A 72,089-nucleotide genomic window follows, 5' to 3' on the forward strand; every position below is an offset into this window, starting at 1 on the left:
AATCAGAGTGATTGACTGACATATTTTAGGTAGTAGACAAACAAATGGTCTTTGTAAAAACTGATAATATCAGGAAAGCTATATACAAGTTACCAGAAGTAAAAAATAAATGTATGAGTTTTCAGAACTCTGTTCTGTGCAAAGGCAAGGCAGAAAGACAACAGGTGTAGATAAAATATTTGCTCTGTGTACAGTTTGTACAGGACAAATAGATTCTTCATGCTGATGCTGCCAGTAACGTAGAAAATAGATACAAGTCAGATAACACTGAACAACGTTCACTTGTTTCAGGTTAATACCCTTCCTCACTGCCTACAGTATCAATGTAAAGACAACAATTATGGGTTAAGTTGCAACTTTTGACTATCGATGTTCGTCTAGTATGTTGAAAAACAGTGTAGGGAGTAAAATAAAATTTCTGGAGAGGGGATCAGACCACTTTGGGTGACACAGCCTTTCTTACTGAAAATTGAATATTATGACCCATCCATGAAGCACAGAATGCTAACAGTAAATGAAGCTAAAATGAATGTGATGAAATGAAATGAAATGTCATGTGACGAGGGCCTCCCGTCGGGTAGACCGTTTGCCTGGTGCAAGTCTTTCGATTTGACGCCACTTCGGCGACTTGCGCGTCGATGGGGATGTAATGATGATGAGTAGGACAACACAACACCCAGTCCCTGAGTGGAGAAAATCTCCGACCCAGCCGGGAATCGAACCCGGGCCCTTAGGATTGACAGTCTGTCGCGCTGACCACTCAGCTACCGGGGGCAGACAATGAAAGTGATGTAGAATAGTAGAACCTATATGTAGTATGAAACAGTTGATGAAAAGGCATTTATATCATGGGAAATATCTGATTATGACACCTCTTGAGTTAGTAAAGGCATATTATAGTGTCCAAGAGAAAAGATATGAGAAACCTTGGGGAGAAAGGGAGGTGGAAACAAACAACTGAAATTCTTCAAGCAATGTATAACAAAGCATCAATTGTGTTCATCCCCAAGATGGTTCAAAAATGGTTCAAATGGCTCTGAGCACTATGGGACTTAATATCTGTGGTCATCAGTCCCCTAGAACTTAGAACTACTTAAACCTAACTAACCTAAGGACATCACACACATCCATGCCCGAGGCAGGATTCCAACCTGCGACCGTAGCAGTCGCGCGGTTCCGGACTGTGAACCTAGAACCGCTAGACCACCACGGCCGGCATCCCCAAGATGGAAGAACTGATTGGTTATGAATGTTAGATGGCTGAGAAATTATGGCTGAAACTGAGGAAGAGATAAAATAAGCTTATAGAAGAAGGGAAATTAAGTTGTTGCTCTTTTCTGGCATTATTATATTGTGTGGAACTAACAGTAAGGATGTACAAGAACAGCTGGACATATTAAATGAAAAAATTGAGAAATATGAAGTTTGAGGGTAAGATGGGAATCTAGAGCATGATGAATCAACTCAGTCAACACCAACATATGAAAAAGAAGTGTGCAATGCAACAAAACAAGCATAGAATAAAAATCGTGGAAAGAAAGGAGTGACTGGAGGAGTACCATAAATGCCCCAAATTGGCCTGATGCTGGATAAAGGGAAAACAGAGATGATGACAATGATAATTGAGATGTATTTTTCTGCAGCATTTGCCCCCTGTAACAGGGTCCACTATCTGAGCAACCCCACCCAAGATTTAGGAATTATTTGTATTTTAAGTGTAAGTTCGAATGACACCCATCCTATTGCTGCAAACATCACGTACACCATGGGAAGGAGTTATGATTGATTGATTGACTGATTTTTATCTGGTCCTGCAAAATTAGATTGTATTGTAATGTAGGAAAAGTCAATGAATACAATATTATATGGTCAAAAATAGAAGAAAAATAAACAGTACTGCAAAAAATATAAATGCAAGATAAACAATATTATTAATTACATATAGTCCATCATATATAATTCTTGAAGCCTAAAAATTATTTTAAATTGTATACAGTGTTGTTTATGAGGAACTGTTCCAGGTTTCTCTTGAATACATGAGGACTGTCAATGTCCTCTTTTTATGTTCTGTGGGAACTCATTGTAAATTCTTATTTGAGACTGTAGTACTCCTTTGTTACAATTGTGAATATCACAGTTACCGGTAGTTCGGAAAAGATCTTTGTTGTTGTTTACAAATGCCATCAGTGAGTAGATACACTGACTTGTGAGTGTCAGTATCCCAACTGCCTGATTTGAAATGCCGTCTATCAGCCTCACAGCTCATCTTTGTATTTTGAAAACTTTTTCCGCTTTTGCAGAATTTCCCCAGAATATTATACCATATGAGATCAGAGAGTGCAAATATACAAAATGTGACAAAATTGTTTCCCTGTAAACACAGGGCAAAATAACTATTAGTGCAACAAATGCTGAGCTTAGTTTCCTGAGCAGGTAATCAATATGTTCAGTCCGTATTAATTTGTTATCCATTTCTGTTCCTAGAAATCTTATATGTGAAGTTTCATTTATTTTCTGTCCATGGATATCAATGTCGAAGGCCTGAAGCTTGTTATTTGCTGTCTGAAACTGTATTAAATTATTAATAACTTGAATATGCCATATTAATGTTCCACAGTGATATGTACGAGAGCAGTTCAATAAGTAATGCAACACTTTTTTTTCTGAAACAGGGGTTGTTTTATTCAGCATTGAAATACACCAGGTTATTCCCCAATCTTTTAGCTACACAACACTATTTTTCAACGTAATCTCCATTCAATGCTACGGCCTTACGCCACCTTGAAATGAGGGGCTGTATGCCTGCACGGTACCATTCCACTGGTTGATGTCGGAGCCAACGTCGTACTGCATCAATAACTTCTTCATCATCCGCGTAGTGCCTCCCACGGATTGCGTCCTTCATTGGGCCAAACATGTGGAAATCCGACGGTGCGAGATCGGGGCTGTAGGGTGCATGAGGAAGAACAGTCCACTGGAGTTTTGTGAGCTCCTCTCGGGTACGAAGACTTGTGTGAGGTCTTGCGTTGTCATGAAGAAGGAGAAGTTCATTCAGATTTTTGTGCCTAGCAACACGCTGAAGTCGTTTCTTCAATTTCTGAAGAGTAGCACAATACACTTCAGAGTTGATCGTTTGACCATGGGGAAGGACATCGAACAGAATAACCCCTTCAGCGTCCCAGAAGACTGTAACCATGACTTTACCGGCTGAGGGTATGGCTTCAAACTTTTTCTTGGTAGGGGAGTGGGTGTAGCGCCACTCCATTGATTGCCGTTTTGTTTCAGGTTCGAAGTGATGAACCCATGTTTCATCGCCTGTAACAATCTTTGACAAGAAATTGTCACCCTCAGCCACATGACGAGCAAGCAATTCCGCACAGATGGTTCTCCTTTGCTCTTTATGGTGTTCGGTTAGACAACGAGGGACCCAGCAGGAACAAACCTTTGAATATCCCAACTGGTGAACAATTGTGACAGCACTACCAACAGAGATGTCAAGTTGAGCACTGAGTTGTTTGATGGTGATCCGTCGATCATCTCGAACGAGTGTGTTCGCACGCTCCGCCATTGCAGGAGTCACAGCTGTGCACGGCCGGCCCGCACGCGGGAGATCAGACAGTCTTGCTTGACCTTGCGGCGATGATGACACATGCTTTGCCCAACGACTCACCGTGCTTTTGTCCACTGCCAGATCACCGTAGACATTCTGCAAGCGCCTATGAATATCTGAGATGCCCTGCTTTTCCGCCAAAAGAAACTATCACTGCCCGTTGTTTGCAACGCACATCCGTTACAGACGCCATTTTAACAGCTTCGCACAGCGCTGCCACCTGTCGGAAGTCAATGAAACTATACGAGACGAAGCGGGAATGTTTGAAAATATTCCACAAGAAATTTCCGTTTTTTTCAACCAAAATTGGCCGAGGAAAAAAATGTGTTGCATTACTTATTGAACTGCCCTCGTATTAGTTCATTATGAACTGGCTTTCTGCTTTTTAGGCCACTGTCAGGTAACGTAATACTGAACAAATAGTCCGCAAAATTTCAGCAATAATGCATAGCTGTACAAAAGAATGCTGTACAAAGATATGTGACATTTTATGACTATATCGATAAACAAATAAATCTTACATTAAAACTATGTCAGTGTATAAAAAAGAAATGTTCTACAAATGAGTAATGGCACAGGCTACTATGTGATATGGACAAATTTGTGAATGTGATGAACCGACCAAAAAACGGAGAGGGGAAGAAAGACTTTTATGGAATATGGGTGTGGAGCATTTATAACATGCGTATTAGCTAATGTTGAGTGGAATAATAACTGGCTGCTACTTTAATAAGGTTGAGTAGTGGAACTGTGTTTGATTACAGAATCCTGACCTGGTCCTTAATAACCAGTGTTTATTAATGGCCAGAATTTCAAGTACTGTTAGTTTTCTCCACTTAGTTTATTTATGGAGGACATCACATTTCACATCATATGAATGACATACATTCAGAGCATGTTCAGCAAAGGTGGTATCTTTTTTTCTCAGTCTCCAACTCAGTCAGTCTAGTGGTTATAGCCCTGCCTGATTAATCTACATATAATTTTCCACACAGATTGTGGGAATCTATAAATCCCACTCTGTTCTAAAGGAGGAATCTGAGATTTACTATTGAACAGAAGGTGGGAAACAGTATTCCTAGTGCAAAATGCTGGAGTACATTTCCTGAACTTTAGATACCTGGCAAGACCTGTGAAGTTCTACCCACGTATAGCATCGGGGCCCATTTGCTATCAGTATGGTTTTGTGCTGTCTAAAGTGGATACAGGAGAGCTGTTATCCTCTGTCTTTTTCTTTTGCTGAGTATATTGTCAGTCAGTGTAGGACCATAACTATTACTGTGCGCTACTCCTTTAATTATTTTCAACTCATTTTCAAAATCTGCTTTGGTTTGGGCTATAGAGAGCAGGCACGGCATCTATGGAGTGGAATGCTGCATGTTTATGCGTTATTGGATGCTGGGAACTGTCTGGTATTACTGTGTCTGCTGAGTTTACTTTCCTGTACATCTCCAATAATTGTTGTTGGTTACTGGTGTCTGTGGTGAGGTCTAAAAAGTTGGTGGAGACTCTTCGTCAACCAGATTTTGAAACTGAATTGGAAATAATTAAAGAAATAGCATTCAGTGATGATTATAGTCATACAATGATTGAGAATCAGAGTGCAATTTGTAGAATTGCACACAATCTGTGTGGAAAATTATATGTAGGTCAACAGGAATTCTGAGGCTGCCCATTTCAGACTGTTGTCATGTGTCCCTTCTTCTGATATTTTGTCCCTCTTTGTTTCCAATTTTGTGATTACTTTTTGTTTTGTTATTTGACCTGTTACTTTGCTGTGCATAATGCATGTTTTCTTGCCCTTCCTGATGACACAGTTCAATATTTTGCAATATCTCTTTAATATATTTTCACTGCTTTCTGTGTTCTACTCCTCTGTCCTTGGTAAAGTTCCTTTTTCTGGCACATGATATTCTAATCCCAGATGTTATCAATTCTTTCACCTACTTACATTTGATTTAGTTTTTATTTGTCTTCAGGGGAAGCTGGCCTCAAAGTGTTGGGGGAAAAGGTATAAAATGAGTTAAATTTCTCATCCCTATTCTCTTCATGGTATACTTCTTCCCATAGTTGCTGTTGTAGACTATTTCTAAACATATTGGTGGAGTCATCATTTATTATTCCGACATGCCCAATTTGGATTTGTATATTAACTGTTTCCTATTGCTGTGTTTAAGGATTGCCATTTGACCATCATAATCAAATAGGCTATTTACTACAGCCTGTATTTTTACATCACAATACTGTGTGGAGTCCAGGAAAACAATGTCAATCATATTCTTGCTGCAGTCATCTACCCTTCTTGGGAATGAGATCTTTGGGTGTAAGTTTAAGCAAGACAGCAATGCTTGTATTTGACTCTGGTTACTATTTGTTAAGAGAAAGTCAATGTTAAAATAACCACGTGGAATATTTTTACTGTTGCTCTTGTAAAGTTTTATAAAGATAGTTTCTGACTGAGCAACAAAGTGATATTATCTGCTGGTGCTCTGTAGATAGTTATAACTATGATGGACTCCTTTTCTAATTCTAGTTCGACTGCACAGCATTCAAAATCTTGTTCAATGCAATACTGACGTACATCTACAACCTGAGACCTAAAAGTGTTGTAAATAAAAATTTCCAAACATCTTACACTACTTAGATGGAATTTTGTAATCTTCTAAGTGTATTTGCTCAATTTCACAGCTTTTAGGTGATGATCTGATAAGCACAGTACGTCAACTTTGTTTCATCTGAACTTGTTGTATCTTGAATTGAAAGCAGCAGATCTTCCTTTTTGTTTAGCATATTTCTTATACTCTATGGAATGTTGTTGTGGTCTTCAGTCCAGAGACTGGTTTGATGGAACTCTCCATACTACTCTATCCTATACAAACTTCTTCATTTCCAAGTAACACTGCAACCTACATCCTTCTTCTAGTCAAGTTGTGCCACAAACTCCTCTTTTCCCCAATTATGTTCAGTACCTTCTCATTAGTTATGTGGTCTACCCATCTAATCTTCAGCTTTCTTCTGTAGCACCACATTTCAAAAGCTGCTGCTCTCTTCTTGTCTAAACTATTTATCACCAGGTTTCACTTCCATACATGGTTACACTCCATACAAATTCTTTCTGACACTCAAATCTATACTCGATGTTAACAAATTTCTCTTCTTCAGAAATGTTTTCCTTGCCATTGCCAGTGTACATTTTATATCCTCTCTACTTTGACCATCATCAGTTATTTTGCTCCCCAAATAGCAAAACTCACATTTTATATCCTCTCTACTTTGACCATCATCAGTTATTTTGCTCCCCAGATACCAAAACTCACATTTTATATCCTCTCTACTTTGATCATCATCAGTTATTTTGCTCCCCAAATAGCAAAACTCATCTACTACTTTAAATGTCTCATTTCCTAATCTAATTCCCTCAGGATCACCTGGTTTAATACAACTACATTCCATTGTCTTCATTTTGATTTTGTTTATTTTCACCTTACATCCTCTATTAAAGACACTGCCCATTCCATTCAACTGTTCTTCCAGGTCCATCGCTGTCTCTGATAGAATTACAAAGTCATCGGCAAACCTCAAAGTTTTTATGCCTTCTCCATGGATTTTAATCCCTACTCCAAATTTTTCTTTTGTTTCCTTTATTCCTTGCTCAATATACATATTTAATAACATTAGGGATAGGTTACAACTCTGTCTCACTCCCTTCCCAACCACTGCTTCCCTTTCATGCCCCTCGACTCATATAACTGCCATCTGGTTTCTCTACAAATCATAAATAGCCTTCCGCTCCTTGTATTTTACCCCTGCAACCTTCAGAATTTGAAAAAGAGTATTCCCGTCAACAATGTCAAAAGCTTTCTCTAAGGCTCCAAATACTATAAACATAGGTTTTCCTTTCCTTAATCTATGTTCTAAGATAAGTAGGTTTAGTATTGCCTCACATGTTCCAACATTTCTACAGAATCCAAACTGATCTTCCCCAAGGTCAGCTTCTACCAGTTTTTCCATTCATCTGTAAAGAAATCGTGTTAGTATTTTGCAGCTGTGACTTATTAAACTGATATTTCGATAATTTTCACACATGTCATTAAACGGATATTTCGGTAATTTTCACACCTGTCAACATCTACTTTCTTTACGGTTGAAATTATTATATTCTTCTTGAAGTCTGAGGCTATTTCACCTGTCTCATACATGTTGCTCACCAGATGGTAGAGTTTTATCAGGTTTGTCTCTTCCAAGGCTATCAGTAGTTCTAATGGAATGTTGTCTACTCCCTGGATCTTGTTTTGACAGGTTTTTCAGTGATCTGCCTCATTCTTCACGCTGTATCATATCTCCCATTTCATCTTCATCTACTTCCTCTTCCATTTCCGTAATATTGCCCTGAAGTACATCACCCTTGTATACACACTCTATATACACTCTCCACCTTTCTGCTTTCCCTTCTTTGCTTACGAATGGTTTTCCATCTGAGCTCTTGATTTTCATACAGGCAGTTCTCTTTTCTCCAAAGGTCTCTTTAATTTTCCTGTAGGCAGTATCTAACTTACCCCTAGTAATATTTGCCTCTACATCCTTACATTTGCCCTCTAGCCATCCCTGCCTAGCCATTTTGCACTTCCTGTCAATCTCATTTTTGAGACATTCGTACTTCTTTTTGCCTGCTTCATTGCTGCATTTTTCTATTTTCTCGTATCATCAATTAAATTCAATACCTCTTCCATTACCCAAGGATTTCTACTAGCCTTCGTCTTTTTACCTACTTGATCTTCTGCTGCCTTCAGTGTTTCATCTTTCAAAGCTTCCCATTCTTCTTCTATTGTATTTCTTTCTCCCATTCTTGTCAAACGTTCCCTAATGCTCTTTCCGAAACTCTCTACAACCTCTGGTACTTCCAATTTATCCAGGCCCCATCTCCTTTAATTCCCACCTTTTTGTAGTTTCTTCAGTTTTAATCTACAGTTCGTAACCAATAGATTGTGGTCAGAGTCCAAATCTGCCCCTGGAAATGTCTTACAATTTAAAACCTTGTTCCTAAATCTCTGTCTTACCATTATAGAATCTATCTGAAACCTTGCATGGTCTCCAGGCCTCTTCCATGTATACAACCGTCCTCCATGGTTTTTAAACCAAGTATTAGCTATGATTTAGGTATGCTCGATGCAAAATTTTACCAGGCAGCTTCCTTTTTCATTCCTTACCCCCATTCCATATTCACCTACTACTTTTCCTTCTCTTTCTTTTCCTATTGTTGAATTCCAGTCCCCCATCACTATTAAATTTTCATCTGCATTCACTATCTGAATAATTTCATTTATCTCATCATACATTTCTTCAATCTTTGTCATCTGCAGAGCTATTTTTCATATAAACTTGTATTACTGTGGTAGGTGTGGACTTCGTATGTATCTTGACTACAATAATTCCACTGTGTTCGTAGTAGCTTACCCATGCTCCTATTTTTTTATTCATTTTTAAACCTACTCCTGCATAACCCCTATTTGATTTTGTATTTATAACCCTGTATTCACATGAACAGAAGTCTTGCCCTCCTGCCACCGAACTTCACTGATTCCCACTATATATAAGTTTAACCTATCCATTTACCTTTTTAGATTTTCTAACCTACCTATCCGATTAAGGGATCTGACATTCCATGCTGCAATCTGTAGAACACCAGTTTTGTTTCTCCCGATAATTGTACTTACGGTATGGCTATTGGTATCGCTGAGGCACACAAGGCTCCCGACCAACAGCAAGGTCCATGGTTCATGGGGGAGGTCTAATGGAATATTTTTAAGCAATAATGATAATCAGAGTCTTTACTGCTACCTTTGTAAAAGTGGTTCATCTTGCAGATACCATTGTGTCTTTCCTTTTCTTTTATCCTAGAAAATATCCACAGTGAATGTTAGAAAGTATCTGATTTGGGTGGATGCTGTCTTCCTTGTCTGTAATACTATTGGTGATAATATCTGTAAACTTTTTCCCTGCTCTATTTAAATGCAAGCCATTGCAAGTGTTAAGATGCTGGCTTATCGGTATTACGTGTTTCATTTCAGTGTGTGACTGGTCTTGTTTCCACAAAGTTCCACTGAGCTCCTCATTGACACATTTCATGGAATTTTTCATATCTGACCTATCAAAACACTGGAAGAGTCAAACTATCTTCACATTGGTGTGTGTTTTTCTCCAAGTAATATTAGATATATCTCTTTCAACTCTTTATTTGTGGTTAGGACCTGAACTATTCCCAGCACCACCTATTATTATTATTATTATTATTATTATTATTATTATTATTACATGGTCTTGTATATCAAGATCCTTCCCTAAGGAGCCTATGTCATTTGTAACATAACTGAGTCCAGCAGCATTTGGCTTGATTAAGCCAGTAACTTGATAGATTTTACCTGGGGTTCTTGTAATAATTGTGAAATGCCTCTACCATGACTCCTGCCAAGTACAAGGGCCTTTTTGGTTGTATTGACATTCCTTTCACTTTTTTGAAAAATTTATCAGGCTGCATCAGATCATTATGAATGTTAGTTTCAGGACTGATGACCTCAGATGTTAATTCCCATAGTGTTTGGAGCCATTTGTTAGTTTCCTTTTGTAAATTAAATTTTATTTCTAAACCCTAAATTGGGAATCAATCTGTGGTTTGTCTAACTGAGCATGGGAAATGGCATAAAACATACTCAAGATGGCTGGTACAACAGCTTTGTAATGTTAAATAATATGGTGCATGGACTTGATATCGATCTGGCTGTTTCCGTTTCTTGCAAGGTAATGTGTTAAGGTATAAGAATTTCTTGATAGAAGAATTTTGACTTCTAAATAGTGAAACAGAAGATTACTAAGTACTGGAGAAGAAAACTGAGGATCTGTTGGAAGTTAGTCAGTCAGTCAATTAATCAATCAGAGCTTGATTAAATTTCAAAATAGTGCAAGAATTGACAACTTGCTTTGAATTTTCAGAAATGTAGAATTGCACTTCACAAATTGAAAAAAAAAAAATTACTATCCTATGACTGTAGTGTCAATGGGTCACAGTTGGGATTGGTCAGCTCATAATACGTGAGTATAAACTTCAGAGTGACTACAAATGGAACAATCATATAGGTTGTCATGGGTAAAGTAGGTGGTAGCCCACCATGGAGGGCAAACAACTTGAAAGAGTACAGTGTGCAAAATTCCTGGGTATGCACATTGATGAAAAGATTAATTGGAAGGACCATGTGGTGAACTTAGCACTAAAACTAAATTCAGCATGTTTTGTGCTTAGAATAATTTCAAGAGTTTGTAGTAATGACTGTACCAGATTAGTATATTCTGGCTATTTTCAGTCCATTGCATCCTATGGGATAGTATTCTGGGGAAAAACAAATTGTCGTCTAAATGAGATTTTCAAGTTACAAAAACGTGCTATTCGGATAATGACCTACAGCCCACCTCAAACACATCGTAGGCCCCTTTTTAAAGCATTGAAAATTTTATCAATTGTCTGTTGGTGATCAAAAGAAATCAGGACAAAATGAAAACCAATACGGACTTCCATAATTACGATACACGGCAATGTAAAGATCTCCACATACAAGCTGTAACAAGTATCCGAAGCCAGAAACATGTATGTAATCAAGGCATCAAACTTTTTAATGCACTACCAAAACATATCAAAGAGCTGGAAAATGAGGGTAAATTTAAAACTGTTCTAAAGAACCACATGCTTGACAAATGCTATTACAGCATAAGCGAATATATCTGCGCAACTGTATAAAATATATGTTTGTTTACAGTGGGCAGTGGGGTATTGAAGTTGCTGGAGTAGTAAGTATTTATCAACACTCAAAAAAGTTATACAACATTACATACATAAATTATCTTGGAGATTATGACTCTAAGGCAGTCAGAGAAATTAAGGAACTGATGTCCTATGGGAACAGTGTGAACATTAGGAAACATAGTGTGTGTTTGCCATGTTTAGAAAAGTATGGGATCAAGACTTTGATTGCTCAAGGCTAGTAGACACTGCTGTACATCCTATTCAGAAGTTCTATGGTCTAGCAATCAGGCACAATACAGCAATCAGACAGAATTAATGAGCAGAGCAGTCTTTTGACACAGCTTCAAGCAATGAGAATCTCCAACATGAGATATCCCCAAAAGGAGTAGATAGTTGGTGCAAGTACAGTAGAGGCAATGTAACTAAGTAACAATATAATCACCCTTAATCAATTGCCCCATGCCATAATGGATGAAATAAACATGATATTCTGAACCTTGCAGATATTCATCTACTAAATAAATACATTCACAGCTGGACTCAAAAGACAAATGAATGTTTTAACCATGTAATATAAAACAGACCACAAAAAGTTGTGTTTGTGGGTCTAAACATTCTTCACCTTGGGGTTTATGACGCTGTTTCATCATTTAATCAGGGCAGTATAACAAAGTGCAAAGTTTTGCAGAAATTGGGGCTCTGCATAGGATTATGAACTTCAGCACCTGTGCTTTATTTAGACGAGGAATACCTCAGGTCTTCAGATAATGCAGTAAAAATGTATTCGTACACTGAAGTAAATACTTTGAAGCTCATTTCCCATAACTTTCAGTTTTTTTGTATATAAGTACATTTTCTCAGACTATATGTATATTAGAGAGATGAAATTTTCAGGAGGTTTTCCGTAAGGTGCTATAGCATATCTAAACTGAAAGAGTTGTGAAATTATTTTGGATTAAGGGATTTGTATCTTTACTTTTGGCTTAACTTGACATTGTAAACATAGAGCATAGGGAAAACATTGAAAAGCTAGATGCTTATCAGACAGGAAATTTAGCTCCATTTCTCTCAAATATACGTCTGGTTGCTTAACCATTGTGCCACCTCACATGCCTGTTATCATTAGTGTCTATCAAAAGCAGATTTGTACATTACATTCATTACTAGATGAGACATTGAGTCCAGGGGGCTTTTCAGTTTTTTTGTGAGTTTGTGCATGGTGCACGTGGGGCTCTAAGCTATTGCTGCCCATTCTTCCTTCCCTGGCTGCATTTCCTTCACCATGCCCTTCACTCTCTATCCTTCTCCGCTGCCCCTCCTTCCCCTCTGATTTATGTGGACATGATCCTCCAGGTTCTGTGTACTGTTCGCAATTTTGTTCCTCCTGCCTGTTCTCTTTCATCCTTTTTGGCGTTCAGGTCCCCACTTGGGGTTTGACATCCATTTATAAATTTTCTGTTTTTAGTGTGAGCCATCTGGGGAAGAACTTTCTCAATAGCATGTACCACCTGTGGTTTGGATTCCTCTCCCCCTCTTCCCACTCCACCATAGCACCCCTCCACCCCACTAGGTCATCAGCACATGTAGCCAGTCCATGTGGTGGAGCTGGAGCTGTTATTTACTCATCTAGCTGAGCCCCTTGACAACATAGGGATCACACTACTGATGCCTGAGCTTTCCCTCCCCATGTATGCCAAGGTGTGGTTGCTTGTCTTCCTGGAGCATTGGAATTCCGGACAATGTCAGCCCTTGCTGTGGCTGGGTGGTGCCCATGGGCCATGGAGAGAGCCCCTGATTGGAGTGGGTGTTATCAGGGCAGATGCTTGTGCATGTAGCATATCAAGCTGCAAAAATCTGGTCATTCTCAAATGTACTAGGATGGACGGGGACACATCCACCACCACAAAGCCATTGTTTTTTGTGGAGAGTCTCAAGGAAAAGTTTGGTGAAGTGGAGACTCTCAGTAAGGTGTGGTGAGGCTCCCTGTTGATCAAAGCTGCTTCTGCTCCCCAATCTGCAGCTCTTCATGCTTGTGATCATATTGGCAATGTCCCATTGTCTATTATGCCTCACCAGTCTCTGAATATGGTCCAAGGAGTGATTTTTCATAGCGTCCTCAGCCTGCAAACTCCTAAGGAACTCCAAGCTAATCTGGAGCGATGCGGCATTCATTTTCTTCGACATGTGGAGAAGAGTCATAAAGACAACCACATGGATACTAATGCCTTCATTCTAGCTTTAGAGGTAGATGCCCTCGCAGAGAAGGTCAAGGTTATGTGCTACAGATGTGACATCAAGCCATATGTTCCACCACCCATGAGGTGATTTCGATGCTAGTGTTTTGGGAATACGTCTCCCCACTGTAAGGTGGATACTGTGTGATGACTGAATACCTGCCCCATTAGGGAAGCCTCTGTGTTCCACCATCTGTGCATATTAATTATCGTGACCACTATTCTCCTTACTTACTAGATTGCCCAGCTTACAACAGAGAAAAGATGATCAAAGAGTACAAGTCCATGGATTGCCTATCTTATGCTGATGCTCGCCAAAAATATGATCAACTCCATCCAGCGTCACTTTCTACCACTTTTGCCCCTGTTACATTTTTCCCCCCTCCTACCTCTTCATTCCCCAGCCCCATTCCCTCCCCTGCAGTTCCCATGCCCTCCCCACCAGAAGCCACTCCCCCTCCCTGTCCAAAGAAGTGCCACCCTTCTTCAGCACCTACCGGTGATGGGGCTACCTCCAGGACAACTTCCCATAGGATTTCTCAGGCCGGAAGGCTACTGATGCATCATCAGTGTGCCCCAAGGTCGCACGTTCTCTTTTGCCTTTCGGTTCCAGATCTTGCAGAAGCCTGTTCTCCCTGTGTATCCACCCTCCTCCACGTCCAAAGAAAAGCAGAAGAAACTAAAGTCCCAGGACGAGGCCCTCCCCAAGTGTCTCCAGAAGTGCCATTTCCCCCATCGCAACCTGAGTCTGACATCTTATTTATGGCTGTCACCCCATCCTTATCGGTGACAACCACTGACCAAGTGACATGATCTCCTCTTGGCCTCTATATGTCTAATCTGGATTCTCGCCCCACAATGCTCCAGTGGAACTGCAATAGACATTATTGTCACCTATGGGAAATACAACAATTTGCTTCATATTATTCTGCATTCTGTCTTGTTCTTTAAGAAATGCACTTCTGTGATCACCACTCACCAACATTTTGTGGTTATGAGGCATTTTGTCAGAATCATACCAGCCCCGGGATAGCATCTGTAGGGGTCTGCTCTTTGTACCAACCTGGAAGCAATAGTGGTTAGAGTGCAAACGGCCCCAGCAGTCACTGTTTGCAATGTCTAGTGTAACTATCTATTTCAACTGTTTGTATTCCAAAGGAATATACGGACATTAGGATTTCGTACTGCACCAGTGGGAGCTTACTTTTGGCGCACACCTTGTATATTATATAAAAACAGACAGAAAATAAAGTTACAAAGACATTAAAGAAAACAATTTAGAAGCTGCTGTGAAAGAAGAGACTCCCCAGGAGTCTGCCCAATGCCAACTCTGGGCATCGAGCGCTGTGCCGTCATACACTCAAAGATTTGTAGGATGCACAACACGCAGGAGATGACTGCTAGCTCCCGCACTTTGAAGCCCAGCTCAAAGAGGTCTCTTGCAGATTGTGGGGACTCTGGTCACATTGAACTGAAGGGGAACAATGTAAGAATCACTTCCATGACGGCAGGACACAGGTCAAGGACGGCATACTGGATGGACAGCATGTTGTACTTCATCACCTTCCCACTGTGGCACCAGGTGGTTGCCGACTATCTGGTTGTTGACTATGTGGGCTTGACTGTCTTTGACCGTGATTATGTATGGTTTATGTAGTCCACTTCCTCACCTCCCACTCTGGCACCAGGTGGTCTCTGACTATCTGGGAGTTGACGATGAGGGCTTGGCTGCCTTTGACTGCGATGGTGTCTGGCTTATGTAGTCCTTCTGGTGTACGAAGGTGGAGCTCCACTGAGACGTCAAAGCCCCTTTGCATGAGTTCACATGTGAGATACTTCATGACTGCATCATTTTGTTTCACACAGGACCTGTGTGTTTGTCTGCAAGCCTGGATGACATGGTTTGTGGTCTCGATGGCTCTGCAGCTTGCACAGCATCGGGTGTCAGCCATCCACCAACGAATATGCCACACTTTGGAGGGCAAGGCGTTTATGTGGGCATGAATGGCGTTGATATAGTCACACCCAGACAGGAGTTGACTGGTGTCGGGGACCAACTGGTGCTATACCCGGAGCAGCCTCAGAGGGACGATCCATAGGCGACATGCAGGCGACATGACCTCATCTCCCCAACCTGCTTCTACATCTTCAGGATGTGGCCTTCCTATATCAAGTGCCACTCGAGTGCTGTGACCTCATGCTGTACCTCGCCCAGGCCTGTGCCGTCCACAGCTGGCCCCATCTTCTGCAGCTTCAGGAGTCAGGATCACAGGAGGGTAGGACCCATCCAGCAGGCAGATGGGATGCCAAGAAGCCCCGGGCCACAGGAAATGTCCTTGGACATGTTGAGAGATGCAACAAAGACAGAATGGCAGGAGCAGAGTGCATTGATGAGAGCTTCGTCCAAGATGAAAGTGTTTTCCAGTATTCCATCCTGAGAGATGAATGCCCACTGACATTCCTCCACACCACACAGATGCATCAGGCGCAAGGCCAGAACCTTGTGAAGAGTACTAGCCAGCACCGAACATACAGTGATGGGATGAAAGTCAGTGAGTGATGCTGGTGCAGCCATTTTGGTCTGGACACGGAGGAGGCAGCTAGGGAGCGCTCTTGCAAGGAGCACGAGATTCACCAATTTTACCACCACATCATGCAGCAGGCAGTGCAGCTTGGCGGGACCTGGTACCAAACTCCTGGGCAGCAGGGAGGTTGTGAACTCTTTAGCTGTAATCTCTCTCCACAGGCAATTGAAGTCCACATGCAGCAGCAGGAGGCAGTCACTGATGTCACCAGCAGTGGATGTTGGCTGCTACATGAAGAGGTTAGCCCAGAAGCTGTGCAGGCCGGGAATATCAGCTGGTGGCTTTAGGAAGGTGCCGTCCAAGAGTACCACACACAGTACATGCACCCTGGAAGGCCTCCAAGATGTGAGCGAACTCCCACCGGCACCACTTCTGCTGCTGCTGGGGCATCTGCTGCTGCTTTGGTGGTGGGCACTGCATCTTCTTACTATCTCCTCTTCCTTAGAGCTAAAAGTGGCAAAGTCATCCGGGAGCATGCCCAAGATGATAACCCTGTGTCAGGGCTGAGAAACGCTGTGTAGATGTGGGAAACCTCATGAGGTGCTCCCAGATGGCCACATAGTGACTGGCATCTTGCGGCAGCATGTCTGGTGGTGTCATACTGTCCTCTCGCCCCCTCTCCCATCCAGTGGCGGCAACCTCTTTGGGCTCAGGCTGGATGCCAGTCGCTCCTCGCCCTCTCCCTCAGGAAGAACAGAAACTCCTGCATATGCTGTCTGGGGGCAGGCTTACATCTCTGTCCTTTGATGGCATCAAGTGTCCTGTCGGGAAAGGCACGAATAAGCTTCTGGTTGATGAAGACGATCTGGGAGTCCCTCTCCTGGAACAGTTTGGCCTCCACCCACATGAGAGAGAGGGCCTCCTCCTCAGTCCATCTCGCCAGTTTGCAGTCTGTGTTGATCCCTGCATTTGGGGCCATCTAGTGTTGTCGGCAGCAGTGGACACCAAGGCCTGATTCATAGTGAAAGTGCAGTTGCACTCCAGGCAGGCGTGTGCTATGGCTTCTACAAGACCCTCAGCTGGGTCACTTGGCTAGGCACATGCTCGAATAGTTGTGTTGCCAACTCCAGTGGGCTGGCCAATGTCCTCCTATCTTGACTGGTGTCCCCAACTAGAGAGGGTATAATTCAAGGGAGAGCTGGTAAACCCCCAAACCCCCTGGTGCAATCTTCCACTCGGTGAAATCAGTGGGCCCACGGGAAGCGAAGAAGAGCACAGATGAGGAGAGGCTAAGAGGGCTACACCCATGTCTGACTCTTCCTTCCACTTGTATCGGAAGGAGTCCACTGTCTTATGCCATCTATGCATTGTTTTTTCTTGTGTAATGAGCTACCCCCAGAATGTTGTTCTGAGTCCAGACTGACAGTATCACAGGCATTGGTGGAATGTTCTCTTCTTTTGGTTCTTCATAGTAAGTATAGTCCTCCAGATTCCTTATCTATAATATTAGCTGATGAACTGGTTCTCAGTTTCCTCCATGGAACTGGTTTTTATTTTCATATTTTGCTTTACTCCTGGAGCAGGGGAAGGGTGGTTGTTGTTGGGCCTCTCTTCATGTTTTCTTCGTCTGGGACCCATGACCACTCGCCAACACAAAAACTGCTCTTTTATCCCCTTTTTCCAGTTTTTAGATTTTCTCTACCCTTTTATTCCTTCTACTGTGTGTGTTTTAAATTCCTCATTTTATAGTTTGACTCCTCTGACTGGATGCATCCACTTTTAGCAGACCCCCTCTCTTCTGCAAGTAACTTTGGAATCATGGAACTGATTACCCCCACTGTTTAGTCCCATACCTTCCTCAGTCAATTGATCAATAAAAAATTGCAGACTTCAGATGCCCACCCAATATGCAAAACAGAATAGATGACAATTTATTATCATGTAGAATGAGGCAAAAAATTATTTTCTGCATTCTTCCACTCATTCTGTAATGTTGTTTCCAAAGTTACACAAGCCTAATGGTGTAAGGAGTTGTACTGTGTCACAAGGAATGTGGAAGACTAGTTGTCTGCAATTTTCTAAGAGCATTTTAATAATTAGAGGAACTTCGTCTTTCATCCACCAATTCTTGTTTAAGTTACCTGATAATCTTCATAGCACATCCATAAAGCTAGCCAGATGCAACCCATAAAACATTTGTTATACAGTTACATGTCCTCCTTCAGGCTGATATGAGGATCCCAAACAGGTGAGCAGCAAGGCATACTCAAGAACAGTTTGCATGGAATCTTGTATGAGCCAATGAAACTGTTTGGAATATTCCATTTGTATAACCTGCAGCAAGATGTAAATGTTAGACCTGTTTGACACATTTCATAACATTCTCTACAAATTTCAAAAGAAAATAGTCTTGGCTGCAACAAAGACTGTTTTTCTTTCAAAACACTGACCATAGCAGATGTGTTGTGGATTGGGAAGAATTATAAAATTCTCTGCATACATTACATTAGATTGTTCTAATATATGTATTGTTACATTAGATTGTTCTAATATATGTATTGTTACATTAGATTGTTCTAATATATGTATTGTTAATTCTCTGGTCAAACATTACAGAATTTTCTTCTCTTTTGTTGAAGTCATTATTAAACACACATGGCATATAGCTGAATGGATGTTCGACTAATGGTTAGTAGTAATATACTGAATAATGTATTTAGGCTATTTTAGTGCAGACTGAAGTACAATTCAAGAAAGAAAAGCATTCTTTGGATAAACAATTGCACCTCAAGGGTGAGCTATGCCATTGGAGTTAACTAGTTAGATAACTGCAGTTTCTGCATATCATTTGTATAATTTTTTATAGAGTTTTGTAGAATGAATCATTTACAAGTTGAGTATGCTTAATTTGTGTGTCCGTGTGGATGTACCCTGACCACCTACAAATTATTAACCAGATGTGAAGTTTAAACTTAACAAAAATGAATTTATAAGTCTATGACATAATTTTAGTTACTAGTAAAGCATACTGAAAATTAACTATAAAAGTAAACCTCTTTGTCGTCTATACAAAACACATCCAACTAGTTTTTATTTAAAGGTTTGACTATAGAATGGAATGAGTTGCATCTCAGTTTCTCACCATTTGCAGCACACCCAAATGTGAAGCTGTACATAATGCAAGATGGACTGCAGAGCATAAACGAGGCTGCGTATTGAGCCATCCCACTCACTCATCGCCATCCCCTTCTTCTCAGACCAGACACACAACGCTGCAAAGATAGACTTTTCTCGTATAGGCCTCCGGCTCTGCCTCAAGGACATCACCAAAGAATCTGTGTTGCGGTCTGTCCAAACTGTACTGGACAGTCCTAAGTAAGTGCTTCTGTGTTTGCTAATACAATATTTATTTAATATAAAATAAAAGCCATTCAAGATTACTCGTTATCTTAGAATATTCATTAATGCTTCATCTGCAGAGACTCATGATGATAATGATTGTTGTAAAACAAAACTTGGCTCATGGGTAGGGAAAAGAAACCGAGCTTAAAATAAAATTTAGTAGTGGGTGTCTGCTTTTGAGTACTGTTTTGTGACCGTGTTCTTACACTATATGTAAGCACTTACCCTCTAAAGGTTTCTTCTGAAGCTTCCGACACACAGTGATACTTTAAAGTTGTTGCTTATTTTAGCTATTATGCACATAGCTATCAACTATCTTACACTTTTTCCATTACCTTTAATTTAAATTTAAATAAAAATACTTGGGAATGTGTCAACTGCAGACAATTTCATACTGCCTGGCAGCTGCATCTTGACTGTGCTATAAATTCAGTCAAAGTAGAAAAAAATTCAACAACTGACAAAAAAAATCATTACAGTTCTCAAATGATATTTACAAATATGAGTCATTGAGGGCACTTCAGCTGTTAAAGTCAATTATTGTAACCTGAATTTCACCAAATAAGTTTTGAGACTAATTTAGTTTCAGGTCAGCAATTTGTGGTCTTCTCTTTTTGACCAACTCTCTTAATCCCTTATTCGCAATTGAAATTACAATATTGAGGACATCTGTGTCTTCATTTACCATCTCTTCAATTTCCCTGCCCCATTACCACTGGCTCCCTCTCTTAATGTCCTGCCTACTCCAAACCCATCGTCTCTTTCTTATACATGTTATCAGCAGTATTCTTACAAACAATTACTTCTTCAATGAGAATATGTACAATAAAATCTGAGCACATTCATTGGTTTTGTCATATGCCAATCAGTGGAAAGTTCAGGATGGGATGTTATGAAAAGAATAAATTGCTACTAACCATATAGGGGAAATGTTGACTCACAGACAGGCACAACAAAAAGACTGCCAAACATATGGCCTTCTTCTAAAGTAGACAACCACGCATGCGCGCGCACACACACACACACACACACACACACACACACACACACACACACACACACACACACACACACACACACACACACACACACACACACACACACACACAGTTTGGTTGAGTTGAGAGGTTAGGCAGGAAGAGATGGTGGGCTGCAGTGGAACAGGAAAGAAGCAGAGGAGGGAAAAAAGACTGTGGGTCTGCTAATGGAATAGGAGGCTGCATGGTGCTGGAATTGAAGCAGAAAAAATAGGTGGGTGAAGGAGATGGTCTAATGAAGGTTGAGGCCAGGGGGTTATGGAAGTAGGTATATTGCATGGAGGGTTCCCACCTACACAGCTCAGAAAAAGAGGTGTTGGTAGGAAGGATCCAGATGGTGCAAGTTGTGAAGCAGTCACTGAGGTGAAGAATATAGTGTTGGGCTACATGCTCAGCAGCTGGGTGGTACAGCTGTCTCTTGGCCAGTTTTTTGTGAATAAAATTACAATGAAATTGAGACCGTTAGCTGCTTGCAGGCGTTGATAAATATCAATGGGGACAGTTCAAAATGTGTGCCCTGACCGGGACTCAAACCCAGGATCTCCCACTCACATGGCAGATGCTCTGTCCGACTGAGCCACCAAGGACACAGAGGATAGTGCGACTGCAGGGACTTATCTCTGGCAAGCTCACTGTGAGACCCACAAATCCAACATACTATCCACACACTACAGATGTAGTGCCCTTGTCCACTATTTTTGTTACTTGCGGCAGTCAGTCTACCTATTCCTGCAAGAGTTTGAAATTACAATGTAACTGCACATTCTTCAAGAGCTGCAATATCGCCAATGGTATCTATTTTTTCAGACATGTCTGAAAGAAAAGATACCATCTTCGTATAGATAAGGCGTACTGGCCAATGATATTCTTCAGTTTGTATGCACTCACATTGCTCAAACTCTTACAGTAATCGGTAGATTGACTGCCATGAGTAACGAGTATAGAAGGCAAGGGCACTACATCTGTAGTTTGTGGACAATAAGTTGGGAGTGTGGGTCTCACGGGGAGCGTGCAGTCACACTATCCTCTGTGTCCTCATTGGCACAGTCATATAGAGCATCTGCCATGTAAGCAAGAGATCCCAGGCATGTCCGAAAGAACAGATGCCATCTTCATATGCATATATTCATATATGGTCTTACATGCTGACAGACAGCTTCTTAGGTGTCTCGCCCATGTAGGATGCAGCACAGTGGCTGCAGCTTAGCTTGTAGATCACATGGCTGCTTCCACACGTAGCCCTGCCTTTGATGGGATAGGTGATGCTAAATGACCAGACTGGAGTAGTGGTGTTGGGGGAATATCTGGGACAGGTCTTCTTGTGTCTTCCCACCAAATACTCCAGTCCAATTACTACCATCACCTATCCCAGCAAAGGTAGGGACTACATGTAAAAGCTGTCATATGATGTATGATCTAAGCTGCAACCTCTGTGTTGTGCTCTATGTGGGCATGACAACCAACTAGGTGCCTGTCCACATGAATGGCCACTGACAAACTGCGGCCAAGAGACAGCTTGACTAACCAGCTACTGAGCATGTTACGGTACCCAACACAACATTAGGCACTTTAGTGCCTGCTTCACACCATGCTTCATCTGAATCCTTCCCACCAACACCAACTTTTCTGTACTGTGCAGGTTGTAACTCTCCCTGCAATTTATCCTATGTTCCTGTAGGCCCACTTGCCTAACCTTTGTTAGTCCCTGTCCTTCACCAACCTATCCCCTTTACTCCCACTCCAGCAGTATTCCACCAACAAACCCAAAGTCTCTTTTCCACTCCTCTACTTCTCTCCTTTTCCACTCCCTTCCTGCCCACTCCCCCTTCCCATCTAACCTCCTGACTGCATCTAGTTGCTGTACCCACCATGTCCCTGTATGTTCCCACAAGCAGCACTTGACCATCCCCCAACTCCCAACTCTCTACCATTCTATTCCTCCCCCTCCCTGCACCAGCCTCTTCCTCTGCCCCCACCACTCAGATTGCTTCTCCCATGTGCTGTTGCTTGCAGTCTGGCCTCGGCAGCCAGGGACAGTGATGAAGCATGTGTGGGTTGTATTTGCGTGATTGTGTGTGTGTACGTTGTCTAATTCAGAACAAGGCCTTTTGGCCAAAAGCTCACATATTTGTATTTTCCAAGCCACTTACTGTGTGCAAACAGGGGAATTTTTTAGTAATACTATTATTTGCCCCCTTCCGTGTTCCATTTGTTAATGGCTGTTGGCAAACATCTGTATGAGTTACAGTTTCTCTGATTTGTTTCATCATGAAACCTATGGGAGGGTAATTGATATGTTGTCCAAATTTTCCTCAAACGTGCGTTCTTCACATTTCCATGATTAATTGCTCCATAATGCATGACATCTACCTTATAATGTCTGGCACTGAAGTGGAATGAGCATTTCCATTACACTCTTACATGTATTAAATAATCCCATGATGACAAGTGGATCTTCTGTTTATTTTCTAGTAACAACTTTTTCAGGTTCCCAGACTGATGAGCAATGCTTGAGAATCTGACCAACAAGTGTTTTGTAATCCTATTTCTTTCATGAATCATTATGTTTTCTTAAGATTGTTCCAATAAATCTCACTGTGGCATTTGTTTTTCCTACAATTTGTTTTATGTAACCATTCCACTTGAGATTGCTCCAATAGCTGTTACTGTTGCTAGTCATTTATTGCCAATAATGCAACCTATTATAAAAGATTTGTTCACCTATTTGTATGCAGCATGTTGAATTTATTTACATTCATTGTTTATTATCTGCATGTCTTCTGGTGTTGCAATCTTCCTTTAGAAAACAGCATCATCTGAGAATATCATCACAGAGCTCCCAGTGTTATCTACTACACAATTATGTATATGTAACAGCCCTGTAACAATGCCTTGGCATATTCCCAAAGCCAGTTTCACACATGTTGATTTCATGCCATTTAAGGTAACTGTGGAGAGTTGAATGTAGTAGGTAGCGCTGAATGAAGTTATTATTCTAGTCCAGTAGTTGGTAAACTCATGTTTTGTTTAGTAAGAGACTGTGTGAAAATGTATCAAATGCCTTCTGAAAGTCAAGAAATCCTTTGTTTTAGATTCATTGACTGTATCTTCATTTTGTTGACCCTGGGACAACACAAACTATTCACAATCCCACGCAGCTTTAACACCTGCTCTGTTAGCCATGCCACATTCCTGAATGCTGACCACAATTTCTTATTTGGAATTGGCTCCCCAAAAATCTCCCCATCCATACAAAACCTAGAACTCTACTTCAACAGATGCCATCCCTTCTATACTAAGATGCCTCTCTCACATACTGTGGAAAATTTTGACAGCACAACTCTTGTAACAAGAGATCCCTTGCCAAGAATTCTGAAGGTTACCCTGTGGCCATCATAGGCAAGCACTAACTCATAAAATGTAGATGACAAACTAATCTCCTGTACCACATCCACACACGCTCTCCAATTTCAACTCCTTCACTACAATCCCCCCCCCCCTTCTGGCCCTCCACAGCTGCCCATCTACCTTCAAAGGAATATATCCTCTTATAACACAATACCATTTGAAATCTGTAAGGTTATCCCTCTTGCTCTGTTACTTAGACATCTCCTGCAGATAAAAGCAACTAGTAGTCATGTAAGGCCGAATGGGCAAATGTTTCACCCTAAATTACTGTAGCTTGTACACCATGTGTTAGTGGTTGGTATAGTCCAGGAGAATCAGTGATGGTAACCAACACAGTAATATGTGGACAGATTATCAACCATTATTTATTTGCATTCATAGAATTAAAACTTACAAATAGTGACCTCACAGGGGTTCAATGAGAAATAGTTAATACATGAGGAACACTGTATGCTGTTGTTTCCTTCTGTCTGAAAACTAGTTTTATGCAGCTCTCCAGACTATGCTGTCCTATGCAAGTTTCTTCATCTCTGCATAACTATTGTAACCTACATTCATTTGAACCTGCTTACTGTCTTAAAGCCTTGGTCTCTCTCGACAGTCTGTACTATCCATGCTCTCCTCCATTACTAAATAACCAGTTCATTGATGAATCAGGATGTATGCAATCCACCCCACCTTTTAGTAACTTTAGAAAGGGGAAATAATATTTTGGGAGATAATTTGAATGTGTATGACCTGAATATGTGTAATGATAATGATGTTGATGATAAAGTTGATAATGATGGTAATGGTATTGATGATTATGTTGAGGAAAGGTATTTCATTAGTTTAAACAGGGAGTTGGGTATACACATGGTTGAAAATGGATTAAATAGTGAGAATATTATAGAAATTCCCAGGGATGTTACCAGGATGAATAAAGCTCACAAGCTGGGTGTATGTGAAAGTGTGAATTTTGATGTTGGTAAAGAATCTGGCTACACAAACAACGATGACACATGTATAACTTCTAGCCTAAGTGAAACTTTTACAGATACTAATGATACACACACATTTCTTATGAATATATGGCTGAACAGTGAAACTATTTCTTTTGACAAGAACTTTAGAAAGATGCTTACTAATGTATGTGAAACTGTATGTCCTGAGTGGTGGAAAAAGATGAGATATTTTATTTTTGAAAAGCTGAAGGATAAGTACTTCAGCAGTATACAATGTGATTTGGATGAAAATTCTTGGCTAATTGAGATAATAGAGAGTACTCACGACAATTTTGTGTCTTGTGCAAATTTTATAACTGTGACAAAGAATACATATAATGGTATACTATATGATTCTGATAAGTATGGGTTTGGGGAAATTGAAAGTGATTTATTACATGAGGATACAGGTTCTGAGAAAAGTGATCAATTTTGCAGTCCTTATATAAAAGTTCAAATTGGGTCATGGATTGGTAAATGTTTAATTGATACAGGAAGTGAGATCTCGGGAATATCTGAAAGGTTAAGCAAGAAATTGAAAGTGGGGAAAGATTATGTTGAAATGCCAGTTGTTGGGGTAAAGATAAAAGGTGCTACTGGGAAGAGCAGTAAATTGGTAAAAAGCCAGGCTTTAGTGACATTTTTAATTGAAGGCAAGTTGTTCACACATGGATGTTTTGTAATTCAGGAATTTAATGAGGATTTTCTTTTGGGTATGCATTGGATAGTAAAAGTAAATACAGCATTTGATTGGGTTGGAAGACAACTTTTGATAGAAACTAGTGAAAGGGAATACATTCAGACAAATTTTGTGAACACACTTGGTGATCAGAGTAATGGAAATTTTGACAGTATCAATTTACTAAAAGAAAATAGATTGGAGAATATTGAAACTCATAGATTTGATACTGGTGAAGTTGAATTTGGGAATTTAGTAAATTTGAAAATTTCAGAAACACAAAATTTATCTGGGGAGCAAAAACAACAGTTAGAAAATCTGCTGTGGGAATACAGTGATGTTTTCAGTGACATACCTGGTAGGGTAAAGGGTTATCAGTGTGAGCTTCAGGTAAAACCTCATGAACCATTTTTCATAAAACCATACAGTATTGCAATATCAAAAAGACCTACAGTTGAGAAAGAGCTGAAAAAGATGGAAGAATGTAATATAATACAAAGGAGTATCAGTCCATATAATAATCCTCTAGTAGTAGTTTCGAAAAAAGATGGTGGAGTAAGATTGGTTTTGGACTCTAGACGCTTAAACAAAATTTTGTTCAGACAGACAGACCATCCCGAAAATATTAATGAGTTACTCTATAAATTTACAGATATAAAATATATGTCAAGTTTGGATCTAACTTCGGGTTTTCATCAGGTACCACTTTCGGTTAATTCTAGGAAGTATACTGCTTTCTTGTACAATGGTAAGAGTTACCAATATTGTGGAGCCCAGTTTATAGGGAAACAGATGTAAACAAGAAGTACAATTCATTTTTAAATGAATTCATGTCTGTATTCGAGTCCATCTTTCCCAAAAAAAGTAGTTAGAAATAGTCATATAGGCAATGCCAAGAAGTCTTGGATCACTACAGGGATAATAACATCTTGTAGAACAAAGAGGATGTTATACAGTTCTCTCAGGACTTGTAATGATCCAAAGAAACGACAACACTACAAACTTTACTGTAGCATTCTCAAGAAGGTTATAAATAAATCTAAAAGTATGTGCATAAAATCAGAAATTGAAAGCTCAGAAAATAAAATTAAAACTATATGGAATGTAATAAAGAGGGAAACTGGCAGGACAACAGGGAACATGTCTCAGGTAGAGATTAATACAGGGGACAGTATCACAAAGAAACCTGAGTTGGTTGCAGAAATATTTAATAACCACTTTTTGAGAGCAGCAGAGAAGACAGGCTGTAATGGTTCTATGGAAGAATCATTGTCCCTCCTACAGAAAGCTATTAGTAACAGAATCCCACAGATATCCTTACCTCCAGTTACTGTAAGCGAAGTCATAAGAGTAATTAGATCCTTAAAAAATAAAAATTCTGCTGGTGTGGACAATATTTCTGGTAAAATACTGAAACACTGTTATACCCAAATGCATCCCTACAAGATGGGATTGTCCCCGACAGACTTAAGTTGGCTGTAGTGATTCCTCTCTTTAAAAAAGGGGATAATAGCATTGTTACAAACTATTGCCCAATATCCCTATTAACTACCTTCTCGAAAATTCTAGAAAAACTCATGCACAGGAGGATTGTAGACCATCTCAACTTCCACAGTATCTTAAGCAAAAATCAGTTTGGTTTTCGTGCCGGTCTTTGTACTGAACAGGCAATATTCTCTTTCAGCAACCAAGTTTTGGAAGCCATTAACAAAAAAATGTCTCCAGTGGGTATTTTTGTGATCTTACGAAAGCCTTCGACTGTGTAAACCACCAAATTCTTTGGAAAAAGGCAGAATACTATGGTTTAGGTGGTACTGTTGGCTTGTGGCTGCAATCATATCTACAGGATCGAAAGCAGACTGTAATGCTAAATGGCTCTTCTGGAGAACCTGCCTCGTCTGAATGGGGCACGATAACGTGTGGTGTGCCTCAAGGCTCCGTTTTGGGCCCACTGCTTTTCCTCATCTTTATTAATGATCTTCCTCTTTGTTCTGAGACAAACAGCAAATTTACCCTGTTTGCCAATGATACCACAATTCTAATTGACGATTTGATTGATCATGATCTTGAAAAAACTACAAATACTGTTTTTAATGACATCTTAAATTGGTTCTCCTCAAATGGTCTCTCGCTCAATGCAGATAAAACTCATTATATGAGGTTCCATACATCACAAAGTAATCCTGATGAAATTAACATAAAATGTAGAGATCAACCAATACAGAAAGTTGAAGACACAAAATTCCTGGGTGCTTACATAGACAGTAAATTTAATTGGTCAGTTCACATTCTTCATCTATGTAAAAAACTTAGCTCGGCAACATTTGCATTACGGGTAATTTCTTCAGTGGCTGAAGTTGACACTATTAAGGTTGCCTACTTTGGCTACTTCCACTCATTTATGTCATATGCTATCATATTCTGGGGGAACCAACCACTTGCAAAAAAAGTTTTCACCATCCAAAAAAAAGCAATCAGAATAATGTGTGGGGTCCATCAAAGACACTCTTGCAGGCACTTGTTTCGGAAGATAGGTATCCTAGCAACTGCCTCACAGTATATTTTTTCCTTGCTCACCTTTGTGTGCAAAAATTATTCCATCTACCAAGACAACAGTAAATTCCATGGTTATAACACCAGAAACAAAAACAATCTACATTTAGAAGTGAAACGTCTCACTCTGGCACAAAAAGGAGTTTACTACTCCAGCATTAAGCTGTTCAATGCTCTACCTCTACATATCAAATGTGTTCATACAGAACTGCCAAAATTTAAACAAGTTCTCAAAGATTACCTGACAGAGAAATCTTATTATACTGTGGATGAATACCTGAAAGAAAATGTATACCATCACTAAACGTATTATGTCTAGAAGTAGTTCAATTGATTTTATTGTGCATTTGGGCATTAGCACACTTTTTGTAACAACAGATTGGCTGTACATGTATTTACTCTTGTAGGCCTAATATCTGATTTAACTTTGTGCTCTTATCTTTAACCTTTATTTGAAACTCCTTTTTCTGTCAAATGGTAGTTATGTTATCTAGCTGACATTGTATCTGTTACTGTATTTATAGTATGTCTTACTTAAACTATGTACAATTTGCCATTGAAATGCCCTTGTATTTATTGTAAGTTTAACTTGAAACCTGTACAATTTGACACGTTCCATATCCTTGTGATTGACTCACTAACTGGATCTATGGAACAAGAAATAAATAAATAAATGTGTTGTGCCATTTGGGTTAAATTCTTCTGTTTCCAAATTTATAAGAGCTTTGGATCATGTACTGGGGCAAGAACTTGCATCTAAACTGATAATTTATGTAGATGACATTTTGGTTACAGGGCAAAATTGGGAGGAACATTTTTCGATTTTGAAGTCAGTTTGTGAAAAACTTAGAAAAGGGGGGATGACATTGAAATTAGAGAAATGTAAATTTGCAGTTTCTGAATTAAAATTTTTGGGTCATGTTGTCACAGACAAGGGAATTTTGGCAGATCCAGAAAAAATTACAGCAATTTCAGAAATTCCTATTCCTAAGACTAAAAAACAATTAAAGTCGTTCTTTGGGTTATGCGGTTATTACCGAAAACATAAGTGATCAGAGTCTGAATGCACCATGTTTAAGTCAGTTACTTAAGAAAAACACTGTTTGGGTTTGGGATAAAAGTTGTCAGGAAGAGTTTGATAAAATTAAGCAAGAGTTGAGGAAGCAACACTTATTACACAGACCTGATTTTAATTTACCATTTTGTTTGAACACTGATAGCAGTAATTATGGGCTTGGAGCAGAGTTATTTCAAGAAAGAGTAGAGAATGGAGTTAAGATACATTGTACCATAGCATTTGCAAGCAGAATGTTGCTCAAGCATGAGAAAAGTCATAGAAAATCCACACCCTAATGCTTATCGTTTGGTGTATCCTAAGTTAAAGAAATTATTTGGTCTCAGGAATGTTGTCTCTTTAAAACTGTATAAACAGAAATCATAATTTCAAAATTTAAATAACCTATTATCATCTAAAACAAAAGTCCTCCACTGGAATACGCTTGTTAGAACAAAACTGCCTGTACAACCAAGTATGTATATTTGCATGTATAAATTAATAATTTAAAGTCACATGTTAATTGAAACTGAAAAAAAAACACTGTTGTAACAAAGAATGAGAGAAAGATTTATTTTTACTTTTTTACAAAAAAAAAAGTCTCCATAGTGAGCATTTCTGAATTTTTCCAATTTTTGGAAGCTAAATCTTCCCTGTGGGTGAAGGCATGCATGTGAGGACATGCATGCAAAGGTATAAGTTTCAAAACCAATTTTAGATAAAGCCTCATGATATATGAGCAGTTTATTGTTGTTTATACTGATGTTGTGGGGAGCAAAAGTACTCTTCACAAGAATGTGACTTGTAGTAATATTGTAGTAGAGAGGCAAGTGTACATAAATAATTGCAAAAAATTTAGATAACACTGATGTATCTTTAGCTGTACTAAAAGAAGAAAATCATAAGAAACAAAATTACAAAAAAACATGAGTAAAAAAATTTAAAAAGAAAATCATAAGCTAAAAAATATACAAAAGAAAAAACATGAATAAAAAAATAATAAAAAATCAAAGTAAAAAAAAAATATATATATAAGGCAAATATATGTAAAAAAAACACTACACTATATATGTCCAGTGTCATTTTTACTGTTACAATATGTAAGCATAATGAAATTAACATTAATATGAAAAAAAAAATTTAAATCTTATTCTAACATACAGCATACAGATTGAAAATAATAGGAAGGTAAAACTCATTTCCTAGAATATTTCTCTTGTATGTTTTATACCATGTATACTTGTCATGTCAAATAATTTCTTTACTTGAATTTTTTTTTTGTATATGAGATTGATGGGGAAGTATCATTGCAACAACAGCCAGTAACAAGTCCACAGATTCAAAGAGTCCAAATTTGGAAGAGGTTATCAGACTGCATCATTAATGTACTAATTGTGTAATACAGATCCATTACTGAGTGTGGTTGGGATTTTGTTGTATATGTCCATAACAACAAAAGCCCTGGGGAGCAGTTGTAATGGATCTGGGAGATGTTTTTTTTTACTCTATTTGTCGATACCAAATTGTAAATGTTTTCTTATATTTTTTGTCAGAATTTATTATAATTTGTCTTATTATATGTTAATTTACTTCTGTTTTGACTGTAGTCAGTTGGCAGAAAACTCTTGGTGTGTGTTGACGGAAGAACAATGTGAAGGTCGTCGTCATAAATAATTTTGAATTATGGTACTATTATTTTTGTATTAACTAAAAAGAAGAAACTACATTTGAAGAAACGGTATTTGAAACACCAAAATGAGACAAACACGTTGAACCACGTCAGTTCTGCAGCCGACAAAGATGCACTGTGGAATCATACTTAGACAGCTGAAGCCAAGAATAATATCGCCTTGCAAATGTCTAACGGAAAAGGTATTGTCACGAAATATGGCAAATTTAAGTAAAAATAAAAATAGTGACCATATTTTCAACTTGTGTCTTAGCCGGGGTGCCGTATTTCAACTGTCATCAGTTAATTTGCTCCTAAAATTGTAAAACTCATCTACTGCCATTAATATCTCATTTCCTAATCTGATCCCCAAGCATCATCTGATTTAATGTGACTACACATCATTACTGTTGTTTTACTTTTGTTAATGTTCACCTTGTACTCTCATTTCGAGAATTTACCAATTCTGTTGAACTGCTCCTCCAAGCCCTTTACTTACTATGACAGAATTACAATATCACCAGGAAACCTCTAAGTTTTTAAATATTGCTTCAATTGCTCCTACATTTCTCCAGAACCCAAACTGATCTTCCAAAAGACTGAGCTTTCTCACAGTCCACTAGTGAAATTTAAATGTGCATAAACTTTGCCAGTTGATCACCAAAGACAGCACTAAGACCTGATAACTGCTCAGAGTGTATACACTGGTGGCCAAATTCTGTCACTGAAATCACAGCAAACGCCCCTAAATTTCTAGGTGATGTTCAAAGAGACTTTTTTGTAATATGTTCAAGTATGAAACTGGTTTGGCCAACCTGCTGTCTCCCATTACAACTGACACAAATCATATTGTCAGACGAAGGTTTAATTACATGATTGACGAAACATAACTTCACTTAACAAAAGTTTACTCGGCACTTGCACATATAAGAGCGTGGAGTGAACTGCCTCCGGCCAGAACACATACAGTATATATACAGCTACAGAACATTCCAGTACAATGATTCTGGACATTTGCGGATACTTCTAGAATGTACTCAAACTGAATATAGAAATTAAAATTGTACAGTCCAGGTGAGTTTTAAACTCAGGACCCTCCATACAACAGTTCAGTACCATAACCACTAGATCACGTTGCTACTCAGCTTCTTCTGCGACATTGCTCCTTGCTTCAGAGAACAGCATCTCTGTGTTATGTACTCCTAGTCCAGGATCGAGTCATCGGTCCTGTATACTCCGACTCCCCATGCTCAGCCTGGCGGTGATCTTAGAACTTCTTTTGTCACTATGCTCATTGTCACCTTTCTGCTTTTTGCCTGTCACTGGAGCTGCTTCAAATTTACCCTGGGTGGCAGGATCCTTGTAGGGCTTCATTCGAAGGACGTGGACTGTATCTCTGATCTTTCATCGTCTTGCATTGGGGTCGAAATCTTCAACTTCATAAGTAACATCACACAATTGTCTTACAACCTTATAAGGTCCAAAGTAGGGCCTGAGGAGCTTCTCAGATAGACTAACCTTCCAAACAAGAGTGAAGATCCAGACGAGGTCACCAGGCTGGTAGACAACTGGGCGGTGGCTCGCGTTGTACCTTCAGCGATCGTTTTCTTGAGCATGCAGCCTACGGAGTCGAGATAACTGCCGAGCTTCCTCAGCTCTGTTTAACATCTGGCCAATGTAGTCATCGTCCACATCATCAGGATGTAACGGAAACACAGTGTCCATCACCGTAGTCACCTCACGCCCATGCACCAGGAAAATTGGCGTAAATCCTGTGGTGTCTTGTTTGGTGGTGTTGTAGGCAAACATCACGAAAGGTGGCACCTCATCCCAGTTGCTCTGCTCAACATTGATGAACATTGATAGCATGTTGGCCAAGGTGTTATTAAGGCATTCAGTAAGCCCATTAGTTTTCGGATGGTAGGCAGTCGTCATGTGATGAGTAATGTTGGACCGACAGCTTATGTCTGTCACAAGATTCAATTGAAAAACTTTCCCTCGATCTGTAATTAACGACCTTGGGGCACCATCTTTTAATACAATGTCTTCCACGATAACTTTGGCTACTTCAGATGCTTTGGCTGTTTTCACGGCTTTTGTAATGGTATAGCATGTCAGATAATCAACGAAAACTATAATCCATCCAAGACTCGAACTCGGGACCTTTGCCTTTTGCGGGCAAGTGCTCTACCAACTGAGCTACCGAAGCACGACTCATGCCCGGTACTCACGGCTTTACTTCTGCCAGTATCTCGTCTCCCACCTTCCAAACTTTACAGAAGCTCTCCTGCGAAACTTGCAGAACTAGCACTCCTGAAAGAAAGGATATTGCGGAGACATGGCTTAGCCACAGCCTGGGGGATGTTTCCAGAATGAGATTTTCCCAAGTTCGAGTCTTGGTCGGGCACACAGTTTTAATCTGCCAGGAAGTTTCATGTCAGCACACACTCCGCTGCAGAGTGAAAATCTCATTCTGTTCCATCCAGATTATCCATCATCTGTTCAGAAGTTGCTGGTGCTTTACACAAACAACATGGCATTACCTACATTCAGGGAACTCTTGAAGAAAGGCAAGTAGCTTCTTCTGTTGCTCCTTAGTGAGATCTGGTGATAGTCGAGCTAGGAGATCTTGTAGTGGAAGTCTAATTTCGCCCACAGATTCAGCATGGGAGGTTTCTATGGCACTCAGCTGTTCTTCAATTAATGGCTCAGCATTTGCGATGCACAAGCATCTTGGAAGGATCTGCGCTTCTCGATGACAGTTAACTATCCACAACTCACTGAATCCATTCTTAAACGAGACAACAGAGGCTGGGATGATCAAGTTATTCTTCAGTGGTGTGCTGCTCTTACATTCCACTACAAAATCCATGGGTTGATGCATGGCATGACATGTGACAGCTGCCTTTCTAGCACTGACTGCAGGAATGATCACTTCATCCAGCACACATTCTCCACACACTCGGGTGCATATCTTCATGTCCACAGTATCTCATCTCATCTAGCATAATCTTCAAGTGAACACAATCTATAATTGCCTGAGAAGCTTTCAAAAAGTCTGATCCAAAAATGATGTCATGACTACACTCTTGTAAGATGATGAATTATAAGGGCTGTGTATGGCCACTTATACTCGCATGAATGGTACATCTTCCTGTAGGTTTTACATGTTTCCGATTAGCCGCCTTCAGTAGAGATGTTTTGCTGTAGAAGAATATGGTTTTCTGCAACTGGTGACGGTACTTCTCTGAAATTAGTGAATATGATGCTCCAGAGACCACAAGAGTTTGGGCTGGTTGGCCATCCATTAGGATATCGATGTAGTTTCCTATCATTTTTGTAGTGATCAATGGTGGAGGATTTTTCTCTTGGGTGGCCTCACCTTCCCGGCTAGGTGATCGGCTGGAGCTTCGAAATGGTGATGGAGACCTTGACCAGCATGTTGGGGAGCATCCTCTCCAGCGGCTAGCTTGTGGTGATGGTGACCTATGTCATCCTGCTACGACATATTCTTGTTCATCTTCGTCGTCCCAGCTTGTGAACTTCTCCTAGTTGTTCTCATACCATTGCTTAGCAGTGCCATCCAAGTCGAAAAATACGTTAGCCAAACACTCGGTGTCATCCCATTTGTTAAATTTGGCTATACGCTCATGTACCTTCAGCCACTTGTTTGGATCTTGGCCATCTTCACCAGAGAACCCGGAAGAATGTCGCATGTGGTGGCACACAGTTGCTGTCATCTTAACGTCCTCTTCTTCTTCTGTCGCTGGTAGATTGTATTCTGTTGAATATGGCTCGAACTCTGGTTTCTCGCCATGTAAATGGCTGCTCTGTTGTGGCATGATGGGAAACACTGTGTCATCGATAATGTGCGCTATTACAAGTTCCAATACCCATCGCCTCCACCAGAATAATGTCACATAGAAGAAGTTGCAATCAGATAAATGACTAACACTAACCTCACTTAACGATGGTTTATTCAGCACTTGCACATACCAAGAGCACAGAGTGAACTGCCTCCGGCCAGAACACATACAGTATATATACAGTATATATACAGCTTCAGGACATTCCAGTACAATGACTCTTGACATTTGTGGATACTTGTAAAATGTAGTCAAATCGAATATAGAAATTAAAATTGTACATTGCAGGTGAGTTTTGAACTGACAACTCTCCATGCAACAGTTTACTATTGTAACCACTAGACCACAGTGCTACTCAGCTTCATTTGCGACAATATTTCACCATGAAACAAATTATGACAGTCCTCGAATGACCTATTGTTCCCCCTAATATATGCTTGCAAAGTACCGAGATTAAAAGTAATCACTAAATATCAAGAAAATGGCCCGCCATTCAAACATACAATATCTTTATTGTGTAGCTAACACTTTTCCTCATTCGTTATTTGCCAACTTCAGCATCATTCTATGTCCGCTGAGTTATAATTAATATAAAAAATGCATATTTAGCTCACACATATTCATCACTTAAACCTTCATACCCTGTATATAAGTAAACATTGCCCACTTATACTTTGCATCTTATTGAGCTCTTTTGATGCTGCTCTCGGAATTAACATAGGTTACACAATATTCAAAAACATGCAGCTTTATTAACAGCTGAAATTAATAACTTAATTAGCTAATAAATACATTGTTATGTTTAGTTATGGAAATCTTACAAACGTACGCATAATATAAATACAGCAGTTTGAAACCCTAAGCAGTCCATTTTACCAAACAAAATCTCCTGCAGCATTTGTTTGTCCTTAGATATTGTGATCCAAGATGATCACTATTAACTACTGACACCTTCAGCTTTTGTTTGACGTTTTGTATGTTATGAATGTGGCTATCTTCAGTTACATGCTGTTAATTTTATATGTATTTTGTGTAAGTACTGACTTAGTTTCTTAATCTTTGTAGTATGATCATCAGCTACATGGCAATGATTTGAGTCGACATTGATTTCAGTACAGTCAGCAAGTCTTCTTTTCATAACTTTTCATGACATCTGACATTACAGCTTCATGCAGTCCATGTGCTCTGTTGGCCTCCAGTTGTCGGAGACAGCTATTCTTGCTCACTCATTCCTTGCCTGACACACCATGCAAACAGACACAACCTTCTGTTTATAGTTCTCGGCCTCAGTTGGCCAACAAGTGGATTTTATATCATAGTCCTCCACCATGACTTTGACTACCTTTCAATGTTCCCCGGAATGAGAAACAGCTTTCCCTAAACCCTTCCCACCTTTCCGAGAATATTACTTGACCATCTGTTCTGGTCCATCCCCACACTGCATACTGCACATATGCCTAAACCTGTGTCACACGTTGCATCCTTGTGAAAGATACAGGTGCAAGACCTATTCCAAACACAAAAAGCAACAACATTATTATACCATCAGAGGCACATCCTTCCCCATCAAGAGACAGGGATACCCCATGAAATCAGTCGTATTATATCTCAATACAGGAACATCTGCACAGTATTTTATATGGGAATAATCATGAATTCATTGTCCATCAGAACAAACAGCCACTGCCAAACTGTTATCATGAGCAAAGCTGACCATCCAGTTGTTGAGCATGCCATTAAACATGTTCTACTTCAATCCCTCTTTTTTTATATTTTATAAAGAATTCTCCTATATCACACAAATATAGAAACTGAGCAGCAGTGGTTGCAACACATCACATTCCATAAGCGTAGTGTGTTGCGAGTAATTAATGATCATGGTTAGGGAAATTATTTAATTAAGAGCCATCAAACCCAACATGCTTATTCTAGGTGAAAGTTGTTGCAGTACTGCTGCATTGTTCCTAAAACTTGATGGATGACAGACAATGTAAATGATGCTGTTACAGCTAAGATTAAATGAATCTCTCTGAATAATTATCCACTTCAGAAAGAAGCAATGATATTGCTCTCACATAATATGCAACACAGAATTGAAGAAGTTACTATGATATTGGCCAAAGTTCATATGGATCATGAAGAATAGGAGAGAAAGCAAAATGTATACAATACCATCTTGCATGACATTTGTAAAGTATATATTGGTTTTACCTGGTGACATATAGCCTTTAGTGTCCTGTTACAGGAAATAATATTTTCCTTATCTGCAGATAATACTTGGATGTAACACTGCACAATAGCTTGGAATGTTTCTAATAACATTCACTTTGTCTTGGGACTTCTAACAAAAGGTTTTCTCTCACAGGTACCGTGAGAACATGAAGCAGTACTCCATTCTATTCCGTGAACATCGACAACATTCTGTGGAAACTGCTGTCTGGTGGCTAGAGTACGTTATACGGCACAATGGAGCTCCACACCTTTGCAGTGCCGCTGTTGACTTGTACTGGTGGCAGCTGCTACTGCTTGATGTAATTGGCTTTTTGTTGCTTGTTGTAGGATTTGCAGTAGCAGTTGTCTATTTTGTAACACGAAAATTGATCAAGGCATTGACAAGTAAAAAACATGTGAAAACAAAGAAACAATAATTTGTTTCCAGCTATGATGTGACCTTCACTGGAAGCATTGCATTTACATGCTCATTGGTGTTGAGCTACGTCTGTGTGGATTATTTAAGACTGAGCTTCATGCTGAAAAATTTCACAAATGACATTTTGTGAGTGAAAACAAATCCATGTGACAGAACATTGTATTCTGTCTACAAATATGTGCACTGATAAGTTATAGATTCATCTATTAAAAATAACGTTCTCATTCATCAAATAGATTTTTCAGGTGATCTCTAGCACATTTTAATTTTTTCCATCAATAATCAGTAATACTCTTCACATCTCCAATGTTTCATATGTGTGTTGTCATAATCAGCTTGTGGTAAATCTGACCTCGTTGTAGGTAAAACTGTATAATATGCATAACCTCCATTATTTAAATTTATTGCTTGTTATGCAGTGTCTTTGTTACTCATTTGTATAGTTCATAACTGAGACAGTCAGGACATATATATACACATCCTTCAACATTTGTATTTTTATCTTTGGCATATTTGTTGTTCCTGTGATACTGTAATAGTTTCCATTTTGACTTAGGATGTAGCTAGACAATGTTCTGTATACCTCTTGTTGTAGGTAAAAATGAAATCCATTGACCACTGCAGTGCACTTCTGACAACAAATGAAAAGTTATTGAGCTAACATAGGAGGGACCAGGTGTGACTTATCTTTATTGGCCCCAGTCCCACATCAAGCTTATGTTTTTCCAACATAACCAATTAGAGCATTCAGAATGTACAGTCTGGAAGCTGGAAAACAGATACACATTTGTCTTTACTAATAACATTGGTAACATTCATACAAATTGAGTGGGCTCATGATTGATAAAACATCCCAAAAAGATTAATGTTGGGATTATATGTAAGAGGAAGCTTATAACAGATTGCCCCAGTATAAATAAAAGATTCTAAAATCTTTCAGAAAGCTAGTAAACGCATCTGGTTTTACATATGGCAAACAAGGAAGCTATGAGTTTAGGAATGTGGTGGATGAAACAGACAACAATTAATTCACTGTATCCAAGGAATTAAAGGAAAAAAGTAGAGGATAACATCCAATATGGGACTGAATGCTCACAGAAATTAGCTGATGAGGTGTATTAGATATTTTCTGTACAGTTAGAGTACCATACAGCAAAGGTTTGGGAACCAGAGAAACCATTATTAATAATAATAATTTTATAAATATTTAGCTGAGATAGTTCTAAGAATTATGAAAATGGTTGATGAGTCTGTTTACTTCATCATGTAATTAAAAAACTGGAATTATTTTGGAGAATGTAATATAAACGGATAGATAAAAGTTCTAGCAGTGGTAAGGAAATGCACACGCAAAAGGATTTAACTTTTGCAAGCTTTTGGAGCCAGTGGCTTCTTCAGGCAGAAGAGTTGAAGAGGAAAGAAGAGGGGTGAAGGAAAAGGAGTGTGGAGAGGTTTAGGGAAAGGGGTACAGTTCAGGAAAGTCACCCAGAACTCCAGGACAGGGGAGACTTACCAGATGGGATGGGAAGGGAAGAACAGACATTCCTTTTCATCCCATCCAGTAAGTCTCCCCTGACCAGGGGTTCTGGGTGACTTTTCTGAATCCAGTCCTTTTCCTTCACTCCTCTTCCTTCCCCTTCAACTCTTCTGCCAGAAGAAGGAGCCACTGGCTCTGAAAGCTTGTAAATGTTAAGTCATTTTGTGTGTGTGCTCCCCTGCCAGTGCTTGGTGAGTAGCTTTTTAGCTATCCGTTTATATTGTATTATCAATACTTGATTGTTATCATTGTTATGTTAGGAGACTGTAAGAACAGTACTGTGGTATGATTTTGTCTTTGTGTCATAGATTCAACTGCAGACAGCGGACTGAAATGTAAAAAGCAGGTTAAGCAAATATGATGGGAAGAATGCAACATGAAATAAATGTAGAATAAGTGTCATAAAACTATTATGAATAAAATGTGGTTGAGATATAATGATTGCTTGCTGACAGTAAGATGCTGTTGCACAAATACAAAGAAAAAATACTACTCAGTTATAGAAAAAAAATTAACTATCTGGTCTGTGTTTAGCAGTTCCACCAGCTTTTATTTCTTTGTTGTCCTCATTGTCGACGTACTGCATCGCTACACTGGCTGAAAAATGGGGCTTGTAATTTGGACACTGATTACTGTAAATAATGTAGCCGACATATTGACATATATATGCACAATCTTTTACTGTCATTGTTTACACCCCCCCCCCCCCCCCCCCCAATAATACACAGTTATATATGTATGGCCAGTGGAGTATTGTTTAAACTTTAGATAACCCCCAGTAATGGATTGCAGGCGAACCGCCACATACTGCTACAATAGTTTCTTGTTGAACATCTACAAGCTGTAAAAACCTAACCAAAAAGTTCACAGTTCTTGAAGAATAATCAGGTATGTACGGAGCAGACACTGCCATGGTTTTTAGACATGGCCTAATTGTTTAACACTTATTACACTGTTAAGTTGAAGCATTGTTGTTGTTGTAAACAGCACAGGTAACTCATCTGAAACTCAGCTGTGGACTGACTGACTCATGACCAAAAATCCGGCTCTTATATATCGTCACAATAATAGGTACTGAAACTACACATTGTTTAATGTTAAATTTACAGAAATTACAATTAAAAATTAACTCATTAAATTAACTGAGTACAACAAAAAACTGTCTTTTTAGCAGTTTCTTCTACTACAAGAGTTAATCTGAATTTTTTGTTTATATTGTGAAATTAACATATATAGTTATGCAATCTGTATATTGAGCAAGCAGTAAAGGAAACAAAAGAAAAATTCGGAGTAGGTATTAACCCTCAACTACTATCGACCATCTCTCAGACCGCTACAAATTTTTGTGTCGAGATATTTCTCACAACCCTGCAAAGCCAAATGGACTCTTCCGGGTACCTTCCTACTGGCAGTCAAGCTACACGTGCCAGCATTCTTGCATTGTTGCTGCTCTTTGTTTTGTAATTAGTAGCCTTGAGAGGTCTCACAGACATATCATAGTGTTTGTGTGCCACGGTTTTGTTGCGTGCTACTGTTTCTCCATGGTGGGGAAAGCTGGGCCTTCTATGCAACGTGTGTTATGTAAGGCAGATGTGGACATTCAAGATTGCCCCATTGAATCTTCGGATGAAGACTTTCATGACAGCGATAATGACCCTGATTTTGAGATATTTAGTGATCACGACACTAATTCAGAACAGGAAACGGAAAGTGATGAAGATGTGACAGCTGATGACGATGGAGCTTACTTCTTTGGTAAGAACAGATGTTTTTGATGGAGAAAAAAGCAGCCACCAGCTAACGTAAGAACAAGGCAACACAACATCGTCTTGCAGCTTCCTGGACTGCGACCGACGGCAAAAATCTTGGAGAAAACCCAGACAAAATCATTCGATGGACAAATCTGAAAATATCTAAGCTTAGAGCACAGTATGCTAACGATCGCTTATCCTATCTACAAGATGTTGATGTTATTGAATTGAAGGCTCTAATTGATCTATTAGTGTATTCAGCCATTTTCAAGTTGGGGAACGAGTCTGTTTACAGCTTGTTTGCAACCAATGGAACAGGCAGAGATGTTTTCAGATGCACTGTTAGCAAAGATAGATTTCTGTTTTTATTGTCCGAATTACGATTTGACAATCCAGATGATCGAGTGGAAAGAAAGAAAATAGACAAATCAGCAGCAATTTCACAAATCTTTTTGCATTTCATAGAAAACAGTCAAATTTGCTACTCTGTAGGTGCAACAGTGTGTGTCGATGAAACGCTTGTTCCTTTTCGTGGAAGGTGTGAGTTTAGAATGTACATGCCAAACAAACCGGCAAAGTATGGCCTGAAAGTTCAGTGTCTGACTGACACTCATACAAATTACTTGTACAATGCATACATTTATTCTGGAAAAGGCAGTGACGGTCACACCCTTCCCAGCCATGAGAAAGGTCACAGTGTTCCCACACAGGCTGTTCTTCAATTGGTGAAACCCATTGAAAACTCGAGGCGAAATGTTACAGGTGATAACTGGTACTCATCAGTAGAACTATTCAATGAACTTTCAAAAAAAAGGTCTCTTATACGTTGGTACGCTGAAAAAGAACAAAAAGGAGATCCCATAGAACTTCTTACCTAACAAGAAACGTGGTATGAAGACATCTGATTACGGTTATACAGAAGAAATGACTCTTGTTTCCTTCATGCCCAAGAAGTCCAAAGCTGCAAAACTGATCTCTTCTATGCACCATTCAGTAAACAATGATCCTGAATCAGAAAAACCTGAGATCATCCTGTTTTATAACTCAACAAAAGGTGGTGTGGACTGTCTCGACCAAAGGTGTGCAGCTTATTCGTCAAGTAGCCAGACAAGAAGATGGCCTTTGGCCATTTGCTTCACATTAGTGGATGTTGCTTGCGGTGTAAATTGTTACGTGGTACATCAAGCTTTTCCAAAGGCAGAGGTAATGACGAGATTGAGCTTCATGAAGACTCTAGCAAGAGACCTAGTTGAACCTCATATGAAGCGTAGAACTTCTATTGGACACTTGCCACGGGAGTTGAGTGGCACAATCAGAAGAGTACTTCACTTACAAGATGAGCCTCAGACACCGAAAGAAGAATTCGAAAATCGAAAAACGTGTGCCTTTTGCCCTCCTCATCTGAAGAGGAAAACAAGGTATCCTTGTCAACAGTGTGGTGTTCCGATTTGTTTGGAGTGTTCCAGGAAGATCTGCATGAAGTGTTTGCAGGTGGAAATTGACTAAAGTATGATTCAGTGGCACATGAGAAAAAGTATTTAGTTTGTGCTTGAAATTTTAGAAGTAAAATGTGACAAAGTTTCTCCATTCATAGACTCATGGACTGAAATATTCGCTCTACATTGCAAACATAAGTCGTAAACTGAAAGCAGAGTTCGCACACAATTTGTCGTATGTCAAGATGGATTTTTCCACCTAGTTATATTGCCAATTTGTAATATAATCCCTCTGATGGAAATCTGTGTGTGAGTAGAGAGCTAACTACTTGCTGTTATTTTTGTAACTCATAAAATAAAAATATTCTCCTGATTTTGCTTTGTTTTAATTGTCGAAGTGTTTAAAATACTGCATCGTTTTAAAAAAATCAATTTTCTACAAAGGCCACCTCTAAGAAGTGTAATGAATGACAGGAAGTCAAGAAACTATATATATTCTGCAAAATTCTCGTGTGATATATAAAATATAAAAATGCGGTCTGTGAGACCTCTCCATAATAATTGTGTTCCTGTGAATGACCATAGTAGTTAAGGGTTAAAAACCATGGAGAAGAAATAAAAACTTTGAGGTTCGCCGATGACATTGTAATTCTGTCGGAGACAGCAAAGGACTTGCAAGAGCAGTTGATTGGAATGGACAGTGTCTTGCAAGGAGGATATAAGATGAACATCAACAAAAGCAAAATGAGGATAATGGAATGTAGTCGAATTCAGTTGGGTGATGCTGAGGGAATTAGATTAGGAAATGAGACACTTAAACTAGTAAAGGAGTTTTGCTATTTGGGGAGCAAAATAAGTGATGATGGTCGAAGTAGAGAGAATATAAAATGTAGACTGGCAATGGCAAGGAAAGTGTTTCTGAAGAAGGGAAATTTGTTAACATCGAGTATAGATTTAAGTGTCAGGAAGTCGTTTCTGAAAGTATTTGTGTGGAGTGTAGCCATGTATGGAAGTGAAACATGGGCCATGTATGGAAGTGAAACATGGACGATAAACAGTTTGTACAAGAAGAGAATAGAAGCCTTCGAATGCTACAGAAGAATGCTGAAGATTAGATGGGTAGATCACATAACTAATGAGGAGGTATTGAACAGAACTGGAGAGAAGAGGAGTTTGTGGCACAACTTGACAAGAAGAATGGACTGGTTGGTAGGAGATGTTCTGAGGCATCAGGGGATCACAAATTTTGCATTGGAGGGCAGTGTGGAGGGTAAAAATTGTAGAGGGAGACCCAGAGATGAATACACTAAGCAGATTCAGAAGGATGTAGGTTGCAGTATGTACTGGGAGATGAAGAAGCTTGCACAGAATAGAGTAGCATGGAGAGCTGCATCAAACCAGTCTCAGGACTGAACACCACAACAAAACACAGTTATGCAAACAATACTTTTGACCATACTGTTAATTACTTTGGAAATAATTCAGGGCTGGTTTTGCTAACATGTTTTGAAACAGAGCCAAATAGATACTTTAAGATTACTGGTGTTTTGTCTTCCAAATGTTTATAATTAGTACAGAATTAATATTTGTTTATATGTCAACAATAGAATTTAAACTACAAAGCAATTTCTGATTTCTTCACTTAAAACTTCCGGGCTGATAGGCCGTGGTCGAAGTATAAAACTGTCTCCTAACGTTTCGTCTCCGACTGCAGGAGACATCCTCGGAGGTAAAGCCGCTTTACCTCCGAGGATGTCTCCCGCAGTCGGAGACGAAACGTTAGGAGACAGTTTTATACTTCGACCATGGCCTATCAGCCCGGAAGTTTTAAGTGAAGACAATACCGGCCGTGAAAGTTTACATTGTATGATCAATTTCTGATTTAATCCTATAAGGAAAACCACTAACGAGGAATAGTCAAAACAAATTAGAAATTAAAATACATACCTAAAACTAAGCACAAAATTAGATCCGGTTTTATATTCTATAAAAGTGAGGGCCAATCTTTCTCTTTTCTGAAAATGCAGATTATATTCACGTACGCAAATGGTAAATAGTTAAATGTAAGTAAACAGATTTAAGGAGGCAGATGGCAAAACAACAGGGGAATTAAAATTATCCCAGCTTGCTTTGTCACAAATGCAGGAAACGGAACACCAAATACACATTAAAGGTATAAGGGGATTGGTTGCAATTGAAATAGACAGACATAGTTAGTCAGTTAATAATTCTAGAATACTTATCTTTGATATGTTAATAAATGTGATGTAATTAAAAGAAAGTAGCTCAAGATCACTGATACTCAACCTCATAAAATGCTCCTGTATAAGGAAATTGTTGAAGATTTATTTGTAACAAAGATGCATGTGAAGACCAAGTAGCTCTCAAATTTGTACAATATTGTGACACTGCACTCTTTCACAATTTGTAATAAAGTAACAACTTTAATGGTAGTGTTGAGAAGAAGCAACAAAAGCACCCTAGACTGCCGAAGTACATTCAGCTATCTGTCCATGAGGAGTAACTTACCATTTCAAATATTGTGCTTTAATGTGTGACTCATATTCTCATAACATGGAATAAAGCCAATGATTTCTGTGTTCTCAGAGGTGTTAATATCATTTCAGCATAATGATCACAACAATGGACTTTCCAATTTACAGCAATAATTTAATTCTGAAAAAATTGTTTAAGGTAATGTACTCAAATGAAATGACAGAAAATTATGTTTAGATGAAGGGGAACAATATTATTACTTACAGTAAATGAGAATGAGATGGGAGATCGATGAAGTAGCCTCACATTCAATCAGAATGTAATAATTACACTTTCAAATAAAGCAGGTACTGAGAGGTGTGAATGCTACTGAACCATCAGTTTAATAAATCATGGCAGCAAAATACTGACAAAAACTATTTATCGAATAATAGAAGAACTGGCAGAATCTGACCTAAGGGAAGATCAGTTTGTGTTCCAAGGAAATGTAGAAGGCAGAGTGTTGAAGGACATGAAAGGGAAGCAATGGTCAAGGAGGGAACGAGACAGGCTTGCAACCTATCCCCAGTGTTATTGAATCTACACATTGAGTAACCATTAAAAGAAACCAAGGCAAAATTTGGAAAGGGAATTCCATGGAGAAGAAATAAAAACTTTCATGTTTGTCAATGACAGCAAATGGTGTGGAAGAGCAGTTGAAGAGAATGGATAGTATCTTAAATGTTTGCAAAATGAACATTAATGGAACGTAGTAGAGTTAAATGAGGCAATGGAGGGAGAGTTAGAGTAGGAATTGAGACACTAATGCAGTATATAAGTTTTGCTATTTGGGCAATGAAATAACTGATGTCACAATTAGGGATGATGTAAAATGCAGACTAGCAATAGCAAGAAAATAATTTTTAAACAAGAGTACCAGTAATTTGTTAATGTCTAATATAAATTTAAGTGTTAGGAGACCTTTTGGTAAGGCATTTGTTTGGAGTGTAGACTTGTATGGAATTTAAATGTGGATGATGACAGTTCATACAAGAAGAGAATAGAAGCTTCTGAAACATGGTGCTACAGAAGATTAAATGGGTAGATCAAAGCAATGAGGAGGTATTGAATCAAACTGGAGAAAAATAAACCAACAGAAAATTTCTCCTATCCACGCACAAAAAAGGCAAATGTGTTTCAGTTTAAAGGACTCTGACTGAAAAGTGGGGTACCAGCTGCCTGTCTACCTTCCTCAGCACCTTTAAAAATTTTCCCAAAAATTTTGGTATACAAACACATATTCATGCTCTTTTTAACATGCAATCTCTCACTTCCACAAGTTCCTCTGTAACTTGCTGACACACACTAGCCCATCACTGTAAGTCACACATACCCACCCACTGCTACTCACCTGTTCTCGCTAATTAATTCAGCCCAACTCACTGTCATTATCTCCATGTGTCTCCCTGACTATCACTGTCTCCTGTCTGACAGCCATAGCCTCCTGTGTTCTGTTCTACTGTCTTCTCTCACTTTAACTGCTTCCCTTTTGCTCTCTCTCACTGCAACTGTCTCATTCTTTCCTTCCAACCACTGCTGTCTCTCTTCATTGCCATTATCTCTCTCTTTCTCATTCTCATTGCCACTATCTCTCTCTTTCTCATTGTCATTGCCATGGACTCTGCTCCCATTATCACTGGCTATCATCCACCACTTTCTCCTCATTATTCTTCTCCCACGGCCACTGTCTCCTTCATACTTTTTGTGGCACTGGTCTGTCACTTTCAGCTATGTTCTATTACCACATGTCCCTCTTCTCTCACACTGCCATTGCCTCCTTTGCTCTTTCTGTATGAAAAGCACTGTTTATTTATTAGTTTTCCTTATCTTTCCCAGTGCTGCATGTTTGGGAAAACTTTTAAGGGTGCTGAGAAAAGTAGAATAAGGCAGCAGCTAACAAAATTTTTAGCCAGATACTTTTAAACAGCAGCATATTCAACTTTTTTGGCTATGATAGTGGCTTTTTCCACTTTTCCATTCTTTTCCCAGCTACAGCAGAGCATTGTCATCATACAAAAAGAACTTAAAGGATTAGTAAAATTTTGATAGTTTGCTTATATGGAATTGAAATAATGCAAAAATAATTGTATACCTCAGCCAACCAAATTCTATGTGCAAAAACATTTTGCATATACTTCGGTACTTAACAAGGGGTTCCCAAAACGTTTATTATGATAAGAGAGACACTTTACAGAATATCTCTCCATGCTATGTCACTTTATAAATTACTTTTCACCTCAAATCAGATTTTGTGTATTTTGCATGTACAAGTAGGGTAACTTTGAACTTCTGTGTACTGGAAATGTAAGAAAATTTTTCAGGCTGTTCAAGATCAGAATCTTAGGAATATATTATAAATATTTCAGCCATTTGGTGTGCATAGCCATCTTGGAACCTATGGCTCAGTTTTGGTGCCCTAAAACCATAGTTTTTGATGCATTTCTTGATAATGGATAAATATATTTTTGATAATGGGAAGATAGCACTTCTAGATAAATGCTCAAAGAATATACCGTTAAAATTTGAGCCATTTACTGGGTTAATTATATAGGTATCCACTGCTGAGAGTAAAAAAACTGGTAAAAATGCTTTTCATGGGTTTTCTTACAAACCACCCATGAAGGAAATGGTCTCTTTATCAGCTCCTCAAGGCAGAAGCCTGGGACCACACTATTGGTCTGTGTGCCAATAGAGTGAAGTTCTTCTATTCACCACAGCACTAGTAGGGCCCAGAAGTACAGAGCCCTTGTCCTGGCCACCCATTGCTCCAGGAAACATCCCAGGTACTTATACTAACAGCAGATTGAGCAGACTTGGTGTGGTATTGTCCAGAAATCATGGTGCCACACCAAAGTCAGCAATGCGTGTTGATACCACAGGTGTTAGTATGGTTCTGCTGCAAACTGCAAGCCGGATGGTGTGGCTGAGCGGTTCTAGGCACTTCAGGCTGGAACCGCGCAACCGCTATGGTCGCAGATTCGAATCCTGCCTTGGGCAGGAATGTGTGTGATGTCCTTAGGTTAGCTAGGTTTAAGTAGTTCTAAGTTCTAGGGGACTGATGACCTGAGATGTTAAGTCGCATAGTGCTCAGAGCTATTTGAACTATTTGCAAACTGCAACAATGAATTGGAGGTGCTCCTGATGGCCACACCTCCCCTCTTTGTCAGCAGCACTCTTGCACTGAGGTCAATATAGAGCTGAGGTTGGAAGAGCTCTCGCTCACATTGAGATTTCAGCTAAGGCAAGCAACGTCATCATGTAGGACAGAGGTAGTTCAAGTTTCTGACGAAATGTACTTTTGTACATGTTGCATTTTGTACTGAAAGAGAACAGTGTTTTGATCTGTGCATCAAGTGATGCTTCATAGTCAATGACAGCTGTAAGCAATCAAGAAATCCTATGGCAAAGAAATGTGCCAAAGTTAATTAAATCTTTTTTTCATTTATGTAATGAACTGTACTGATATTTCATGTGTTCTAGTTTGATGATCCTTCTCCTAGAGCAATCAAAGAATCCACGTCTATGGCTGATTTATTGTAATTTCATCTAGTCACAACACCTGGGGCTGTCCTAGCTGGACTGGAATGAGGGACTGAAGCAATGATCTTCAAGTGCCAGAGTTTAGTGTTCTACCCAGTAGACCATCACTGCCCTATCAGTGAACAGAGAATTGATGATAGAGGGAAGTGTAGGATGTGAAAATTGTAGAGGGAGACATAAGTATGGATAAGGTAAACAAATTCAAATGGATGTTGGTTGCAATAGTTATTCTCAGATGAATAATACTTTACTGAATAGACTAGTGTGGAGAGCTACAGCAAGGCTTCAGAGTGAAGACCACAATGACAACATATTAATAAAATGAAGACAGAGAAATGCTAATAAAATTAAAAGAATTAGTAAAAACTTAGTGTGAAGAATTATTAACCAACAATAACTTTATCAGTAAATAGTTTCATAATACTAATATTTTATTATTGACTGAGGTTGGAGTTTTAAGGTTGTAAATAAAATACATAATTGTAACCCAGAGAGGAAATTAGATAGCATTAATGCTGAATATAATTGGTAAAAAGACCCCAGACTATGCTATAACCTCAAGCAAAGGGGACAACATTTTTAATGGGAGGGTGTACAACAGAAGGAGTTATTTTGTATAGCTCATGGAACTCAAGCAAATTTCCAGTGAGGCCGACTGTTCCATTTTAAGACACAATGTTTGGAGGACTGACCATTATAGTTTCACCATGTTAATTAGCTAGTTATCTGCACATTCCATGGTTCTTAACTATGATCTCTTGTTACAGTGAGAAACCAGTGAAGGAGCATACAGAGTTATTAAACATATGTGGTTTCAGTTCGAGTTTCGAGCTAATTTAATTATCTATTAGATTCGGTTATAATAGAGGGAAACATTCCACGTAGGAAAAATATATCTAAAAATATATATCACAGTGTTTGTTGGTAATGAGGATCACCCTGTGGCTAAACATGCCTTGGTGCACGGCCAGCACTTCTTGGCACAGTGTTACACCGTCCGGGTTATCTGGATACTTCCCACTAACACCAACCTATCCGAACTCCGGAGATGGGAACTTGCTCTTCAATATATCCTCTCTTCCCGTTATCCACCAGGCCTCAATCTCCGCTAATTTCAAGTTGCCGCCACTCATACCTCACCTGTCATTCAACAACATCTGTGCCTCTGCACTTCTGCCTCGACTGACATCTCTGCCCAAACTCTTTGTCTTTAAATATGTCTGCTTGTGTGTGTGTGTGTGTGTGTGTGTGTGTGTGTGTGTGTGTGTGTGTGTGTGTGTGCGCGCGCGCGCGCGCGCGCGCGAGTGTATACCCATCCTTTTTCCCCCCTAAGGTAAGTCTTTCCGCTCCCGGGATTGGAATGACTCCTTACCCTCTCCCTTAAAACCCACATCCTTCCGTCTTTCCCTCTCCTTCCCTCTTTCCTGATGAGGCAACAGTTTGTTGCGAAGGCTTGAATTTTGTGTGTATGTCGACCTGCCAGCACTTTCATTTGGTAAGTCACATCATCTTTGTTTTTAGATATATTTTTCCTACGTGGAATGTTTCCCTCTATTATAACCATATCATTAATTTGAACCCAACAATTACGTTTGTTATTGTCGCCGTTGCATTTCGAAATCTTTCCTGTCTTATTTTCTCTTTATTTTCTCTTTCTGTTTTTACCAGTAGTCTCACTTTGTATTCATCTTCCCCTTTTTACCGTAATACAATTTTATCCCGCCTATATATACTCAATAATACGTAACCCACTTCCAAACCATAGCCTAAAAATTTTTATTTTCCGCTTTCAACACTACCGCTGCTATAAAATCCACCGTTTCTAGTTCAATAACAGCTGCTTTCACATATTAAACAACCATTTTGGCTAGTTCTAATATCTTTCACTTTATTTCCACTTCCGTTTTTCGCACATCACTGATCATTTTTAGCTGCTCCCCACAAGTTTTAACGTCATTATTTCTTCGTCAGACGATTGTTAGCCCCATTTTCGTAATCTTTCACCACAACACCACTCCTTTTAATACATTTACACGTTTTTTCGAAACTTTCCCGAATTTCTCCGTCCTTTAACGTGTTTTAGCGGCAACACAACCACCTAACCTTCATGCACATCGCTGTCTACCAACCCAAGTTCACCACAGGATCAACTTAACCAACACTTTTCGCCTTTTTTCATACCAGATCTCCAGTTACCTTCTAGTTCACCCTTATCTCTCCCCATATATTTTTATCTTTCATTTTCATTTCAACCTCATGCTACACTTTCCACCTTCTAATACCATGTCACCCTCACAACACCCCCACAACGACCCCATTGAGTTTTATTTACATTCCCTCCGCAAACATGCCTTCACCCTAGCCAGATTACGCTCGCATATTTTATTTTCTCAGGCTTGTCTGACATTTGGCATAACCCCCAAAGGCCTCACACTTAAAGTTCCCATCTCTGGCTGCAACCCTTCTTTCCATCAGTCCCTATACCAGTTCCAAACTGAACAATCCATTGCCCTCACCCACCCAATCCTTCACCTACACATCAACTGAGCCAATGAACACACCCGTCAACTCCTGTCCTTAATAAAAGTCCTCAATCTTTCCTCTCCCACATCCACACCGGCTGTTCAGAGCATCCTCCTACAGGCCAACCGTAAATTAGAACAGCATGCCACCCTCCACCTCAAAAAACTATCCAATCTCCTGGTTTCCCACCTCCAGAAAGGCAACTCACTCACCCTTCACAACCTTTCCAGCAAACCTCAACCTCCTCTCATTGCATACAAACCCAGTCTCTCCCATCTACTCAATCTCCCACTTCCAGCTCCACTCCCTCCAAAACCTCAAAATTCCGATCAACACAATCTGGAACCACAACACCCTAATTCAGTAGTTAACCTTTCCTCCAAACCTCTCTCCCAATCCGAAACCTCTGTCCTATCCAAAGGCCTCACCTTCAGCCTCGCTCCCAGATTCAACCGAACAGCCCTCGTCAAAGATTTACTATCCTACACTCGTGCTCTCTGCTGGAAGTATCACTTTGCCACAAAGAAAAATGATCCTAATCCTACCCGTAATGATCCAACTCCCCAAGACACTATCCAAATTGAACCCTGCCAGGAACAGTTCCGTCCTCCGTCACAGCGGGACCCACCTCCTCTTCCTCAAAATCACCCTCTCCAAACCTTCCAGGAATTTCTGACCTACAGCCTTGCCTCTCAATCCTTCTTAAAAAACCTTAATCCTACTCCCAACATCACCACTGCTGAAGCCCAGGCTATCCATGATCTGAAGGCTGACCGGTCCATCGTCATTCTTCCGGCGGACAAGGGTTCCACAACCGTGGTACTTGATCATCGGGAGTATGTGGCTGAGGGACTGCGTCAGCTTTCAGACAACAACACATACAAAGTTTGCCAAGGTAATCCCATTCCTGATGTCCAGGCGGAGCTTCAAGGAATCCTCGGAACCTTAGGCCCCCTACAAAACCTTTCACCTGACTCCATCAACTTCCTGACCCCACCGACACCCCGCACCCCTTCCTTCTACCTTCTTCCTAAAATTCACAAACCCAATCATCCCGGCCGCCCCATTGTAGCTGGTTACCAAGCCCCCACAGAACGTATCTCTGCCTACGTAGATCAACACCTTCAACCCATTACATGCAGTCTCCCATCCTTCATCAAAGACACCAACCACTTTCTCAAACGCCTGGAATCCTTACCCAAGCCGTTACCCCCAGAAACCATCCTTGTAACCATTGATGCCACTTCCTTATACACAAATATCCCGCACGTCCAGGGCCTCGCTGCGATGGAGCACTTTCTTTCACGCTGATCACCTGCCACCCTACCTAAAACCTCTTTCCTCATTACCTTAGCCAGCTTCATCCTGACCCACAACTTCTTCACTTTTGAAGGCCAGACATACTAACAATTAAAGGGAACAGCCATTGGTACCAGGATGGCCCCCTTCGTACGCCAACCTATTCATGGGTCGCTTAGAGGAAGCCTTCTTGGTTACCCAGGCCTGCCAACCCAAAGTTTGGTACAGATTTATTGATGACATCTTCATGATCTGGACTCACAGTGAAGAAGAACTCCAGAATTTCCTCTCCAACCTCAACTCCTTTGGTTCCATCAGATTCACCTGGTCCTACTCCAAATCCCTTGCCACTTTCCTTGATGTTGACCTCCACCTGTCCAATGGCCAGCTTCACACGTCCGTCCACATTAAACTCACCAACAAGCAACAGTACCTCCATTAGGACAGCTGCCACCCATTCCACATCAAACGGTCCCTTCCCTACAGCCTAGGTCTTCATGGCAAACGAATCTGCTCCAGTCCCGAATCCCTGAAGCATTACACCAACAACCTGACAACAGCTTTCGCATCCCGCAACTATCCTCCCGACCTGGTACAGAAGCAAATAACGAGAGCCACTTCCTCATCCTCTCAAACCCAGAACCTCCCACAGAAGAACCACAAAAGTGCCCCACTTGTGACAGGATACTTTCCGGGACTGGATCAGATTCTGAATGTGGCTCTCCAGCAGGGATACGACTTCCTCAAATCCTGCCCTGAAATGAGATCCATCCTTCATGAAATCCTCCCCACTCCACCAAGAGTGTCTTTCCGCCGTCCACCTAACCTTCGTAACCTCTTAGTTCATCCCTATGAAATCCCCAAACTACCTTCCCTACCCTCTGGCTCCTACCCTTGTAACTGCCCCCGGTGTAAAACCTGCCCCATGCACCGTCCCACCACCACCTACTCCAATCCTGTAACCCGGAAGGTGTACATGATCAAAGGCAGAGCCACGTGTGAAAGCACCCATGTGATGTACCAACTGACCTGCCTACACTGTGACGCATTCTATGTGGGAATGACCAGCAACACTGTCCATTCGCATGAATGGACACAGGCAGAGAGTGTTTGTTGGTAATGAGGATCACCCTGTGGCTAAACATGCCTTGGTGCACGGCCAGCACATCTTGGCACAGTGTTACACCATCCGGGTTATCTGGATACTTCCCACTAACACCAACCTATCCGAACTCCAGAGATGGGAATTTGCTCTTCAATATATCCTCTCTTCCCGTTATCCACCAGGCCTCAATCTCCGCTAATTTCAAGTTGCCGCCACTCATACCTCACCTGTCATTCAACAACATCTTTGCCTCTGCACTTCTGCCTCGACTGACATCTCTGCCCAAACTCTTTGTCTTTAAATATGTCTGCTTGTGTGTGTGTGTGTGTGTGTGTGTGTGTGTGTGTGTGTGTGTGTGTGTGTGTGTGTGTGTGTGTGTGTGTGTGTGACCCACATCCTTCCGTCTTTCCCTCTCCTTCCCTCTTTCCTGATGAGGCAACAGTTTATTGCGAAAGCTTGAATTTTGTGTGTATGTTTGTGTTTGTTTGTGTGTCTGTCGACCTGCCAGCACTTTCATTTGGTAAGTCACATCATCTTTGTTTTTAGATATATCTGTTAGATTCATCACACCACTGGATATGTGATCAAAGATTATGACTGAATACCTTACATCTTTCTGCGCCACACTAATGATGAGTGAGAGGTGAAAGTAATTTTTCTTTCTAGTATTATCATCACAGCAAAGTCAGCAATGTGCACCGATATTGTAGACATTGGCAATGTCTCACTGCAGTCTGCAGTGATGAAAGAGAGAGGCTGAATAATACACATCCTCTCTCTAAGCACAGCAGCATCCTTGCACAGAGGTCAATGTAGAGCCAAGCTTGGAAGCAGTAAGCCCTAGTTCCTGACCTCAGATGAAGCAGTCAACATTGTTGAGTTGGGGTAAAGAGTTATTTAAGTCTCAGATGGAAATGTACTTTTGTAAATGTTGAACATTTTACTTCAAGAGAAAACTTTGTTAATTAATGCATTACGCCATGCTTCAATAGTCAATGACAGTTGTATATTATCATACATTCCTGTGGCAAAGGATTGTATCAAATTAAGTAAATCTTTGTCTTCATTCATCTAATAAAGTGAACTAATATATCATATCTTGCAGTTCCAATGACCCATCTCCCAGAGCAGTGAAAGAATCTGCAATTGTCTGACCAAAACTGTGGTTTTGTCTGGTCATAACAATGTTACTCTTGTTTGCAGTAAATAATACTCATGATCTCACAATCAGGTTAATTACAAGTAAACAACAAAAATTACCCTGACGAAGAGCCTATTGGCATTTTCTGTGGTCTTGTCAAGGCCTTTGTAAAATAGATCGCAAAATTCTGCTAGGCGAACTAAAGTTGTATCCAGTGAAGTTGGAAAGGTAGAAGATGAGGTACTGGTGGAAGTACAGCTGTGAGAATGGGCAGTGTCATCCTTGGGTAGAGCAATTGCCCATGAAAGGCAAAGGTCACAAGATTGAGTCTCGGTCCAGCACATAGTTTTAATCTGCTCAGAGAGAAAATTTCATTCTGGAAACATCCCCCAGGCTGCGGCTAAGCCGTGTCTCCTCAACATCCTTTCTCCCATGAGTGCTAGTTCTGCAAGGTTCACAGGAGGACTTCTGTGAAGTTTGGAGGGTAGGAGATGTACTGGCAGAAGTGAAGCTTAACCTGTCAGGAAGTTTCATATCATCACACATTCCACTGCAGAGTAAAGATTTCATTCTGTATAATTGTAGTGTTACAGGTCTTACACCTGCATGGATGGAGTCATATCTTAACAATAGAAAACTGAGGATCAATTAGTAAATAATACTAAATTTGGATGGGGAAACATAGATGTGCCACAAGGTTCAGTTCTTGGTCTATGTAAGTGATTTACTGGGCACACAGGAGGACTCTTTAAAACTGTAATGTTTGCTGACGACACAAGTATATTGATAAAAAGTCCAGACACATCCATATAGGCAGGAGAATAATGGAACAGACTTATAACTGGTTCACAGCCAATGTGTTAACCATTAAACTTGAAAAAATTCAAATTATTCAATTACAGATAAATAAAAATTACTTTCAGGTATCAGAAGTTTCAATAGGCATGCACTGGACAAGGTTCCATATGTGAAATTCCTGAGTTTCCAGATGGATAATAAACTGAAATGCCACTAGCATAGGAATAAGTTAATCAGAAAAATCAGTTCTGCCCAAATTGCACTCAGAAATTTCTCTCACTGTGCTTACCTGCAAATGAGATTGGCAGATTGCAAAATTTGCTTACCTTCAGTTGTGTTCCGTGGCATAATCTAACATGACAAAAGTGTTTATTCTACAGAAGCATCCACTAAGAATACTGTACAAAATTAATAACCAAACAGCTATCGAAGTCCTCCTCAGGTACGTAAGGAGTCTTATCTGCAAATGCCATAACACATTTTCTCTAATGGTATTTTTGGTTAGTAACAGGACTGAATTTTGAATGCAATCAGCAATTCGCAACCACAATGCTAGAAGTAGATATGATTTCTGTATAGGTTATGCATCCATCTCTAGAGTTCAGAATGGAGCTTAATATTGTGGTGCAAATATAAAAGGTTGTGAATGGACTTCAGGAAAGAAATGCAGTCAGAACACCGATGTTGATCTGTCTGTCTGTCTGCCTACTGAATTGTATGACGCACCTGAGCTCTTATCTGAGAATTATCAGCTAGGGTCCATGGTCAAAGAATAAATAAATAAATACATAAATTGAAAATCACCAAAGACATAAAAACAAAGTAAAAGAATGCTCCATTAGCCATTTGTTCTGCAGTACATCTGAACTGAGTGTGAGATGACAACAGCAGCTGACTATTGTGAATGAATAGCTTTGGTTTCTCTCAAAGTAGCTGTTTTTCACTTAGCATTTAAAGAGGGCACATCTCCTTAGACTTGCACCACAGATATTGCAGAAAATTAAAGTGCCATTGGCGTGCAGTTTTCACAGAAGGGATTGGTGATCAGGGGTTCATATTGTTAGCCAATCAACAGATCATAATAATACTTAGCAAGTGTATTTTTTTTTCAAATATACATTTTTTAAAATGGTACATTGCTTATTGACATTAACAGACTAGAAGTAGGGTAAATTAGAATGTTAGTGGTGTCTGTTGCATAATTGTAGTGTGTCTCATTTATCAGATATATTTTGAATAGTTTCCACACTGACACTATGGAGTTTCTAGGTAAGATGTTGATATGTTTACTTACAGTGTGTTTGTGTGTTCCTTGAGTGCATTGTAACCTGATACTTAGTGTGTGACAGTCCAAGCAGTAGTTCATGATGATGGATTTACAAATGCAGAAAACCTGACATGCTCATGGTGTATGCAGAGTGTAGGAAGAACACAATTCCTTCTTGTACAGTGTATGTGGCAACATATCCCAATAGACATCAACCATTTCGCCAATTATTTATTGACCTCTTCAACCAGTGACATGAAAGTTGTAGCATAACACGCAGACAACAGAGGGAAACAAGTAATGACAGAAGAGAGGAAAATTAATGTTCTTGCTGCTGTTGCAGTTGATCTGCATGTGACCTGTGCAATTGCCCAAGGAAGTGGCATGAGTCAGACAAGGTCCTATATGTTATCGATTGACATAGGTTCCGGCCCTATCACATCTCTCTTTATGAAGAGCTCAATGGAAACGGCTATGTGAATCATGTTAACTTCTGTATACGGGCATTAAGACAGGATACTCCAGATATATCTTGTTTAGTGATGAAGTCACATTTACTAATCATGCTGAAACATCATTATCTGTTGATAATCGTCATTGGATTCATCAGGCGGAACGTCAGCATCCATGGAATGTGAATGTGTGGTGTTGAATAGTGAACTGTCAGCTCATAGGTCCATTTTTCATAGACAGAATACTGAACACACTCAAATATCACAGTCTCCTAACAGAACATCTTCCACAGATGCTTGGAGGAACCTGTGATGCCAACACAATTGATGTACAACCAGTAGTGCATGTTGTCATGAATTGTTTCCTCATCACTGGACTGGATGCAGAGCACCTGTGCATCACCCGGCCCTTTCCCCAGAGTTGTCTGTAGACTTTTCCTGTGGGGAAAGATGAAAGACACTTTGTGTAAGGACATACCAAGTACACCATATGATATGCGATGACATATTACTGCAGCCTGCTAGGACATATCCACTGAAATGCTATATTGAGTGCAATGGTCTTTCCATACCAGATGGGAAGCATATATTGCCATTGCTGGTGGTCATTTTGAATGAAACCTGTGATGGTCAGTTGTTTCATTACTGGCCAGAATCCATATATCTAGGGTATGCTCTTCTGTTGTTCTGTAGTGTGTACTGCCACAGGAATTCTACAACTTTTCAAAATATGATATTTGTAAACAACTTGCACTATAATCCTACAACAAACACCACAGCATTGAAATTTACCTCACTTTTAGTTTGTTAAAGTCAGTAGGCATTGTTCCATTTAAAAAGGGTATGCTTGCACAAAAAATACACTTTCTAAGTGTTATTACAATCTGTTGATTGGCTAACAGTATGAGCCCCTGACTACAAATCCATTCTGGGACAACCAAACTTCAATAGCACTTCCATTTCCGCAACATTTGCACTGCAAGTTTTAGGTGACTTATCACTTTGGGTGACAGACAGGCGCATTAAAAAAATGTGTTAGATGAATGATTTAGTCTGATAGCCAAAAAATATGTGACATAGACAAAACAAAACATACAGTCTTTCACACATGCATAAGACACACACCTGGTCACTGTCGACTTAGGAGATGAAACCAGACCTTTTGTTGTTATTCCATCCTAGATTTTCCATTGTTTTGTTTTGTTCAAAGTAATCTGGAAGTGTTTAGTATACTTATCAGTTTGAGCAGAAGTATCCAGCAATGGTTGATTCTGCCTTTTAATATATAACTCAATTTCTCCCACAACCCTAAAGGCTAACATTCATTATGGCAAAGATGGAACATGGTGTGTGAATGAAAGAACTGAATGAATGAAATGTGCACAGTGTCTGAACTCTTAAACAGCTGTACACATAAAATTATATCTGCTGTTTATCATGCTTTGATAACCTAAAAAATTACATAGGCCAAGTTCATTGAGGAAAGATAAATTTCTCTTAGAAATATTTCATTTCAATGCTGATTAATGTTGGATGAATTAATATTGAAAAATGGTATGGATTAGCTGTACCATATGTCATTAGTTATTCCACTATGTTGTTCTTCGTTGTCAGAGCCATTCATTGGCTTTTGATTTTGTTTTGTAACTTATCAACTTTGATTAAACGGAACCAGTTATGACACAACCACTTTGATTGCATAAAACATCAAAACTATAGAATGATATAGCATAGGTAATGCTGCCAACATTCCACCAAATTTCTGTATGTTTCTAAAAACTGGAAATTGAAGACAGTAGACACTCAAAATTGAATACCATTGTGCTGTTGATACCTTAAGATGATAATGATTTATGATCACTGACATTTATGTCACACAAATATTTAATTGTTTTAAAATTAGCCACCTCATTTGGCAGCTTTACTAATACCTTTTACTTTTTTTAAGCTTTTACCATTATATTTTCCTTCTACCAAGCATGATACAGCCAAAGAATTTAAGACGTATGTGCACCTAACAACTCTTTTCAATACTGAACATGTTGCAAAGGGATAAGAAATAATTTGGAATTGTGCACACAGTAACAAGAAGCACTAATCAGAACAAGAAATACTCGATAAAATGTTCTTGGCCTTTCAGCTATGTCAAGTGGTTAAAATGGTATGATCTTATGACTAAGTACTCTGTGGCCATTCTCAAGGAAATGACTGCTGTTTGGCTGCTATTACAACTTGGTACACTCTAGCTGCTGGTTGTGATGTCACTGCTGTTGCAGTATCATCATGTGTGGACATATTTTACATCAGTGTTCTATGCATCCACTTCAACCTTGTAATCAATGTATCTCACACCACACTAAGCTGTAGGCAACTGTCTCTATTAAGGGAAGTGTATGTTCTTTTTTTCAGTGGCTCCTTTAATCGCACTGTCTCAAAAGCCATTAATGCAAGCCACTGCAGAGGTGTCATCCGACTAAATCCAGTGATCATTTCCAGAGCATACTCATCTATAACTGAGTTGAAAAATATACTGGGGTTCTAACGGTTGCAAGGTTGAAGCGGGCACATCAATCACGTAGACACATGGCAATACTAGGGACGTTTGTGATACCACAACTGGCAGCAACAGTATATCAGGGCTTGCCAGCAACCCATCATCTGTAAATTCACTTAACAATAGCTAGGACATAGTTGGTAGAAGGCAGATGTCATTTTAAAGCAGCTGACATGCTGGAAGCCTGAAATCATTTTATTGAATTTCACTGTTGTTAGACCCTGTATTTTTACAGACTGTGTACCATGTTCAATGCTGGCATTAAGTAAAGCATGAGTAATTGCTCAGTTAATTACTTTCCTTAACAAACTTCTTAGTAAATCAACCAATACACACAATTCAACAATCTGAACCCTCTTACAATAACTACTCCAAAGAAATCAGTGAAATTCATGCCTTGAGAACTTTGGTAAGTGCTTATTAAACATGATATCTTTTAATATAACTTGATCTCATCCAAAAACTAATTCCAGTGGAATTTGTGACAGTGTAATAATCTGTCTCAATCATACAACAATTTTATTGAGTAAGCAAAGAGAGCAATCTTCTGATAAAAAAATGAAAAACTGCAAAAAGCAATTCATTCCAAAGCACATTACCATATGAGATATATAAAAATTCCCTTTTGCATTCATGTCACATACTGCCAAGATATGGAATGAAATGATATTAAGATGACTCTAACCAGTAATAAATGAAATTCTTGTATGATCACAACAGATTGATATCCTGCAATAAATATTATTCCTACCTGATTTATCAAACAATTATTAGGAGGCAGATATAAAGTAAGGCCAAGATGCCAGGTTTGAGTCCTTGTCTGACATACAGTTTTAATCTGCTAGCAATAAAACAAATCATATAAACAAGTTACTTGGCATGAAGATTTATACATAAGTAATTTGACATTAAAGTATAAATCTGTTTATATACGAAATGTTATGAGAGATGGGAGCAAAAGAATCTAAGGAGATAAAATGATGTCTAAGAGGAAATGTAACAAATGGAAACTTGATACTCAATGACTATAATAATTTAACTGAAAATGTGCAGTTGTAGAAAAAAGAAACTGTCTGCTGATATGAAAATTGGAATACCTTGAAAAACATCCTCTGATTATGATAGGAATACAGACAAAAACTTTGAACCAGCATGAGAAGATTGATGCCACCAAATATAGATTTTTGAACTTTTATTTGAACTGCAATATAAATCCTATAGGAATGAAATAAATAAGGTGTGCAGGGAAGTTAAAGCAAAATGGCCTCATGGACACAGATAGAGAAAAGGCCATCAGGACAGATTCATCATACAGAAAAGTCAGGACAACGTACAGTGAAATTAAAACCAAAATATTCAAAATTAAGAGTGCAAGAAGAATTTCATTGTCAAATACAGAGGAGAGTGCAGATAGGTGGAAAGAGTACAGTACATTGAAGACTTCTATGGGGGCAAAGATCTGTCTGATGAAGTCATATAAGAAGAAACTGGCATTAATAGTGTGACATAGGTGATTCAGTTTTACAGTCAGCATTTGCGAGAGATTTAGAATACTTGTGAACAAATAAGACGGAGGGTGTAGAAAATATTCCTTCTGAATTTCTGAAATCATTGGTGAAAGTTTTGACCAAATCACTATTCAAGTTGCTGTGTAGACTATATGATACTGGAGACACATCATCTGATGTTTGGAAAAGTATCATTTCCACTTTCCTGAAGATGGCAAGGGCAGGTAAGTGCGAAAGCTATTGTACAACCACCTTAACAGCTAAAGTGTCGAAGCTGCTGATGGGCATTATCTACAGAAGAATGGAAAAGAAAATTGAGTACTTGTTGGATGACAATCACTTTGGCTTTAGGAAAGGTAAAGCAGCAGAGAGATAGCCCTGACATTGCACTTTATAATGGAAGGAAGACTTAAGAAAAATCAAAGCACGTTCATAGGATTTTTCATCATAGAAAAAGTGTTTGGCAGTGTAAATTGGTGCAGAAAATTCGAAATTCTGAGAAAAATAGGTGTAAACTATAAGTAAAAATGATTAGTATACAGTACTCATATGTGTAGGAATGAAGAAGGAACAATGAGAATGGAAGATAAAGAATGAAGTTTTTGTATTAAAAATGGTGTAACAATAGGATACAGCCTTTTTTCCCTACTGTTTGATCTATATGTCAAAGAAGCAATGATGGAAATAAAAAATGGGTTTATTAAAGTTCAGGATGAAAGAATATCAATGACAGGATTTACTGATGACTTTCTATACTCAGTGGGAGCGAGAAAGTCTTACAGGACATACTGATAAGTGAATAGCCAACTGAGCACAGAATAGGGAGTGAGAGTAAACCAAAGGAAGATAAAAGTGGTGAGGAGTAGCAGAAATGTAATTAGTGATAAAATTAATATCAAAGTTGAGGACCATGTAATAGACAAAATTAATGACTTCTGCTACCTTGAAAGCAAAATAGCGTATGAAGGAAGGAGGACATAAAGAAGCAGCAAGCACAGTCAAAGAAAGCATTCCAGACCAAGAAAAGTCTACTAGTATCAAATGTTGGCCTTACTTTGAGGACGAAATTTCTGAGAACATATTTGGAGTACAGCACAGAATGGAAGTGAATCATGGACTGTGGGGGAAGCTGAATAGAAAAGAATCAAAGCATTTGAGATGTGGTGCTGTACAAGGATGCTGTACATTATGTAGAGTGATAAGATAAGGAATGAGGAGGTTCTTCTCACAATTCATGAGCATAGAAATATGTGTAAACAGGAAGAAGAGACAAGATGGTAGCACATGTATTAAGACATTAGGGAATGATGTCCATTGTACTAGAAGAAGCTGTAGAGGATAAAAACTATGGGGAAAGACCAAGATTGGGATTTATTCAACAAATAATTGAGGATGCTGGATGTGAGTGTTACATGAGATGAGGTTGGCACAGAAGAGGAATTGTGGCAGACTGCATCAGATCAGTCAGATGACTGATGACTGCAAGGTATCTTCATTGCATTAGTGCTGACCATTGGAGAACACTGATGCAATATTACAAAACTACCAAATCAAATTAATTATTTAACTCATGACATAACTCATTAACATACATGTTAGAAGAAAACTGTTATAAGTTTTGCAACAAACAGTTATGGGACATTCAAGGAAAATGTATACTGAAGTTAGCTGTTGTAAAACACTGCCTCAAATGTACTGGAGAACCTCTGCAACTTCCCTGAGGTAAAATGCACTAACTGTATAAAACAGTAAACACTTCTTGCTATCGCTAAAGTCTTTCTACACTATAATATATAACATATTATGAAGCACCAGTACTTAACAGTTTTTCAACATGGGCATCTTGTATGTATTGAAAATACTTCACCTGAATTCACTTGTTAGTTTCTTCAGTCCACTACAATTACAGAAGTTATGTGGTATGATTCAATCTCTTGTATTTATCAATATTTTGGTATTCCTTTGTACCCTGTAGTTCCTTTTGTTCATTTACTTTTCTTCAGACAGTTTTATTTATCATTTGCCTTACATCAGTTTCATGAAATAAAGGCATTATGTTTCGTACAATGCTAGAATTGTTATGATTTACAAAAATTCCACATAAGCAATACCATTATCCAGTTGTTTTCATAAACAAATGTTTGTGGCAGACTTCTGGAGATAACCCAGCAGTTTGCTTCCAAGAACTTTGCAAGTTCATTCCTGCTACTCATCACATGTTTTTGGTTAAAGTGACAAACTTCCTCTTTCACCCAACCTCAAAAGAAATTCCATCATGTTAAGTCAGGACTCCTTATTCAAGGGAGCCACAACATACCAACCAGTGTCCTGGAAAATAGGTGTTGAGCAAACACATGGACAGATTTTACAAAGTCAGTTTGGGCCCCATATTATATAAAGATTAGGTCACTGTAATTGTCCTATGTGGATGTAATTCCATGAACATAATCTTCAAGCATTTATGATACTGTTCGATATTCATTGTATCCTGAATGAGATATGGATCCACAATATCTGTTGTGACAACTTCTTTTGTGCCATGTCGCACTACACTGTACCTTAAGGGCGACATTGACTTTTTTTTCATCAACTGCCATCTGATCCTCTGTTGCCCAGTGACAATAACTGTACTGGTCAGCAATCCCTCATTGTGAAACACAACTTCATCTGACCACAAGATAGTATTTAAAGTATGGTTCAAAAATGGTTCAAATGGCTCTGAGCACTATGGGACTTAACATCGATGGTCATCAGTCCCCTAGAACTTAGAACTACTTAAACCTAACTAACCTAAGGACATCACACAACACCGAGTCATCACGAGGCAGAGAAAATCCCTGACCCCGCCGGGAACCGAAACCGGGAACCCGGGTGCGTTCAAAGTATGGGACTAGTGTTTACACCACACCTTCCCCTATTCCAACCAGTCTTCTAGCAATGATTTTTGCTAGCTCAGTAGTTTCCATGGATGAAAATTTAACTCACTGTACTGAACAGTGTAAACTATGTTGGGTTAGATCATCTTTGCTAAGTGCTTATCTTACTGTTTCCTGAGGGCTTCACATGAACATTTCCTGCACACTTGCTCATTTTCGTCCATCCTGGATGATGGAGGTCAATTGCGCCTGTGGAAATCTGATAAAGAGCCTGTGTTGATTAGCTAGTGGGGCAATTCCTTATGGTCTTTGCATCCATTGAGCCACGAGGTCCTTTCACACTGCACTTCTACTGCAGACTATTATACATTGTACCAGGATGCCAGTTGAACCCAGTCACGCCATGTTAGACGTTGCGCCATTGTCCTGCAATGACATAAATGAGATATTGTGTAATAAATTGAATATCTCTGAATGGTCTATTACGTTCGAAACTGCTGACAGCAGGTCTTTGGGAGTGAACGTCGAGATTATTATCGAAAGATCTGGGAGAGATAATTGTAAATTGTTGAAATTACAACAACTGCAACTAACAAGAATGTATTAAATTATCCAGCCTTCAGCAACAATAAACTACGTAATAATCTCGCAAAAGAAGAAGCGAAGATGAGAAGCTGGCCATGGACTCAACGGATGCCAGGTAAATTAGTGCCGTCGCTGGGAAATGCAGTTTACTACATTTACATCTTGGAACAAGATAACGTGATTCAGAACTGTGCTAAGCGGCTTATAATAAAATTAGTCCGCGATTCAGACACGAGCGAATTTATCATCTCCATTTTTATCCATTAGATCCGCTGTGGTACAAAGTAGAGTGCCAGCGGAAGAAAAAACCCGTGAAATTATAAATACTTATTTGTGATACTCTTAGTGAGTAGAACATTAATCACCGCACCTTGTGAGTTTTTCAGGGAAAATGGAACATCAAAACTAGCAGAGGCTTGTTTGTTGATAGTAACCGTTATCGACGATGTAACGTCACACAATTACCTAAGCGACAGAAGGCGACTGGAAACAAGTGAGTTTCAAGAAACCTTAGAGCCGTAGTCGTCAAACTGCTTTTACTGAAGGCTGCGTTCACAGTGGAGCAGGCAACAGCCACAGATACCGTCGCCAGAGGTCGCCCGATAACATCGGCCGATAGAGTGGTCATAGTGCGTCCGACCCCTTCGTCACTTTTTGGTAAGGTCAACGAGGTCACGTCAGGTTACGTTAGAACCTATCCCACAAAAGGAAGTAGGTTAGATTTTAACCTTTAGGATGGAATGGATATCGCGACGCATCTGAGCTTGGATATGAGTGCTGCATAAAGGCTTTTGCTAATAGAGATGCCGAATGCATGTGAAGGAGCTTTCTTGTATAGATTATAGAACGTGGCGTGTACTACACACTTTGTCCTCGGTTATAGGAATAACTAGACAAGTTTTAAGAATAGTGATATGAGATGAAGTGCACACGTTCTGTTACATACTCGAGATAATTCGTAGTGAACTTGAAAAACAAGTTATAAACATCCTGCTTCTCTGTATTTATTTAAAGTTGTGCAGACGTACATCAGTTAAATTCAGTGACTGTCACTTAGCACTCGAGCGAAAGACAAGCATAAAGTGTAGCATAAGATTCTCTGGAAACCTAAAATACTTAAAAGTGGAAATACATACTGTCCGCAATATTTGCAAAACACTTCATATTAACAAAATCACTACACTACTGGCATAAAACGCCAGTAAGCAGTAATAACAATTTGTAGGCAACCTAACAAAAAAGATACATTACAGTAGCTATAACCATACAGGATACGCCACCCTTTTCATTTCAAAAAAATATTTTTCGAGGTCGTAATCTATGCCTAAAATTTCCAACAAAGACTGCGTATATGAGGTTTCGAATAAATCATCGATTTCAGTCCATAGATAACGAACTATACTCCGATTATGTTATTTTCATCCTCAGGATGCCACAAATTCAATCTTCCTTGGACTTAACTTGACCGACGAAAATAAACTGATTTGAATTTCACCCACTGTCGTCCGAAGTCAGAACGTTCGGGCGATAAGATCGGTTGCGTACGTAGTGGCGTACTGCTTTGACAAGATCGGCAGTCAGGGCATTCCACCGATATCGGAGCCACTGTGGTCGCAGTCTAAGAGCCAGTGTTAACACTGTAGGGCGACACCTTGGACCGCATAGGATTCAAATGGCTCTGAGTACTATGGGACTTAATATCTGAGGTCATCAGTCCCCTAGACTTAGAACTAGTGAAGCCTAACCAACCTAATGACACCACACACATCCATGCCCGAGGCAGGATTCGAACCTGCAGCCGTAGCAGCAGCGCGGTTCCGGACTTAAGCGCCTAGAACCGCTCGGCCACAACGGTCGGCCCACATAGGAAAGGGGTGGGGTAGTTATTGATAGAATCTTACTACTTACACACCCTGAATCCACATTCTAAGAGAGATCGCACCAAATATTTAGAAGTCGAAAAGAAAATTATGCATTGGAACTACACGTATAGCGACCAGTTTTCCGCATCCAAGCTGATACTGTGGCCAGTGCCATCGCAGCAGTATCCCATGTTTGTTCTGAATTCCGGACATACACTATGTGATCAAAAGTATCTGAACACCTGGCTGAAAATGTCTTAAAAGTTCGTGGCGCCCTCCATCAGTAATACTGGAATTCAGTACGGTGTTGGCCCACTCTTAGCCTTAATGACAGCTTCCACTCTCACGGGCATATGTTCAGTCAGGTGCTGGAAGGTTTCTTGGGGAACGGCAGCCCATTCCTCACGGAGTGCTGCACTGAGGAGAGGTATCGATGTCGGGCGGTGAAGCCTGGCACAAAGTCGGCGTTAAAATAAAAGATCCAAACGTGTTCTGTGGAATTCAGATCAGGATTCTGTGCAGGCCAGTCCATTACAGAGATGTTAATGTCGTGTAACCACTTCGCCACAGGCCTTGCATTATGAACAGCTGCCCAATCGTGTTGAAAGATGCAGTCGCCATGACCGAATTTGCTCTTCAACAGTGGGAAGGAAGAAGGTGCTCAAAACATCAACGTAGGCCTGTGCTGTGATGGTGCCACGCGAAACAACAAGGGGTGCAAGTCCCCTCCATGAGAAACACGACCACATCATAACACCACCGCCTCCGAATTTTACTGTTGGCACTACACACGAAGGCAGATGACGTTCACCGGGCGTTAGCCATACCCACACCCTGCCATCGGATCGTCACATTGTGTATCGTGATGCGTCACTCCACACAACGTTTTTCCACTGTTCAGTCGTCCAGTGTTTACGCTCCTTACACCAAGTGAGGCGTCGTTTGGCATTACCGGCGTGATGCGTGGCTTATGAACAGCCGCTCGACCATGAAATCCAAGTTTTCTCACCTACCACCTATGTGTCATAATACTTGCAGTGGATCCTGATGCAGTATTTAATTCCCGTGTGATGGTCTGTTACACTTTACGATCCTCTTCAACTGTCGGCGGTCTCTGTCAGCGAACAGAAGAGGTCTGCCTGTACGCTTTTGTGCTGTACGTGTCCCGTCACGTTTCCACTTCACTATCACATCGGAAACAGTGGACCTAGGGATGTTTAGGAGTGCAGAATTCTCGCGTACAGACGTATGACGCAAGTGATACCCAATCACCTGACCACATTCGAAGTTCGTGAGTTCCGTGGAGCGCCACATTCTGCTCTCTCACGATGTCTAATGACTATTGAGATCGCTGGTATGGAGCACCTGGCAGCAGGTGGCAGTACAATGCACCTGATATGACAAACGTATGTTTTGGGGGGTATCCGGATACTTTTGATCACATAGTGTATTTTCTAGGCATCTTTCTGACATAGTATCTGAAAGAATACCAAGCGACTGCAGCAAACCGTTTTTAATCGGGCTTTTCTATTAGGCCAGGTAAGACAGAACAGAGACGGTTTTAAATAATATAATTAAATTAGTTGAAAATTATCACAAACGTATATAATGGCGGGTAACAGCTTTGTATGTAAAAGGGTTTAGAAGTCAGTTTCATCTGTTGTATTTTTTTTTAACTGGAGGAAACAACCAGAAACTGCACATGTAGGCCGAAAGACGTTGTTTAAACAGAAATATTTTTAAAAATTATTACTCTCCGTATAAGTGACGATGTACATTGTGAATATAAGAACTAGTCTGGTCACTTACTGGCAGGTAGCTGTGCAGTTCGGGGCCAAAAATATGCTATGGTCCCTCTTCCTTCTTGGCCACCATAACGCTCCTACCCCTATCGATATTACAATTAACTGGTAACATACTTAAGTAAGTGTTACATTAATTAATAACTGATTGTTTAACATTAGACACGATCACCAAGTTTACTAAATTAAACACTAGTTTTCAATCTTTTAATATGTCTGCGTTCCTCCGAGAACCGACGGAATGTTCGATAAATATTTACAAAATTTTTTGAACGTAATTTTTTATTTTGGTTATTGCGTTGTATTACAACAACCTTCATTTTATTTCACATCGCTTGCTACAAAACAGTCTGTATGATTGACTGATCTGGCCTTGTAACACTAACCAAAACGGCCTTGCTGTGCTGGTACTGCGAACGGCTGAAAACAAGGGGAAACTACAGCCGTAATTTTTCCCGAGGGCATGCAGCTTTACCGTATGGTTAAATGATGATGGCGTCCTCTTGAGTAAAATATTCCGGAGGTAAAATAGTCCCCCATTCGGATCTCCGGGCGGGGACTACTCAAGAGAACGTCGTTATCAGGAGAAAGCAAACTGGCATTCTACGGATCGGAGCGTGGAATGTCAGATCCCTTAATCGGGCAGGTAGGTTAGAAAATTGAAAAAGGGAAATGGATAGGTTGAAGTTAGATATAGTGGGAATTAGTGAAGTTCGATGGCAGGAGGAACAAGACTTTTGGCCAGGTGAATACAGGGTTATGAATACAAAATCAAATAGGGGTGATGCAGGAATAGGTTTAATAATGAATAAAAAACAGGAATGCGGGTAAGCTACTACAAACAAAATGGTGAACGCATTATTGTGGCCAAGATAGATACGAAGCCCACGCCTACTACAGTAGTACAAGTTTATACGTCAATTGGCTCAGATGAAGAAATTGATGAAATGTATGATGAGATAAAAGAAATTATTCGGGTAGTGAAGGGAGACGAAAATTTAATAGTCATGGGTGACTGGAATTCGAGAGTAGGAAAAGGGAGAGAAGGAAACATAGTAGGTGAATATGGATTGGGGCTAAGAAATGAAAGAGGTAGCTGTCTGGTAGAATTTTGCACAGAGCATAACGTAATAACTTGGTTCAAGAATCATGAAAGACGGTTGTATACATGGAAGAACCCTGGAGATACTAGAAGGTATCAGATAGATTATGTAATAGTAAGACAGAGATTTTGGAAACAGGTTTTAAATTGAAAGACATTTCCAGAGGCAGATATGGACTCTGACCACAATCTATTGGTTATTAACTGTAGATTAAAACTGAAGAAACTGCAAAAAGGTGGGAATTTAAGGACCAGGATAAACTGACTTAACCAGAGGTTGTACAGAGTCTCAGGGAGAGCATAATGGAACAATTGTCACGAATGGGGGAAAGAAATACAGTAGAAGAAGAATGGCTAGCTCTAAGGGATAAAGTAGTGAAGGCAACGGAGGATCAAGTAGGTAAAAAGACGAGGGCTAGTAGAAATCCTTGAGTAACAGAAGAAATATTGAATTTAATTGATGAAAGGAGAAAATATAAAACTGCAGTAAATGAAGCAGGCAAAAAAGATTACAAACGTCTTAAAAATGAGATCGACAGGAAGTGCAAAATGGCTAGATACTGCGTACCACTTTTATGAATATCAAGAGCTGAGATGGAAACCCAGTCCTAAGCAAAGAAGGAGAAGCAGAAAGGTGGCAGGAGTATATAGAGGGTCTATACAAGGGCGATGTTCTTGAGAACAATATTATGGAAATGGAAGAGGATGTAGATGAAGATGAAATGGGAGATGCGATACTGCGTGAAGAGTTTGAGAGAGGACTGAAAGACCTGAGTAGAAACAAGGCCCCGGGAATGGAAAACATTCCATTAGAACAACTGACGGCCTTGGGAGAGCTAGTCCTGACAAATCTCTACCATCTGGTGAGCAAGATGTATGAGACAGGCGAAATACCCACAGACTTCAAGAAGAATATAATAATTCCAATACCAAAGAAAGCAGGTGTTGACAGATGTGAAAATTACCGAACTATCAGTTTAATAAGTCACAGTTGCAAAATACTAACGTGAATTCTTTACAGACGAATGGAAAAACTGGTGGAGGCCGACCTCGGGGAAGATCAGTTTCGATTCTGTAGAAATATTGGAACACGCGAGGCAATACTCTACGACCTATCTTAGAAGAAAGATTAAGGAAAGGCAAAATTACGTTTCTAGCATTTTAGACTTAGAGAAAGCTTTCGACAATGTTGACTGGAATACTCCCTTTCATATTCTAAAGGTGGCATGGGTAAAATACAGGGGGCGAAAGGCTATTTAGAATTTGTACAGGAACCAGATGGCAGTTATAAGAGTCGAGGGGCATGAAAGGGAAGCAGTGGTTTGGAAGGGAGTGAGACAGTGTTGTAGCCTATCCGTGATGTTATTCAATCTGTATATTGAGCAAGCAGTAAAGAAAACAAAAGAAAACTTCGGAGTAGATATTAAAATCCATGGAGAAGAAATAAAAACTTTGAGGTACGCCGATGACATTGTAATTCTGTCAGAGACAGCAAAGGACTTGGAACAGCAGTTGAATGGAATGGACAGTGCCTTGAAAGGAGGATGTAAGACGAACATCAACAAAAGCAAAACGAGGATAATGGAATGTAGTCGAATTAAGTCGGGTGATGCTGAGGGAATTAGATTAGGAAATGAGACACTTAAAGTAGTAAAGGAGTTTTGCTATTTGGGGAGCAAAATAACTGATGATGGCCGAGGTAGAGAGGATATAAAATGAAGACTGGCAATGGCAAGGAGAGCGTTTTTGAAGAAGAGAAATTTGGTAACATCGAGTATAGATTTAAGTGTCAGGAAGTCGTTTCTGAAAGTATTTGTATGGAGTGTAGCCAAGTATGGAAGCGAAACATGGACAATAAATAGTTTGGACAAGAAGAGAATAGAAGCTTTCGAAATGTGGTACTACAGAAGAATGCTGAAGATTAGATGGGTAGGTCACATAACTAATGAGGAGGTATTGAATAGAATTGGGGAGAAGAGGAGTTTGTGGCACCTTGAGTAGAAGAAGGGATCGGTTGGTAGGACATGTCCTGAGGCATCAAGGGATCACCAATTTGGTACTGGAGGACAGTGCGGAGGGTAAAAATTGTAGAGGGAGGCCAAGAGATGAATACACCAAGCAGATTCAGAAGGATGTAGGTTACTGGGAGATGATGAAGCTTGCACAGGATAGAGTAGCATGGAGAGCTGCATCAAAGCAGTCTCAGGACTGAAGACCACAACAACAACTGCTACAAAACGTACCACTTTCGCAGATGACCGTGTCTATAATGCGCATTCACGAATCCACATTACTTCCTTTTGACTAATATGCCATAGCAGCTGAGCGGTGCCAATTGCGTACGCGCCTGAGCTGTCAGTATTGGAAGACGAAGAATGAAATATTCCCCCTCTCATTATCAACCCCGCAGTGGCCGTAAAAATACAACTCTGGTCCTGACGTAAGCGGCAAACTTAGCTCACGGCCGAATTCAGCAAGTGTAGAAAGGTTTGGGAACAGACAATCGTTAAATTTAAACTGCATCTAAACAAGTTGTTGCAGATCATGAGGCTTCAGTTGCTGCACCGTCTGGATGTTGTGCCAGTGTATAATAGTCCGCAAAACTTTCCGTGCTGCTGACTATGGGATGGACAATCCTCGAGATACTGCACGAGCACTATCACTGCCCTGGGCATGTGCTGCATGATCAGTTACAGGAACAGCAACCTAGTCAATAACTGTCACCAGGATAGCATGCCTTCCTCTTCCAGGTGCCGCACCGAGCTCGCCCATGTTTTCGAATTTTGTTATCACGTTAATTAAACCATTTAATGGCTTGACGCCTCTCTTAAGGCCTTTCAGTCGGCGATACTCTCCCAATGCAACACTGTAATTGCCGCCGGTCACATAAAACTGTTTCACTAGCACCGTACGGTCTCCTGCTCGACAGCCGTACTGTTCGCTCACGTTATGGC

At 39.7% G+C, this 72,089-nt stretch overlaps 1 long non-coding RNA gene across 1 annotated transcript; it reads left to right on the forward strand.

Moving 5' to 3' along the window:
- The first annotated feature begins 19,407 nt into the window (after positions 1-19,407).
- Positions 19,408-37,695, forward strand: LOC124805309. The gene is made up of 2 exons (XR_007017437.1): positions 19,408-19,536; positions 37,178-37,695. It is a non-coding gene; the product is annotated as an uncharacterized LOC124805309 (long non-coding RNA).
- The last annotated feature ends 34,394 nt before the right edge of the window (positions 37,696-72,089 follow it).

Source organism: Schistocerca piceifrons, chromosome 7 (assembly GCF_021461385.2).
Source record: "Schistocerca piceifrons isolate TAMUIC-IGC-003096 chromosome 7, iqSchPice1.1, whole genome shotgun sequence".
NCBI classification, from domain to species: Eukaryota; Metazoa; Arthropoda; class Insecta; order Orthoptera; family Acrididae; genus Schistocerca; species Schistocerca piceifrons.